Raw genomic sequence first — 72,089 nt, forward strand, 5'->3', positions numbered from 1 at the left:
CACACACACACACATATACATACATATATATATATATATATATATATATATGATTAATTTTATTTTAGCACCATTAAACTGTTTTTGCATTGTGATATTTTAATGACAATTAAACACATTTTACTATTGAATCAATCTAATGTAATGATTATATATATATCATTCTCATTTATGTAAAGCAAAATAAAAAAACATATTCAGATAGCAAATTAAGCTATCATTTCCATTTACTTTAAACTGATGTAATGAATACAAATCAGAAACTCAATAGATATATTTAAAAACAACAAAATGACTAAAACTTCAACTAAATATACCATGCAAAGCAGAAAATATAAATTCAAAATATGAACAAAACCTACAGCAGTACGTCAGTGATTCTGAAATAATCACAGATGAAGAGTGTTATTATGTTATTAGTCTGAGACCAGCCATGTTCCGCACACATCTGATCACATCTAGACATGAGACTGTCCAAAGCATGACGATCAGAGAGCGTTCTGTCACGCCGTCAGGAGGCAAAGGCACGGCTCTCGACCTCTGCGTCTGTGACAGATTGGTTGTGAGGCTTTTTTGACTGATGCACATCCCGCAAAAACCCGGTGACCTGCCCGCGGGACATGCCAGGCCCCGCCACGCGCCGCTCGATCAAACAGCATCTTTCCAGGACAATGCAAATTATGACAAATTCCATCATCCCGCATTATGCGCTTTCCGGCTAATCTGCCTAATGCCAGGGAAGGCCGAGGGGCGTGATGTCTGCCTGCATCCCGTCTCTCAGCGGGATCTGATGGGTCCGGTCCGCTTGGTGAGGGTCTGTGTCTCATCACAGGAGCGCAGCTTCAGATCCCGCTCAAGAGAGGGCAGTATGACTTCATCAAACACTGCTCCTCAACACCAGCCACAGCACCTTATTACCAAACACCACGCACTCTTATCACGTTCACCGGGCTTTACATCTGTGTTTATTTGACGATGCAGCTCAGATCACGACTGCATCTCAAACGCAGAGTTTTATTTCAGTATATGAGCTTCTGGAGTGTCTTCTATAAAAACAGCTCAACTATTTGTGCCAGGTTTACATTCCCCCCTTTGTTAAATGCTATTTATACTATATTATTATGTGGATGGATTATCATAAGCACACAAAACCTGTCAAGCTATTGCACATGTATTTTAAAAAAGAAAATTAATTATATTATAGAATGAAAAAAAAAAAATCTAACAAAAAAATAAATAAATAAATATATATATCTCATAGGGCAAGTTATTTCTAAATCATGACATTATTTAATTTTTTCAGATTTAAATGTAAAAAATTGGATTAAAAACATTTACTGTATTTCATTAACAAGAATCTAAAATTAATCTTTAATGAAAATGATTATAAGCAATAGTGAGGAGTGATTTTTTTTCTGTTAATTGGCATGAAAATAATGTCACAGTAATAAAACAGGATCTAAATATGGATTTTTAAGTTTTTATAAAGAAAATTAATTCTATTTTAGGACTTTTTTTCATGTGACATTTTAATGACAATTAAAAACGCATTTCCCCCACAAATAAAAAAAAGATATATTATTTAGAAAGCAAATGGTATTAGTTTATTTATTATTTATAAGTGTAAAAAAAAAAAAAAAATACATTTACTACAAAAAAAAAACTACTGTATTACATTAACAAGAATCTAACAGGAATCTTTAATGAAAATAATAATAAAACATACAACAAAAAAAACAGTGATGAGCATCTTTTTTGCATTTCAGTTAATTGCCATTAAAATAATGATAAGACTGGGAAAATTAAATGAAAAAATAAATAAATAAATAACGGGATCTAAATATTAAGGGGTCTAAAACAGGCTTCAGTTTCATGACGCAAAATGTCATATATTTTTTCTTGCAGGCACGTTTTTGTGAGAATCATGCAGACACTGACAAAGCCAGCAGAAACTGAAATATGAATAATGAATCTGCATAAAAGTAAAGATGCTGCAGCTGCAAACAGACCTTAGTCTAGTGTTCATCTACAACACGGCTACGGCTGATAATGAACGAGCCAGGTTAAGAGGCACAGCTCCAACGAGGCCCTCGATGAGAAATTAACGACAGCACGAGAGGCCAAGAGTAAATGAAACACAAACGTTAACCTCAATGAGCCGCTGACTGCAGCTGCAGCGTTACAAGCAGCATCTCCTTCATAAGCTCTGACGCTGCAGCAGGAGAAGCTCGGACAGCTCTGACCCGCGGCTCTCTGATTGTGCCGCTGTCGTCTGCGTGTCAATGTCTGTCCCGTCAAACCCCGGCGTACAGGAATAGAGCCTCGTTACCATAGTAATGGGCCGGTCACGCGGCTCTGGACGAGATGAAACCGGACAGCGCTCGCTGGTCTTCAGATACAGCATTTATTATTCAGTTTTTACACGTATACCTTCCATCTGCAGCATGCAACTCAAAATCTACCCCACGTGAACAGAATCTGTGTTTCTAGAGATACTGGACTGTTTTCAGTAGTTTAGAAACATGCCACACGCCTGTGATGAGCAATCAAACAGCTAAACACACTCCTGCTATGCAGAACACAACCAGATATTATAAAAATATAAATCCAAAAAAAAATACACACTCATATTGCAAATTATATATACATATACGAAAAATGAATAGTCAATTTTTTATATGTAATGTTTTTGCAATTAAATAATATCATATATATATGTGTGTGTATATATATATATATGGTATTATTTAATTTATTAAAATTTAGATGTAACAAATACTGCATATATATATATGTGTGTGTATATATATATATATGGTATTATTTAATTTATTAAAATTTAGATGTAACAAATACTGCATACTACAAACATTTTACTGTAAAATTACTGCATCATATTAATGAGAAAATAATGAAATATTAGTGTATATGTGTCTGTATAATATATATATATATATATATATACATATTAAGGTATTATTTAATTAATTCTCATTTAAATAAAAAAAAGCATCGCATATTACAATCATTATACCATAAGATTACTGTTATAACAAAAAATAAAAAAAAAAAAAAACAATCAGAGAAAAAAAAAACTCAATCCATAAAAAAAAAAAAAAAAAAAAATATTTAGCAAATTATTAATATATCATGGTATTATTTAATTTACTCGTATTTATTTAAATAGAAATACTGCATATTACAAACATTTTCCTGCAAAATTACTGCACTAATGAGATTAATGAGAATGTGTTACACGAATGAAAATCTAATGAGAATCTTTCAAGAAAATATTAAACAGTTTTTATTTAAAAGAGTTATTTATTTATTCAGCATTTTGTTTAATTAGTATGAAAATACTGTGAATGATAGAATGATCCTAAAGTGTCTAATATTATGCTTCACTTTGTCCAAGCCAAATATAATGGATTTGTTTCTTTTACATTTTGAGAAGCCGCATGAACGAATGTGTTTCTGTGAGAATGACGCAGACGCTTGAATCTGCGTGAAAGTGTAGATGCACAGATAGATATCAAGTCTGATTCACTTCTGCAGATTAATTCTTTTAAATATAGCCACTGGAAATCTCTGAAGCATCTTACATATTCTTGTTTTTTCCACGTTCTTTTCTCACTGCTTTATTCATATGGGTACATTTAAATAAATGTATTAAATAGACAATTTTATTGCATGTGATTGTATTGCAGAATGAGCCTCTAGGGTTACCTGACTAATTACAATCAATTCAGTTCACGCAGGTAAATACTGATGTTTTTACAAGATATTCTTATATTGCTGCACATAACTATTAAATATATGACATAAAACAATCATATCAATATACAAGTAATGTGAAATAATTCCATACATATCAAATGATTAAATCTCATTCTTCCATTAATTATTTGTAGCTAGATTTAAAGTATTTTACTAAGCACTAAACTTCTTGCATGAAACATTTTGGCAACAATCGGTCATGTGATTAGCATTTTATTTACAGACAATATTAAGAAATATAGTGAACATTGTGAAAAATATTGGCTTTTTACATTGATGCATGTCAATAATATCAATATATTCGTAATACAATAACAAAACAATAATATTAAATATATTGTTAATATTAAATAACTTCTCCATACATATTTTCAGATGCATAGCGACAGTATAATTCTACTAGAATTATGTGTGTGTGTTTTCAACAACTCTTTGTTTCAGATGCATTTGTTCATGTAGCTTACAGATCCGAGGTGATGAAAAAAGTACAGTCATGGCTTCAGGGGCCCATTCGTGCCATTAGACGAGAGTGTAGGCGTGCTGAGCGCAGCTGAGAGAAAGATAAACTTCAGATATCAGACGAAATCTTAACGGTATCAGAGCACAGCTAAGGAAGCTCAGAGGAAACTCATGTCAGATTTAACTGCACAAAATGCATATAGGCCGAAGATGCTTTTTAATACAATTAATGGCTTTTTAAATCCTGCTCCTAGTGCCTCATTAGAATTCTCCACTGATTTGTGTGAACAGTTTTTAAAACGTTTTAGCCATGAAGTCGGGTGTATCAGGTCTAACATCCCTTCTCACAATGATTTTCCTCTAGAAATGGCTTCTGATCAGAGCTCCCTATCTCTTTTCTGACCCGTGTCACCTTCACAGCTTTATGATACTGTTCTTAGTGTGAAGCCCTCATTTTGTCACTCTGATGTTCTGCCTTCTCATTTTTTTTAAAGAGGCTTTTCCAGCCTTAAATCAAGATGTTATTGCTATTATCAATAGCTCCTTAACAAATAGAATTGTATCAGCTTCTTTTAAACATGCTATAATCCAACCACTGTTAAAAAAGCATAATCTAAGCATGACCTAAATAACTATAGACCCACTTCTAAATTATCTTTCATCTCAAAAGTTTTGGAAAAATTTGTTTATTCTCAGATCTCATCTTACTTAGATACTTTTCATATTTTTGACACATTTCAGTCTGGGTTTAGAGAATTTCATAGCACTGAATCTGCCCTCTTGAAGGTCACTAATGATATTTGACTTTCCCTCGAGTCTGGTTCTTGCTGTATCTCAATCATGCTTGATTTAAGTGCAGCATTTGATACATTAAATCATGATACCCTTCTTCAAAGACTTGATCAGGTAGCTGGTTTCCAGAGATCTGTGCTGAACTGGTTTGCTCCCTACCTTAAGGACAGATCTTTTTCTGTGAATTTGGGGAATTGTTTCTAATCTCGGGTTTAAATCTCATTTGGTGTTCCACAGGGCTCTATTTTGGGACCTTTCCTTTTCTCCTTATATATGCTTCCACTCGGTTATATTTTTCAGAAACATGATTGATCATATAATTTCTTTGCCAATGCACTCAACTTTATTTTCCTGTTAAAAACAATAACTGTTCTATGTCTAATCTGTTTGCATGTCTTCATGACATTAAATGCTGGATGGACTTACATTTTTTACAGTTGAATAATGAATACTAAAATAATGGTTTTTGGTCTGGCATTGTCAAGCAGCTTGGCCCCCGTCATCTAATGTACACGACTGTGTTAGAAACCTTAGTGTTGTCTTGATCCTACTTTGTCTTTTGATAAGCAGATCAGTGCTGTTGAGAAAAGCAGTTTCTTTCAATTAAGATCAATTGCTAGAATCAAGAGGATGCTTTCCATGAAGGACCTTCAAACAGTAATTAATGCATTTATAACTTCAAGGTTGGATTACTGCAACTCACTTTCTCTGGGTTTGCCCAAACATCTCTGCAGCGATTGCAATTGGTGCAAGATGCGGCAGCCAGATTATTGACTGGCACTAGAAAACGTGAACACAAGATTTTGCTCTTTGTTTTTAAAGCTCTTCATGGTTGTGCTCTCCAGTATATTTGTAATCTTCTCATTCCACCTCTAGATCTCTTCAGTCATCGAGACAATTTCTCCTCTCAGTCCCTCGTCTTCCCCTTTGATTTCTGTTTAAATACTCTTTGAAAACCTATTTTTATATCGGGTATGTTTTTTCTTTGTTTTATATTTGTTGTAGTTGATTTGGGTCCTTTTTTCTGTTTTATATTTGTTGTATAGCACTTTCAACTCCTGTTGTTTTAAATGTTTTGTACAAAAAAATAAACTAACTCCTGTTTTTTTTTAAATACAGCTTCAGAAACATTAAATAAACTAAAAAATAGAATTTTTTTCTAGGTATTTTACACGGGTGCACAATATATATATAATACATATAATATATATATATAAATAAATAGATATTTGCTTTTCTAGGTACTTTTAGACGGGTGCACATAATTATATATATATATATATATATATATGTATTAGTAACATGAAATGACACATTAAAATATTAAATGATTAAAAATCATTCTTCCATGCATTTATTTAGTGTTTAAAACATGCCTTGAGGATTTGTAGCTAGATTATAGTCTAATTCTACTGGCACTAAACTTCTTCTGTCTGCAACAACATTAAGTCTCAGATGCACTTTTTCATGTAGTCTTCATTTTATTCACAGACAATGTTAAGATATCGATCGAATCAGGTGAATGATATCAGATGGCACTTGTTTGGGGTGGGTTCCTGTGAGGTCCTCCTCGCTCTGATGAGGAAGCGTGATCTGTGATGATGATGATGATGATGATGATGATGATGAACGCAGGACAGTAGAAAAGCTCATTTATCCTCAGCTGTGTGAGCTCTCTCTCTCTCACAGTAAGTGATCGCTGGCTCTTTTATTAGAGCTGATAGCATCCTAGCATTGTTTGAGCGCCGCCTCTCGCCTGCAGCGCTGCATATTACTGGGGCATTATTTCATGCTTGCCTGCCTCTTTTATCAAATGCTTCTGAAGTAATGTTAATAGACTAGAAAATTGAGACATTTATGAAGTATAGGCAGTGTTTATGAAAAAATCCATAAAATATGACAAGGATGAGGTGAGATAAAAGCGTCGCTTTAATAGATTATGGCGAAGGGAGACTCCTCAGAGACGCCGCTCATTTAGCTGCGCTACAAACAAACTTAACTGTTCTAATTAATCTGAACACAACACACCTCCTGCACAGCCAATCTCTTCAGCTGCAAGACATTTCTGATCATTATCAGTGTTGAAAACAGATGCGTTGCCAAATATTTTTGTGAAGACTGTTCAAAGGTTTGAGGTAAATAAAGGGAAAAAAAATTATTTATCAAGGATGCATTAAATCGATCAAAAGTGACAGTAAAGATACATTTTCAAATAAATGCTGTTCTTTTGAACTTTTATTCATCTGTGAATCCTGAAAAATAAAATGTATCACAGTTTCCACAAAAATATTGTGCAGCACAACTGTGTTCAACATTGATAATAATCAGAAATGATTCTTGAGCAGCAAATCATCATATTAGAATGATTTCTGAAGATCATGTGACACTGAAGACTGGAGTAATGATGCTGAAAATACAGCTGCACATCACAGAAATAAATTACTGTTTACTAAACACTCAATGAAATTCAATGAAGAACAGTATATGCATCTTCAGAATTAAAAAATAATTAAAAAAATAAAGATTCAGTTACCAATATTTAATAAATATTTTATAATATTTAATACATAAAACCATAAAAAAGTTACTTGAAATAAAATGTTAACTGAAATAAAATAAAAATAAATTAGATTAATTATATTAATATAAATATAAAAATATAAATATATTAAAAATCTCATTTTAATTTAGTTTAACTTGATGTATCAAAATAACAAAAACTAAAACTGAAATAAAAAATAGATATATCAAGAAAAAATGATAATTAATGAAAATGACAAGCTATTTTAAACTGTATTATTACAGACTTTCCTGTAATTTTTCAAAAATTTGTAACTTTGGTGTGCGGAAAAGACTTCAGTGATTCCGCACTCGGACCGGTGGTGAATGAATCAGATCTAACAGCATCTACTCACAGCACTGAGCTCACAGAGCTGCTGTTAATCAGAGGAGTGTGTTCATTCACGGCTCGTTATCTGAGCGGCAGACGCAGCTGTCCTAACGCATTCATTCCTGAGCACAGATTACAGCCGGGCCGCTGCTGGAGAATCCAGCTCATTCTTTTAATCGATTTTAAGAAGATTATTGCTCTGTTCCTGCAGCACAGGTCTGCGCTTTCTCTTTGACTCTAATTGTGGGCGTCAGATTCTGATTTTTCCCAATGCAAATCCAATTGCGGGGCCGCGCAAGGAATAAAGCGGCCCTCCCGACAGAGTGGGTGTATTCCCAAAACTGGGACTAACAGGACTACATGATCCAGGCGGATGTTAAATTGGATTATTGAGGCGCGCAGCGGTTGCCAGGTCCCAGGGTAGTGTGTCGATCGTGATTTAACAGAGGCTCTTCTGTTTGTTTATGGATTCGATTGCGACTGCTGGAGCTCCTGCCGCGCTTCCGAAGGGATTTTAGGGAACGGGAAACATTAAATCGGCGAGGTGTGCAGCGATGCGCGATTCACAACTCCTGCTGTTAACGACCACTTTGGTTAATGAAGGGTCAATTCCAACCATCTGCCAACACTTAATCGTCTGTTATGAGAGAAAATAGATTTTTCCGCCTTCGCTTGGAAAAAGGTTTGGCTGCTTACGCCGGACGACTCGCGATATTAGCAAGGTGTAAAATCCTCCGATCCGTCCAGCATCACGCGATCATAGCTCATTAGATCAGACTCTTATGCTTCCATCTTCATCATAAAATGCAATTTGCATGAAGATCAAAATAACAGCGCAGGATCCAGTGATCTAGAAGAAGGGCGAGACGCATCTGAAGGCAGAGCCCAATCTGTCACACGTCCAGAATTCCTCATTAAGGACACGGAGACTATTATGCTAAACGTGACCTCGCCGCGTGAGCTAATCAAGAGTGAAACTGAGGAAACAGAAAACACGCCGAGCGCTTAATTTGATCTAAACGATGGCGCTCAGGGCCTGGAGCTACGCAAACGCAAAGGTTAACGAATTTAGTAAATCAAATCTGATAAGGATCCTTCACATTACACAACGGATACAACATGCTCTGACAATCAAAGGCTTCGGTGAAGAACACTCACTGATAATGAAACATTCTGTGAACGGAGCGACTTCAGAACATTACATTTAAAGTCAGCATCATACAGATTATGCATTATCATATGAGTTTAATATATTAAACCCTTTTCTAGCAGTAGACATTAAATAAGAATTATTATTAAATACATTTATATTTGAAATTTTAGGTTAAATTTTAACCAACTCAGTCTGGTCTAGAGACCAAACTTATATTTCACCATAAATTAAAGAGTAAAATAATGTTTTTTGCAATAACACAGTTGCACGCAGTTTAATTTGATTAAATTACATTTTAATAACGAAAAATATATGCATCTAAAAGACACTTTTGAATTAAAAATAAGTTACACAATTAATTAAGAATGTGTTAAGGATATTTACATATTTTTTATATAAAATTAAATGTTAACTGAAAAGAAATAAAATATAAAATACTTATTTTATTTTTGACTTATTGAATTAAAATTTCTCATTTTAATTGCAAAACTAAAACTAAAAAAAAAAATAAAAAAAAAACATAAATAAATATTGAATTAAAATTTCTCATTTTAATTGCTTAACTTAATGTACTAAAATAACTAAAATTAGAACTGAAATAAAAAATAATAAAAATAGATATATCAAGAAAAAATAACTAATACAAACTAAGAAAATACATACACTTATTAAAATAAATCTATAAAAATAACATTATAAAACAGATAGTTCCGGTCCTTGATTCTGATTGGTTGAGCCACTTCCAACTCTGTTTTAAACTATTCAACAAAAAAACTTTCTGAGGAACTACATTGTTTGGTGGAAGAATACTGTTTTTACTACGAATTTGGAATAATCATTTTATAAAAGCAATAATCTTTAGTTAATATCATTACACTTAATTTGCTCTGTTTTTCTTTAGAAGTGTTTCTCATCACAATTTATAAAAACAATAACATCTAGAAGTTATTCTCATCACGAGTGCGAGGCAGGGGTACAGCGAGGGGGTAATGATATCAATACAGGGAACTGTCTTCAGCGCTCCAATTCAGCAAATGCAACACGGAGGCCTGTCTGTGATGTGTGATGGGCTGTGGAAGTGCGTTTACTCATGATTGAGCTGTCGAATTTATGATATTACGCTGGCTGTGTGCTAATTCAACACACAGATTAACATATAGAGAGCGATCGCAGGCGCTGCAGTCAGACCTACACACAATCTTTCAGTCTTTGTTGTCTACCTGTATAAAGGACAGATGAAGGAGTGCTCACAGTACCTGCACGGCCTGACTGTAGGGCCCGATGTTGGCCGGGGCCCAGTGGGACAGACTCTGGACGTGAAGCGTGTCTCTCTGAGGAAAAGCGTCCTCCTCACAGGCCACCGTCCCGTCGTGAAGCAGAACGTCCATCCGCAGCTGCTGAGAGACCGGCAGCCACGCCTGGACACAGACCCTGCATCACACAATCACACAAAATATTAGGCTTCATGGCTACGGTTGCCAGATATCAGGAGATAAAATCCCCCAATCAGATGTATATGTAGTCATGAAAATAAACACAATGTCATAGCGCATTTTCACCAAAAATATACATTTTTCCAGTTGTTTCAAACTCAAAAAAGAAAAAAAAAAAAAAAAAAAAAGTTACACTTTACTTTGAAGCCTTTATGTATAATGCATTATAAAGGCATTCCTAATGTATGCTGTGATGCATTAAATCTTTTCACAAATAATTGCAACCAAAGTCAGAATGCATATAATTGATTTATACTTTCCAAAAATGCAACAATGAATAAATATTTGTGATGTGCATTTTAAAGCATAAATAATGCACTCTAATACTAAAACATATTATGATGTGTTATAACTGTGGGTACAATTGTTGACGAGATCATACAAAATGTGCATTTTAAAGCATAAATAATGCACTCTAATACTTTTATAAAGCATTATGTGCAACGGTTTCGAGTAAAGTGTTAACTAAACTTCTTATCCAGTAAGTTATGTACACTTTTTTCATCTTTCTACTGCACAGACAGACACATTTCACCAGAGCAGTGAACTCCAGCCGGAGGCGTCGTTTACCTGGCCGGAGGATTGTGAGTGAAGTAGGTGCAGTACACGGAGTTGATCTGACTGAAGTTCTCCATGTCGCTCACGTAGAGATGAACCAGGAGCACGTGCTTCATCAGCAGGCCTTTCTCCCTCATCTCACCTCACACACACACACACACACACACACACACACACAGACCGGTCAGTCAAACAAAGAGCTGCTCATATCTCATTAGAGAAGTCTGCGGCTGAACTTCTCTGCTCTCACCTCAGGCTCAAACCTTCATAAATGCACAACATAAACACAGTCTGCTCAAAACACGGCACAATGGAGAAGCCCATTAGAATATCACACGGCATCAAGTTTGTTTTCCTTCGCAGGCGTTTGCGTTTCAGCGCACAAGAAAGCCACTCATTAAATATTAACTTGTTTAATATTGTCTCAGCGCTGCGAAGGCTGTTTGGCGATGCAAGACATTAAATATGCTTTTCATCTCTTGCTTAAGATTCTTCTCTCTGCTCTTACAGGCCTCTCTTTAAAAGTTCTGCGAGCGATAGAAACGGCCAGAGCGGCGCTTTCGTTCTCCGGCTTTAATTTGAAGTGTCTGTCCTCGCCGTGACGGATGGAGTCCCTGACACGCGAGCCGTGTGAAGAAAAGAGCGGCCGCTGAATAAAGAGCCCCGCCACACCTCTTAAAAGTGCATTTTGCCAGCACAACGAGAGGGAAAATGAAAGCGTGTTTGGAACAAAGGCCTATTTGCTGTCAGCGTTTGATGGGCTGAACTGCACACGAGCGGCCAGAAGCAGCGACAGACGTGTTCTTCATTACTGCTTCACAATCGTCAGCACCACACATCTGAGACGACACCGAACGTGTGAGTATATGCTCTGATCTCGCAGAAAGAGAGAAAACAGAGCAATTTTCCTACTTTGCAGGAGTGTGAAGACGTGCCGGGTTTGGCTCTGGACGTCTGGGTGTTCGGACTGAAGCGCTGTTAGACCGGATATCCACTGGAAACCCGATGAACTCCTGGACGAGTGTGAGGGCACACAACCTTTAACACACACACACACACACACACACGTCAGCATCTAGTGCCTGACATTACAAGACCTTTGTTGTGTTTGAGTCACTGTCAGCAGCTGGTTTCATCTTTGAAGAACTAGGATTCTTACTGTCTTAGAAAACCTGGATATTTGAGGAAGATTCATCTAAAAAGACAATTAAACTTAAATCAAATTGACAGAAATTAATAAAATATTATAACGCCACTGGTATTTTATAACGAATATACTGTTTTAGACTTCCAAGATCTAATATATTTATAATTAGGAATAAATTGATTAAAATAAATAAATACAATCTTATATTTAGTTCACTAAAACTAAAACCATTTTTGTCCCTTTAAAAAAATAAAAAAAATAAAACCTTTTAAACTCAGCTAGTTTTTCATTTTCATTAATTTCACCTTGATATACTAAAATAACTAATACTGGAAAAAAATCAATGAAAACCATATATACATAAAAAACAAAAACTAAGAAAAATGAAAAAAATAATAAAAATCAGTAAAACTTTCAAATTAAAAAAAAAAACAGCAAATTCAAAAATTAAAACTAATTCAAAATATGAATAAAAACTATAATAGTATCTCAATGATACAAAAAAAAAACATATATATATATATATATATATCAGGATTGGCTTGAATTGTCATGAAAATGTGTTGCTTGAAAAGAGTGAGATCTCTAAAAAACATTCAGCTCTTAAAGCATTCGGAATCCTGAAACTTTTAATTTAATTTTATTTTTTTTTAAATAAAAACTAAACAATAACGATTATTATTATTATTATTATTAAAAAAATAATTACAATTTAATATTAATAAATTTAATAATAATAAATTAACAATTTAATAATAATAAATAATAATAATAAATTATTTAACAATTCTTCAATGCTAATTTTACTTATGGATCCTAGTTTTTGTAAATTATCATTACAGCAGATGAACCAGAGCCGTCACAGGGAGAAATATCGGCCCTGAAGTCAAAAAGGACCACTGGCCTGGACAATATCATGGTGCTGAATGATTAAAATAATAGAGAAATATACTGATTAACATATAAACACCGTGGAATTAACTATGGCAATATCCAAAACGGTATTATCCAGGGCCGTTCCCAACAGAGCCAACTGGAAACATGCACTTTTGGTCTGGCTTTTTATTTTAATATTCTAAAGATGCATAAATATGCAGTTGGTGCATGAAACACCGGTGAAACACTGCAGCTCTACGGTTCCTCTATTCACTTTCTGACATCAGCCTCAACAAAACCATAGTAGTGCAATACTTCTTTTGTGTTGGTGTTCGATGAGCCAATACAATTCTGAAAGAAAATCAGTGAATTAATAGTTATGCTGCAGGCAGACAGTATGATGTGCTTTATACCAGAACACACACACACACACACACATCTCACCCGGCTCCGACTGACAACTGCGCTCAGCGTTTGATGGACATCCTCCCTGGACGTCTGGAGTTTTATCAGCATATTCCAGCTCTTCTGTCATCCTGTCAATGGTGTTCTGGCAAGGACATCTACTGAGAGGCAGCGGCCGCCCTCCGGAGCCCTGCAGGAGACGACACGCGGGAATAAATCACACACAAACACCCTGAAAACACACCGACTCTCACACGCTTGATCAGTCAACCTGCAGGATGATATTCCACAAAATAAATGAATATGATCATCATGTCACTATGGAAGCCCATTTCTGCCACATACAAAAAAATAATAATAATATTCATTATTTTCACATAAGTGGGATCATACTATGTAATAATTATGAGATAAAAGTCAAAACTGATGAGATTTTTAAAAAGTTATGTTATAATTATGAGATAATAGTTAGCACTTATTCTCAAAAGTGATGACAGGGACATATAAATATTGATTGGAGAAGAAAAAGTTGTAAAATTGTACCTATTTATCATCTTATAACCCATTACAGTGTACAAAACAATTATTCTAGCAACAGGGGGAAGTCTAAATTATAAGATACTAAATCATAATACAAAGTCACAATTATGAGATGTTAAGTCATAACTATGAGATGTTAATTAGGTTAAAAAAAGACATCTCAAATTATGAGATACCTGTAAGTGTCAAAATTGTGACATACATAAACAGACTTAATTATGATGCCAAGTCATAATTATGAGATAAAAGGTTGCAATTATGAGATACCGAGACATAATTATGAGATAAAAAGTTGCAATTATGAGATACCGAGTCATAATTATGAGACAAGAAATTGTAATTATGAGATACTATGTTATTATTATGAAATGAGTGTCAAAATTATACTGAGACATAATTATGAGATAATTATTGAGATTCCTGTGTCAAAATGACACAGTATTCATATTTATGAGACAAAAAGTAAAAAAAATTAAATACTACATTATGAAAAATATAATTTTTAAGTATGAAATGATATATCATAATATTCACTTTTTATCCCATAATGGCTTTTTATATCATAATTATGGATTTCTGTTTTCAGTTGTCATTGGGGTTGTGCTCAGGGGGTTTGGAAAGAATTCACTTGCTTATTTGTTTTTCTCACGGTAACATTTGTGGTGATAAGCAATAAGACCCCATTTAAACCGCACACACACCACCTGACTGCAGCACGCCGGACACGGAACATTTAATAAATATTTCAGATCTCTTTAATGTCCCACTGTCATCTGCAGTTGGCCGTATGATAATTAAATTAATTATCCTCCAGTGTGTCTGTGCAGCGAGTGCAGAGGAGGAACAGCATTAATTCAGGGCAAACACCCCCCCTCCCGCGTCCTCTCGCGGCCGGAGCGCTTTCCTCCAGAGCCGATGTCAGCGCAGATCTGTCAGCGTGACGGAGAGTCCTTTCGACTGCTGCGTGTGGGAGCTTCTCTAGCGGAGCGGGGCAGGAATTTCCCTGCGCTCCTGCTGACCTGCGGGTGCTGTGGGGTGAGGACGCGGCGGGGCGCGCTGAAGGCCTCGTGGCTGCAGGAGTTGCCTTCTTGGGCGATGTGTTTTAATCCCCTCAAAGCCCTGATCCTCCACCAACACACAGCAGAACACACGCAGAAGCAAACACGGCACTGCACAGAGCCAGCAGCTGAGACTGTGGACACATCGTGACCCAAAACACACATACAGCTCGTCTTCAAACTTCACATGACAGATCCCACAATGCAACGTTATCAAAACAATCAAATGCACTTTATGAAGCACATAATTCTGCTGCTGTGTTCTCATTCAGCAACAACTGTGCATCAGTCTGATTCACTTCAACGAACATTTACAATGAAGTTTTTCAGTCTTACATTTCAGTCTGTTCCTCACATGAAAGTAACACGTGACTCCAGAATACTCGGAATACAGTGCATGTGATATGTAGACTACTGTTACGATACACTCATGGTGTTGCTTTTGTCTTTTGTTGGAGCTTGTCAGTCATGAAAGACATATGGAATCTGTAAATACTGACAGAATTGCTTTAATATTGTGAATAAAGGCTACTGTAATATCAATCAGTGCAGTCCACATGCTGCATTATGACATGCACGTTGTGTTGAACCTTTCTGCTGCATCCCTGCAGCATGCAACAACTGTGATGAACACACACAGGTGCTTGTCAGAGCATGAGACGAGAAATATGGGAACACTTTGGCATAATTATGAGATAAAGTTGAAATTACGAGATACTAAGTTCAAAATTGAGATAGCCATAATTATGAGATAAAGTTGAAATGATGATATTAAGTTTATGAGATCAAAAGACAAATTATGAGATGTTAAGTCATTATGAGATAAAAAAATCATATTTGGGATAAATCATGATTATGAGATAAAAAATTCAAAATTGAGATACTAAGCCATAATTATGAGATAAAGTTGAAATGATGATCAAATCATAATCTCAAATGTAAAATTCAAAATTGAGATACTAAGCCATAATTATGAGATAAAGTTGAAATGATGATACTAAGTTATAATTATGAGATCAAAATTCAAAATTGAGATATTAAGACAATTATGAGGTCATAATCTCAAATGTCATGATACTAAGTCATAATTATAAAATAAAAAGTCTAAATTATTAAATACTATGAAATAATTGGATATTTTTGTCATAATTTTGACTTTTTCCTCATATTTATGACTTAGTACCTCATAATCTTGACTTTTTTATCTCATATTGCTCATATGGCTTATGTCATGATGATTTAGCAAGCATTAATTTGTTTATCATGCTGTGAAAATGGGCTTCTGTACATCTGTGAATGACAGGAGCAGGTTCATGCCACAGTATAACATGCGCATTTGTGTTCATCATTTCTGATGAATGAGACAAACTGTGGAAAACACACAGACGAAGAGCACGAGGGGAGAAATACGGGAGTGCATCGGCACGAACAGCGCCCACTACCTTAAGGACATCAAAACAACAGTGATAGATGTGCTTAGACGAAACCCACAACACAAAGTCAAACACATCCACACAAATAACCTTCCCTTCACTTCCTCCCGCTATCACTGCCGCCCAGCGTACCTGAGCACACACTGGATAATGTGACTGGACATGTTTGTTAAGGCAGGCCTGCTTTCAGGCACGGGTGAATATTGCAGACGTCAAAGTCGCCTACATAAGGGGACAAAAAGAGAAGAGGACTGGCAGAGAGGCTATGAATGAGCGTGTCGTGTTCCCTGCAGCCTGCTGCTTAACTGACTACATCAACCGCTCACAGGATTTCTGTAAATGCAGTAAATGTGCTGCTGAAGACATGTTGAGAACAATGCATTCCTGTAGAGCAGGGTTTCCAAATAATTAATGAAACGTAACATTAAAAAAGAAAAACGGGGCTGTACAATTAAGCAAAAAAAAAAAGTGAAATAGTAATATATCTTATCAAATGTTCATTTACACGTGCAGCTCATAATAGCGTGTTTTCTCTCAAAGCGGCTCACTTCACAATAAATTCTGCTTTTTATAAACTCCATCTCGTGCACGTGCTGTGAGTGTAACATGCACTTGGAAATGCACATTTTACTTTATTTACTTACATTGACATAATCTACGTTAATTTTGTTGACGGATGTTTACAGAACTTTCAGCACTAATAATTTTACGCCAAAATAAAAGTTTGAGGGTTTCAGGGTTTAAAAAGTAAATAATTTCAGAAATTAATATTTGTATTGAAACCTGCGTTGTTTGTTAACATTTAGTTTTGTATTTGTTTTATAAAGTAATTCATTCCTTTGCTTGTTTTCTATTCATTCATAAATAATTTCTGCAGGTTTGGTCCCCACACATCTTCAGCACAAAGAGAGCATTTACCGAAACTACACAGCAAAAAGCCACTCGTTCTGACATCAGCAATGAATGATAAATGTGTAGAGCTCTTTACGCTCAGACGTACTTCTCTCTTGTCCTCCGTGTGCATGCGTGTGAAGCGCAGGTATCCAACAGGAGCGAAGGCATCGGCCGAGTGGATGACCGTCTCCATCGAGTCACTGAAACACAAACCACGCGGTCTCCTCCACAATTATCACTCCTGTCTGCATTATTTCTGTTCACACACACACACATTATACACTCATGCATGTTTGTCACTTACATGACGATCTTCTTCTTGAAGAGCGGGCAGTCAACGGTGAAGGTCTCGTACTCGCCTCCTTCTCCACAGATATGAACTCCATACTTCTCTGAAAGCTGCCATAAACCAGATTTATAATCACTACATATGAATTAGAAATGAATACTTTTATTCATCAAGGAGAGATTAGATTGATCAAAAGTGCCATTTCTAGTGTTTCGAAAGATTTCTATTTCAAAATAAATGCTGTTCTTTTGAACTTTCTGTTCATCTGTGAATCCTGAAAAATAAAATGCATTACCGTTTCCACAAAAATATTGAGCAGCACAACTGTTTTCAACATTGATAATAATCAGAAATGTTTCTTGAGCAGCAAATCATCATATTAGAATGATTTCTGAAGATCATGTGACACTGAAGACTGGAATTAATGTCAATTTGCGCCAAAATGAAATGAAAGCTGTTCTATCTCATTTGATTATTTTCAATAATGGACTAAATCTAAAAGAACATCATAATGATGATTTATAAGAAATGTCAAAACACTTGAGCTGAAAGCTGGAGCAGCTGAAGGTGGTTTATTTTCTGACAGGAGTGTTTGTGTGTCTCTGACCTCGTGCAGATACGCTTCCATCTCCGCCAGGGATTTTCCTAAATGTCTCTCTGGATCCAGGCCTGCCATAAACACAACACAAGAGCGGATCAGCGACGGAGACTCCGCAGATTCCTGCTCACAGAGCTGCAGGTCAACATGCATCTGTCTGAAAAGAGTTAGAAATGCTTCATGAATGTGATAAGACTGTAGAGATGCCAAGATGGAGGTTCGCATGAGCATCACACACTGCCACCTGGTTATAATCTGCCTCTCTCTCTAAACAAGTCTTCATATCCATCCTTCATAAACAAGCACGCAGGCTATTCATATTACTGTTCAGAAACCACAGCTCCGCTGAGCGCCGCCCTCCTGGCACAACACGGGAATCAAATCATGCTGCCAATATCAACAGCACACAGACATTACCAACAAACAAACATAATCAAACGCAGAGCATCCACTCAAACTCACACACACGAGGAACTTTCCATGAGTACGGCAAGACGCTTTCCTAGCATGCTGTGCTCTTCTTCAACCAATGATCACTAGAAGAAGCTGCTGATCCTTCAGAAAATGATCTCTAACCTCAAGCAAACTAAGGCCAGACTTAAGGTTATAGCAGACAGTTTATTTTAAACATCTGCAGCTGCAAACTGTAGTATGTAGTACCAACCTTTGAGAAATGACTAAATACAGTTTAAAAAAAAAATAAAAAAAAAAAAATTATTTGTGTGACTTTTTAGCAAAAGTATAGAAAAAAATAAATATAAAAAAAAAAAAAAAGCCAAAAGCAAATTTTTTAAATTTCTGATAAGCTTAAATTTCCCACCAATTAAAGAAAAACACATACAGTAAATTAATGTAAAGCAATATATAATATATAGCAAATCTGGCTGCATGATTATTTTGTCACAAAAACTAAAACAGTCTTAATTAAGTAACATTGAAATAATACTATAATCTAATAAATATTTTTAAATTTTTATTATATATTAATATAACATCATTTTTCATTTTAATTTTACAGTATTTTGTTGTATTTTTCTCTTTATATATATATATATATACACACATTTCATTTTCATCTAATATATATATATATATATACACACATTTCATACATTTTATTTCAGTTTTAGTTATTTTAATACATCAATGAAAAATGTTGTCTTGGCATCTAGGTGAATTTTTTTTTTTTTTTTTTTTTTATAGCTGTAATTTGCTAAATGCGACTATAAGGCATGAAGATACTAAGATACTGTAAACATTAACATAATGATTTTCAGTAAAGCTGCTTTGAAACGGTGTGCACTGTGAAAAGCACTATAGAGCTTTTAGTTTTAAATAATTGATCATTTCAAAACACCATTAGTAATAAAGTACACTGCTTGAACTGAACTCAATGAACGCTGTCCACATTTCGTGTAAAAATGAGGAAAAAAGAATTAGTCCAACCTTCCATTCGGAATCTGTTTTGTATGTATGTCAGTATTTGATGGAAAGCTACTGTTTGAAAATAGGTCCATAATACAGTTTACAGAGCTGCATGCAAAATGTGATTACTTTTTTTGTTCATTAAAATAATTTTAATTATTAATTATTTAATAAATTTATGCTACAAAATGATGACACTTACTACAAAATCAATACACTATACCATAAAAAACATCCAAAAACATCAAAACGGTCAAAAATCACCATTTATCATTAAAAATCACAGTCTAGCTGCTTTTAGTACTTCTGTACATAACTCTCCTCTTTCTTCAAATGAAAATAAATTGAGTAGATCAGGGATTCTTCTGGGTTTCAGCCAAACAAACATCTATCCCTCCAGAAACAACAAGAACGAACGCATTCAGTCAGAAATAAAAAGAATTATCTTGTCGTGTCAAGAGTTGAGCTGTTCGCGTCCAGTACAGACACACGGAAAGAGCTCCAGATAAAATAATTACAAAATGCGGTTCATGACCCCTTTAATAGTTTTTAGTATTTTACTTTGATTTGATTTTATATTCATGTGTTTTTATGATTTAATGAATTAACAGCATTTCATCAGCTCACAGACTCCTCACAGTTCCCTCACAAATTACACTGTGTAACGTATCATATTGGTTTTAAAAATATACTGTACCACAGGGCTGGGCGATACAGCTAAAAATTATGACCTTTTTAAAACAAAAAGTAAAATAATTATTTAAACACTATATTAAAATTAAAAAACAAAAAGTAAAAGAATTTTTTAACCACTATTTTTAAATTAACCCAATTTATTGAGACAAACAAAAAATATTTTAAATAAAAATTAAACAAATATCTAATTTCTAATGTTTTATATGCAGATGAAATAGGTCCTAAAGGGATAGTTCACCCAAAAAAGAAAATTTGATGTTCATCTATACGTTTATGCTTCAGGGGATCTAAGCTGTACCCCCAGGGCAGACCCAAATTATGATGTTTTAAATCCAACCGATGCACTTATCAAATCGTATAATGCATGGCAATGGTAACAAAATCTATCAATGTCTGAACTGTTAGAACTCTCAGCAGGCACCCGAAGCATCTTCTTCTTGCTTTGAAGATCAGACTTATTTACCGCACCCCTCTAATCTCTCAAGTGGACCATTGACACTGCTGATTGAAGATTGTAGCTAGAGTATCAATGGTCCAAGAGATAGTGGTAATGCACACGTAAAGTCTGCGATCTTGCCATAAAGCAAGAAGATTGCAGGCTGCTGTGAAGCGCGTTCACAAGAAGTTTTTAAAAAGTGGGACACTGTGAAATCAGAGGTAAAAAAAAAACTATATAAATACTGTGTTTAATTTTTGCACAGACCGATCGTTTTGTGTCTTTACACATCAGTGTATCGTCACGAGACGCACGGTTTAATTTGGATTTGTCTGTGCATGTTTTTTTTACTCTCATAGATTTTGTTACCATTGCCAAGCATTATACAACTGAGAGACTGCAACGGTTGGAGTTAAAAATCATAATTTGTGTTCTACTGAAGAAACAAAATCACCTACATCTTGGATGCCCTGGGGGTAAGCAGATAAACATCAAATGTTCATTTTGGGGTGAACTATCCCTTCATTAAGGAAACTTAAAATATATGTATATTCATAATCTATGACAAAAATATATCATAAACTAAGTTAGTGGATAATTCGGCAGCTAAAGTTATTCTAGAAAAATCAGTGCACAATAATTTTAGAAATCCAAACATTTAGTGAAAAACAATATTTTGTGGGGAACAAATAAAAGTGTTGTACTAAATATGGTAAAATGTTACACATTGCTATTTGTATTATAAAATCCATTAATGAAAAACATTCATGAATGCATTTATATATAAGTATATACTATAAAATTAAAATAAATTTATTTTAAATGTATAGCATATTTTTTAATAAGGCAACAACATATGATAAATACGACAGCACAAAACAAATATAGTGCGGCACGAAGCGATTACAATATGTGCATCCGGTGTGCAGAATGATGCGCTTGAAGCAACACGGAGTCACAGCACGCAGCACTTTACATTAAAAAGTGCAAAGAACAAAGGGAAGAGAAATTGATGCGTAGTTTATTATATCTGTGCAACAGTTACTGAGCCATTCTTTTAACAGTTTTAAATTTCAGTTACTGTGCGTGTCAAAAACAACTTATAGTCTTTTCTACGCCCGTGTTGTGTTCTCACAGACACCCGGTAGCAAGTAACTAAACAACATTAAACTCCAGCAAGAAGATAAAGTCCTTTTGGCAAAATCATAGACTTTTTTTACAAATCAAGTATGATAATGGGAACACAGAATGATCTTGGAAAGGGCTTTACCGAGCTGACTGTCATAACCAATTGTGACCAGGGTTTAAAGGCTGAACGAATGACTGACAGCCACAGTGGAGAAAAGTTGAACCACTGATGGCAGATGGACTATTCTGACGATGTCTTTCATAATTTTTTTGGACCATAACAGTGTAAGTTACTTGGCAGTCAATGGGACAGCCACAAGCCTCCCGGTTTTCTTCCAAAAGATCTTAAATTGTGTTCCAAAGACAAATGAAGCTTTTACGGGTTTGGAACGACATGGGGGTAAGTGATTAATGAAAAAATGTAACCCTTTAAGCTATTGTATGGCTTCAGAAGTAACACAGAATAATGTGCACAATCTCCTATATGGATCGGCCCTCTCTGACTATGCATTACGACTAAATTAACTCATAAAAATCTAATATAGTTTCGTAAATTGCCTAAACAATTAGCCTATGAACAAAACAGCATCATGTATTTATGCATTGCTTAATCCAAAGAGCCGAAGCGCCATTCACACAGATTGCATTTAAAAGCATATGAGACACAGTGAAAAGGAATAAACCTCCACAAATTCATGACGTGTTTTCTAAAAGTTTAAACTGCTTTAACTTTGCATGGCTTTCTATACATCTCTTGTGTGAGACGTTAGTGCAGCTGTCTCTCCGTCTAAATAATGTGCTGAATATGCGCTCTGTGTGAATGGCTTGGTTTCTGTTGTAACCTAATCAAGATCTTCTCCGCATTGAGCTTCTATATTTCTCTAATATTTTGAATGAATAACGCAGCAGCAGCGCATCTCGAGGGCTAGACTAACAAAACATTAAAATCCAACAACGTCACTTACATCATTATCACCGCATCTCACGCGCCACTGATGATGCTCCCCGACGCACACCTAACATTCAAATGCAAATGTTTATTTTAAATTTGACTAATATTCATTCTTTATTCACAATCTCCTCATCACAGACAGGCACAGCACTCAATTCAGCATTTGTTCGAGTTTGTGTGTGCCCTACATCGAACATTTTTTATATCATTATCAAAGAAGATGAACCGTGGATAAATATCCACACCATTTTATTGCCCAGGCCTACTGTAACATCAATCTGTACCTAATTTGTGGAAAGTGCCATAAAGCAGCCAACCCCTGCAAAACACTACAAAACCTTGTACAAACATCTCCGGTTTACCAAGGGGTTAAACTCTTACCATTTCTCACTACAAACCACAACAACCCAACACAACACTAACCCATATTTTCCCTGCCTCTCATGATTGGCGCCTACCGCTACAGAGAACCGCCGTGTGGTGAAAGGCTTGTTCTTTCTGCCTAACCTCAGAGGTCAAGGGTCCAGACCACAAGCCCTGAGGGGAAGCTGAACTTTAGACTGCGTGTTTTCAGCGGCAAGCTGCACTCGGATGCCACTGATCTGCAGGGGATCAATGAGAACGAGAGCGGCCCCATTACCCGCCCCTGGGGAACACCGCTCATAATTAGTGCGAGAATATCTAATCTCCTCTCCTCTCATGTTAACCCCACACAAAGGTAACAGGGAGAACACCATTAAAATTCAATCCTATTTAAATATCCTTTTTAATTAGTCATGCCTTTTAAACTAATTCTGATGATTGATTTCAAACTGCTAAGAGGGAGTCTGTTTTATAATATGTTTATTAATGTCTTGCTTTTAAATAATGGAAGAATTATTATTTCAAAATAATCTGAAAGCTTGGATGCAGGAAGAATATATGCAAATAAAATGAAAAAGCTGTATCATATCTCTGGGTGTGTCTCATTCCACTCCCTAGTTCCCTATGAGGCAAATCAGTGTACGGTGAACCTGAATCAGGGCAAAAGCATGATATTTATCTTGGTATTTATTTATTGTGATTAATTATGGAAAAAATAACTCACCCGCCCTGCCCAGACCTGTAAGTAATCTTACACTGACACAGTTGCTGACGAATATGATGCAGGACAACGAAAAACTGTTATAAGTCTCTCAGCAACATGCAGTGGTGTGGTTTTGAATAAATCAAGTGAGTCAATGACTGAGTGATACGCTTGCTGACAGTCACTTGCATCATTTTTGAATGAATCGGTTGAATTAATTATTCAGTGACTCACTCATTAAGACAGTGTCACCTACTGGGGCTTTTATTTTCATAATGAGAGTGTAATTTAATTAAAAAATATATAATTATTTTAAAAAGGTTAATAACCATTTATTAGCATTATTTATGCAATGCTAAAAAACAACATTTAATAACAAATATTCTATGCGTTTCCACATCTAACAAAACAACTCCGAAATTACCCGGAACAATTGTACCAGGAACTTTTTTCCCCAGGAACTATATTTCCCCCCAGAACTGTTGCTTTCTGCGTTTCCACCGCGGTCTAAAGTACTGTGAAGATTAGGCAAATAGTCTCCCAACTTACTCAAGCGTGCGTTTCTCAATACAATGAACGCAAATTTCAGACTTGCATCCTCAGTAGTTCGGACTTTGCGAGTTCGACTCGGGAGTGTGATCTCCCATGGACGGGACGACGCAAACAGCAGCAATAACATCAGTCAGTGCGCCTTGGCTACTGCTATTTTCCTCACTGTATATTTACAATAAAACGAAATAGGATATCAAATACCACTGCCTCCTTTCATTTTCATTTAAACAATAATAATAAACACAGAAATGAACTTAGTTCATGGAAATGTATTTAAATGAAACTAAATATTATATCAATTGCCTCTTTTTATTTTTATTTGAACATATAGATAAATTGAACAAAGACCAAAGATTACCTGTTAGATTTACCCAAAACGAATTAACGTATATTTTATGTTTAACCACTAAAGAGACATCAGAGCCAGCTGCAAATGTCAGAAGGACTAGCCGAGGTGAGGCTGCTCTCGGCGGATACATGAGCACCGAGCTCCCTCTGATCGCGTGGAGCTGACCGTCTCCGAAATCGGCGAAACACATTTTTAAATAGGCGCTGTCTTTATAAAATAAACCACAGATGTGAGTTTTAAACAACTACATTCTCGCCTGAAATACTTTTAAAACTACATTTCATGACACAATAACAGTAATGTTTTGAAAATGATCCGAATAAATGGTGGTTGAAATCGCAATGCTGCGTGAACTCAACCAATCAGCATGCTCAGCCCAGCTCCCAAGTCCCCTCACCCCCAAAAGTTCCGGAACTTTGAAAAAGTACTACCTCGCCAGCAGGGACTTTCTGAGGGGCATTTTTTTACCCGGAACTTTATTTAGATCGTGGTTCCTGCGGTGGAAACACACCAAGCACCAGCCCAAAGTCCCTAGTTCCTGGGGAAAGTTCCAGCGTTGGAAACACGGCTAATATCTTGAAATTATCTTTTGGGGTTAATTTCTCAGCCAAAATTGATGTGCAGTTAATTTGCAATTCATTTGGTTAATTAATCGGCATGTCATGTAATTAATTAGATTAAAAAAATTTCATCACTTGACAGCCCTTGTATTTGTCAATGTATTGCGCATCGCCATTGTAGCTGTTATAACTTTCCGTGCCATCGCTGACATTAAAACCAAGTGAATATAGTAGATCTGGACCAACTACAATCATATTGGCCTAAAATATTCAGACAGTCAAGACTAGCCGCAGTCATGGGCTCTAATTTACATGAGCTGCACAATGTTCATTCATCGGCACCTGTTTTACTACCTGACCTACAGCTAATCACCTCAGCCCCTTATGGCACATTAAACACAAATAAGCCCAATCCAAGCTCCATTCATCTGCCTGCACGTCCATCCTCGCTGCCCTTTAGACAAGCAGAGTCCAAGCAGGGCCCCAAGGAGCAATATGCCTGCAAAAAGTCTTTAACTCATTATTATCCTATAAAACTGAAATTTAATCCAGTCAACTTCCGAGCCAGTGAACTGGGCACAAATGGATTTTCAAGTTTTGCATTAGATTTCACGAGCTTCAAATTAGAGCAAATTCTTTTTAGGTCACAAGTTCTTACAATACTGCCAGAGATGTGAAGGGTTTCTTTCCTTACACGCTTCTTTAGTCTGATGCATTAAGACACTACATGCAAAAAGTAGTCAATTTTGAGATTTTGCTCTATTTTTTTATAATAACGTCTTCTTTCAGACTAGCAGAAACAAAACATCCAAAATACACATTTAAGTGTTTATTTTATTGCATTTTATCTATTTGCATCTGTACATATCTTTAGTTTATAGCTTATATCTCTCCAATGTTCTGATTCTGTTCCGGAAATGTATGCAAACGAGTGCATATTGAATTAGATAATGTGACATTTGCATATTTAAACGTAACATTTCAGAAAGCTTGTAAAACGATTGTCTTATTACACAATGATTAATAGGTCTCAGGTCATGTTTAAAGGGACAGATCGCCATTGTTTACTCGCTCATGTCTCGATGCAAACCTGCCGTTTTGCTTCCGTGGAACACAAGAAAAATAAAAAAATAAATATGTGAAATACACTGTCATTATACAGAAAAGAGCAACTGTGAAGTTCTTAAAAAATTCTCCTTTTGGGTTTCACAGAAGGCGGCAAGTCATTCGGGCTGGAAAATGTTTACATTATTAGACGCTAGATTATAATTACAGAAATAATAAAACAGAAAGCAGACTGCCCCTCCAGGACCTTGCAGTCTTGAGTGAACTAAAGTTTGAGAAAGCTCAGTATCAGTCTGAGCAATCCTCACCTTATCAATGCCTCCAGTATCGCAAACAGCATCATTAAACAGCACCAATGCCCTGCCTGCATGCTTAATGTGTACCAAATCTGCTACCGAGCGCAGAGGTGAATTAAAGCACACAGATTCCAGATAGCGGTGAGAGACGCTGAGAGCATCAGAGCGGTGACGGTTCTCCGGATCTGAGGAGCACAGACTGACAGCTCGTCTTTAATCCCTGCCTTCAGAGAGGAACGCCTGGAAAATTGCATTCATGTTGGGGAACATTTTAGCTTTAGAATGGATGAAATCAGCATCTCGCGCTGGAAGGTGAGCGATCTATCCTTTGAACAATGCTCTCAAAGACCTGAGCGAAACAATAGCGCCATGCTATCACCTGATCTGTGAGCGTGTGAGCCAGAGCTTTGGAAAGGGAGCGTGTGCACGAACACACACGAGATGGTGAGATTAAGAGAGATCGGAAAATTTGTTCGAGCTCTTATCTGAAATTCAACAGCTGTGCGAAGAATAATAGCCGTACCACGAATGCAATTCAGCAGACACATCGCAGATTTAATCTTTTTATCCAATAAATGGAATGAAGCTGCAATTATAACCTCATCTGATGTTTATCGCCACCTGTTAACACTGACAGTCTTATAACCTGAATATTGAAATCGCAAAAGCAGTAATAAAAACATTAAGCATATTAAACTGAATACAACACTTTTGCTCAATGCATGACTCATGACTGATGTTTAGGAAGAGTATAAAGCCATTATTAATGACACATATGAACCTTTATAAAGACACTGTCTGAGATCCTGTAGGGATGTGGATCTGGATCAGCTCATAATGAAACACACAGAATCATTTTATCGTGTGATTGATCGCTTTACAATCAAGCTGGGAATGTTTCACTTTACTATTATTCCTAAATGCACCAATCTCAAAGTCTTATTGCGGTTTGTCCCATAAACGTCTACAGCAAATTATAAGAGTGCAACAGGCTTTGTTTTTGAGCTCCCAAAAACATTTAAAGATTTTATAACCATTTAAAAAACTTGTTTCTCTTCATTCACTCACTTCACAGGCTCTTAAAGAACAATTCACCCAAAATAATCATTCTGTCACCATCTACTCACCCTCACATTGTTTAAATCCTGTATGACTTTCTGTCTTCTGTGAAATATAAAATATGTTTAGAAGAATGTTAGTAACTAAATCACTTTGGTGACCACTGACTTGTTCAGAGCTGTTTAAACGCTGCTTGATCTGTGCAGATTTCTCTCCTGATTCACACCAGAAAACTTTTTCACTGGAGGAAGTGTGTTTATGGATTATAGACTCTATGTATTTGAGTTAAAAACATCTTAATGCTGGATGTGTTTCGCTCTTTTGTCTTCTCCAGATGTTCACTGATGGACTGGAGTGCTGTGGATTACTTGTGGATTATTGTGATGTTTTTATCAGCTGTTTGGACTCTCATTCTGACGGCACCCATTCACTGCAGAGCATCCATTGATGAGACACTGATGCAGTGCTACATTTCTACAAACCTGATGAAGAAACAACCTATATTTTTAGGTGCGATTCCTGTATAAGTACTATAAAGGATCTTAACGCCCAATATGTAAAAATATCGCTTCCATCCAGCGCCCCCTGATAAGAAACGCTGTACTAGCAGATTATCATCAAGATTTGCACATGCCTCAAAATAATACTTAAACACATGTTGAGGAAAGGGTTGCAAGAATATAACGCCAACAATCTGAGTGGAAAAGAGTCTGTATAATTGCAGAAAATAAATTTATAAAGCAGGCATTAAAAAAGGAAAGCAGCAACCCCGTAAACAGACCTTTCAACTTCACACATGACAATTTCCACTGGAACTGTCATCCAATTAACTGCTGGAAACAACACCGCGTCTGGCCATCCTCACCCACACAAATCAACCAATTAACTAATTACATGAATATCTGACGCTGCTGTATTTACCAGCCAATTATTTCCGCTCGGCTGCACAGAGGTGGCGAGCGATCGCAGAGAAGTTCTGCTCCGGTTTCTGACATGATTACAAAGAGAAACTTGTTGGCAGAAACGCAGAGGGGAGATTTTCTTCGACTTTAACTTTGCGTGTTGTGTGGGCAGCTGTCTCGTAACAACAGATCCCCTCCTTTAAAGCGGTTCGAATGTCTTCTGTCAACCCTGCGATTACTCACAATCCTCCTTCAAGTGTTATTACAGGATTATAATGTATATCTGCGACTCATCGCCGGTGACGAGTGAGCAGATGCCAAATGTGTGAGCACCACGATATATTCACAATGGGAACCCATTTACAGCGAGTTTAAGTTAAAAACAATTTACTCGCTCTTTTATAGCACTGTTTGCAGAGTTGTTCATTTCTACATATACATTTCTAACATTGCAAACCTTGTATTGTGAAAAAATATGATAATATAGATAATTACATCACAATTATTATTATTTTTTAGTAATTTCTGTGAATCAGTACAAACTGTTTTCATGCATGATTGATTTAAAACTCTGTTGTGTTCTATTTTTCCTTACATTATAACATTTTAGTATGAATGTAATGTAGGTAAATATTGTATTATTTGGTGCATATAAAAAAAAAAAAAAACTTAAGAATATTCTTGCATTAAATTGTAATGTAGGTAAATATTGTATTATTTGGTGCATATAAAAAAAAAAACTTAAGAATATTCTTGCATTAAAATGTAATGTAGGTAAATATTGTATTATTTGGTGCATATAAAAAAAAAAAAAAACTTAAGAATATTCTTGCATTAAATATTTTAAATCTATACGTCTACAGTGGCTGTTTGACAGAAATACAAAGGTGTAGTGTAACTGTTATTTTTCTCACATGACGTCCTCTGATGAGTGTGTATTTCCACCTGTGGTGTATGTGCATGTACAACACACTTCTGTCACCCGATACACACATGCTGTTCCGCCCGCGGCCCTGACCCATGACACCCATGAAAGCCACGATTACTGAGGCGCTCCCCGACGGCCCGCGGCAGTGTAAGTCCATCCCAAACCTCTAATTTCTAATTACCGCCGCCGGAGGCCAGGTGAAAAGCCAGTGCTGATAGCATCTTCTCTTCTACCTGTAGCAGAAAACACACAGCTCAGCGTGCGCACATAATTACACTCTCCCAGACATGTGGGGAATTTGCTTTTAGAGGAAGATTTGTGAAGAGCCGGCGGGGCTGCTGGGATTTGGAGGTAAACCGTGCCGGCGGATCGCTCAGGGCTCATTTGGACAAGCGTTTCCACGTTGAGTGATATTTAACATTCCTTCAAAACGCACACGGATCCGGTGTGTGCCGGTCTAAACAAACAACGACAAAACAAAGATCCTCGAGTGTAAGGGTTTAAAGCACAGACGGTGTGATCGCTCATATCCACACACCGAATTATCTGCTTAAAAACACATTTAGAAGAGCGCAGATAAGACACGGGACGGGATTTGGAAAAAAGGGATTTTGACAGAAAAAAAAAAAACAAGAAGTAATCCCAATTCATCTGAAACCCTTCAAATAATAGAAAGGGACGGAAGATTTATATTCTAATCATTCAAGCTTTAAAACTGAATATAAACATTACATGCAAAACAGCTACGGGGGTATAACATCCTCCAGTTCAGTGTTAACCACAAACAAATTCATCATTTCACAATGAACACACACTCTCAGAAAAATGAAATGTGTACTCTTAGGAGTCTTCTTTTTTTTTTTAACCCTTAAAAGATTCATAGTAGTACCTTAAGGGTACATATTATTACTCTAAGATACTAATATGCACATTTTAGGGGTAGATAAAGTACACAGTTAAAAGTGCTGCCTCAGTGACGGGTGATTTTGTAGTTGAGTAAATCTTAATATAGAAAATAAAATAATAAATAAAATAAATAAAATAATAATAAATATAACAAAACAAAGATACAAATGAAACAAAGAGTGTTTTATATTTTTCTAATTAAGTCTAATTCAGGTACAGAAATTGAATAATCAAATGTAAAATAACACTGCATAGTCTTCACTCTATCAGTTAAATCTAATAAATCTGCGTTAAAGCTAATGTTTGATTAACATTCTCTTCCATCTTTATTTGACCCTCTAACTTTTTCACTCACTATTCTAATTCTATTTAAAAAAAAAAAAAAAAAATCTAACTACCTTTCTAATCTTTTTGTATTATATAATATATTTGTCTTTTCATTTATTATACAATTATAAAAAAGACCTCTAACACTAGCTTGCTCTATTCTTTCTTTTTCTATTCTATCTGTTTTCTTTTTATTTATTATATTATTTAAAAGCCCTTGCTACGAATACTGTGTTTAGGCTAACTGAGACTTGTTATAGCACTTATATATCATTGCTCTTTTGTTGTTTTTGATTGCTTCCATTGTCCTCATTTGTAAGTCGCTTTGGATAAAAGCGTCTGCTAAATGACTAAATGTAAATGTAACATTCATGACACAGAAAGCAACAGGAACATTAAACTGCTGTGAACTAATATACCGTGACACATCTGTTTACCTTCACCTAAACCACAAGCCTCCGTCTCTACAAGAATACTTGCAGAAACATGCATTTTTGACATCATTTCGCACGTAAGTGTCATTTCAGACACAAACAGACTCAGAAGTGAAGGGAATCCAGTGTTCCTGTGCATCTGTGCCTCGGTGTGTGAGAACAGAAAACAGCACCTGTTCATAAATGAGCTCTATTTTGCACCTTCTCACACTTGATTGGATTAAAATCGCTTGAATGTTTACAGGATCTAAAACACATGCAGATGATGAACCTTCAATGTATGATGGTTAAGCTTTGCAATTAATCCAAGAATCACCTGCCTTTCGAACCCTGGTACATTCTAAACATCAGATGCACACATCACAATATCGATGCTGAAACTATATATATATATATATATCTCGTGCAGCCCTAGCAGAATCCTTTGAGATTTACTGCTCAAGTCCTGCCCGTCACCCACCGTACGCCGCCACTTTGATGACGACAGCGTGGAGGTCACTGGATATGATCTCTCTGAGCAGCTCGGCCTGGTCTCGGCGCCACAGGTACGCCAGCGGCTGGAGCTGCAGTCGCGCACACCTGCAGAGAGAGCCACGGCGTCAAGTGGAGAAATGAGAGAAATACAAAGCAAACCAAGCAGGCGTGGAAGAGGATATGGATGGATGTGAAGAGAAAAGAGAGCGACACCACTTCAAAGACAAATGAGCGCTCGCTCTCTGGCTTGATGCCAGCGTCACAGGTCAATCCGAGAGCTCGGGTGATTAGGGTGATTAGCACGATACGCTCGTTACGCCTGTCAGGTATACAGATGGGGTTACACCACTTACCCCGCGCTATCAGGCGGAGGAACAATAGCTGACCGACAGCGGTGTGTGTGAACACACATGACATCCTACAGAGTGCAACTCTGTGACACTTCCACAACATGCTTCATGTCTGAAACTATCTATCATCTGTTTAACTGACCAATGAAAGACAAGAGAAATACAAGAGAAACCTTCTTGGAAACAACCATTAAAACAACCAATATCATTCAAATACACTCAAATACACATTATAAACATATTATAAAGTTATGCATTCAAATTTTTCATAAAACAAGATTCTTTCTGAGCATTAAAAATTGATAAAAATAAATCAAAATAGACACAAAAAACACTATTAAAATTAAAAACATTTCTATTTAAAATACTTTTATTCATCAAGGATGCATTAAATTGATCAAAAGTGACAGTAAAGACATTATTAACGTTACAAATATTTCTATTTAAAGTAAACACTGTTCTTTTGAACTTTCTACTCATCTGTGAATCCTGAAAAATAAAATGTATCACAGTTTCCACAAAAATATTGTGCAGCACGACTGTGTTCAACATTGATAATAATCAGAAATGTTTCTTGAGCAGCAAATCATCATATTAGAATGATTTCTGGAGATCATGTGACACTGAAGACTGGAGTAATGATGCTGAAAATACAGCTGCACATCACAGAAAATACATTACAGTTTAAACAGAGATTCCACACAGAAAACAGCTGTTTTAACATTCTAATATATTTCCAGAAATTTTTACTGTATTTTTGATCAAATAAATGCAGTCTTGGTGAGCAGAAGAGCAGAAAATCTTCCTGACCCTATACTTTGTTTTTGAACACAGGTAGATCAAATCACACCTTGATAACGTTCTATAAATGTCTATTTGATGTATTCACTCTTAGGTTAAGTTGAGTTTGAAGAACAGAGAGACAAATAAGCCTGAGCACATTAGCATTTATCAGTTAATTTATTCACCAATAATGATGTGTGGTCCTACATGTTTTTTAAACACAAGGCTTTGCTGTATTGGCTTACTGTTTTGTAAATCACCCAATGACATGACGGGGTCAGTTCAGTGTCCTTCAGGTGTGAGAAAGAGAAAGGAGAAGCAAGACAGAACTTACACATTTTCCACACGTACTCTCTGGTAGTCGGACAGAATGGCCCCCACAGACACGGCCTCAACACCCTCCTTCTCCTGAAGAACGAGAGGGAAGCGAGTCAGATCTGAGATGATCGATAGACATGATAGAGTGACCCAGCGATGCCGTTACATTCAAAAACATAAAAACTGCATTTATAATCTGAATTGTGTGTTAAAATAACCAGATATGAGAGATGAGCTTTTGTTTCTTATCACAAAGCTCTCTGTGATTATTGGATGAGAGGTGCTACAAATAACGCTCGGTGAAAACTGCAGACCTGGCAACCCTGGATTGAACTACGGTTAATTTACAAAGTCAAACAGAACCTGCATTAGCAGCGCTGTTTCTTAAAGTAAGATTCTATCAATGTGTTATTAACGTTTACTGCATTAAATTCTATATAAGAGACATTTTCTTTACACACATTATGAGTTGCGGTCTTTTATTGATTGACAGGATATTATGGGCTAGTTTATAAACCCATTGGCTGACGTCAGACAGCGCTTTTATCAGCCAATCACAGTGCATTCCCAATATATCTCTCTCCTGTACGTCCACATTATCCTCACAAACACTGAACCTGGAGGAGCTCCGAGCCGTGTGTAGTTCATCCCTGTGGTCAGACATGAACACAGCATCAGTGCTGGAACGCCGCTCAAGCGCTGTCAGACGCTCATGCCTTTGGCAAACACAGATAAGGCCTATCGCTTTCCATCAGCACTAAACTAGATTGAGCAAACTACATTAGGCAGAAAATACAAACAAATTACAAGAGCTTGAGGCTAGACTCCTTATCTGGCACTGGGACTGTGTGTGTGTGTGTGTGTGTGTGTGTGTGTGTGTGTGTGTGTGTGTGTGTGTGTGTGTGTGTTTGTCCTGCCTTCACACACACACACACACATCTGACATGATCGGAGTCTCGTTCAGCCGTTGAGGCAAACAAACAGCAACCTCACGCCGTCTAAATATGAAATCAAACCCTGCTGTTATTTATTCCCATGAGCACAGAAGAACTTCTGATGAATCTTCACGCTGCACATTCAACAGACTTGTGCTTTGCATTCAAGTCTCGTCCGAAGTCATGTGAAACTTTACAGAACGGAGGAGGGAATGACGTTAAGTCATTATTCACTAACAATAAGGCCTGTGCATCATGGACGAATCAATTCACAACTAGCTGGGTTTTGATTCGATTTAAAAGAGAGCAAATTCAGAAGAGTTTCATTTGGAAAGCAGCTCCGCCCCTGACGAACATTTTGGTGTCACGTCACGACGGTGTGTCAACGGTTCAGCTTTTTTTTAATCATTACTAATGTTCACTCTCCAGAGAATCTTTCTGTGCTGGTTTGGTTCCGATCTGGGTGAAAAACCTAGGACTAGTTCGCAAAAGTAGGTTTTTCAAAAAAATCCCAAATCCCCGAAAGTGACCATCAAATCTGAGTTTCCAACGATATAATGGTTTAGGAGTTCTGTGCGATTTCGTACTTCTGACCGCTGTAGCGCCCCCGTCAGGCCGATCGGGGCGATCCTTGGTGACGTTGTAGACGGTGAGAGTACTACCATTCCTCCAAGTCTCAAGTCTCTACGACTTACGGTTTGGTCTGCACCATCACTTTTAGGAGGAGGCCGTTCTCACAATCACATTCTCTTGAACCCCTAACTATTGATAAAAATTTAAAGGTATCTGTTTGGAATAACATGAGAGACATGAGTACATGATGACAGATTTGTTCATTTTAAATCCAAATAATAAAAGCAGAACAAATGTTTGATTCAGAGAGGACGAAGGCTGACTTCTGAAGCCTGCTGCAGGACGCTGTGATGTAAATGTCATGTCGACAGTAATCAAATAAATGTGGCGGCAGTGGCTTCGGCTGGAGTTATTTAATGAGGACGTTCCTCCGGCTGCAAACCCGCACAGGTAAAGCGCTCTTCTATTAGCTGCGCCATCGATCGCCGCCGTCCTGGGAGTGACCCCAGAGGTCATCATTTATGTAGTAAGCAGGTTTAAAGGTATCCATTTCTTTTTATGTTCTTTTTCAGCAGTAATGTGGAAGTAATCAGAGACGGGTTTGATTTTTTTTTTCTCTCTCCAGCACTCCTGACACCTCCAGCCATCGATCGCGGTGCTGTGGCCCCGCTCCTGAGCCCTCGCGGCGGGAGAACTCCACCTGGACGCCCGCGGCCTTCTGAAGACGCCGGTTAAAAGATGGAGCGGAGGAGAGAAAACAAAGGTGTGTTTGGAGGGGCCTGATGGACCCCGCTATCGCGGGACGCTCGTCTGTCGATACTGGAGCGGAGCGCGGGGCCCGCGGGGCTCCTTAAAGAGCAGCTTCAGCTCCGCCTCTGATTGGTGTGTGTTTCTTACACGCGCCGGCGGAAGCAAACGAATCTGAAGGTGACCGAACGCTGCTGAATCTCAGGACATGAGCGAGTGCTAAAGCAGAGAAAATAACCAAAAATACAGCAGTTAAGATTAAGATTACTTTTAACTAAGATTAAGATATTTTACTTTTACCTATGACAAGAATTCTAAGCCTTTTTCTAGTAAAATCTGATTTTCTAAAGTGAGATTATCGAATACAAATGTTGTCCATTAAAAGCAGGACATCCCAATAAAACATGTTTAATGGAAAGTAGGGATGCAATGCTTGAAGAACGTAACGCTTTACAGTTTTAACATCAGTTAAGCTTTTATTCATTATAGTTCATGTTAATTTTAACATCAAAGATTAAAGAAATTTAATAAAAGATTAAACAGTTAGGAAACTTATTTCTTCTACTACAGAACTGTAATATATTAAAGGTAACTGTGACTTTTTATCTCACAATTCTGATAAAAAAAAAAATCAGAAATGCGAGGTAGAGACTCTTAAAATTAAAATTGTGTGATGTAAACCCGCAAAAATGTTTTTTTTTTTAGAATTTACTTATTAATTGTTAAAGCTATTAGTTTATCAATTAATTTATTTACAATGTATTAATTGTTAAAGTTATTAATTGTGAGACATTAATTTTTCATTTTTATTTATATTAAAAATAAATAAATTAAAAAAGCATAAAAACGATCGCAATTACCTTTATTGTTTTTTATTCCATGGCAGAAACAAAAACAAAGACTCAAACTTCAAATTGAGAAATCAACCCAGAGTTACGAATTTATAACTCGCAATTATGAGATAAAAATGTTCATTAGAAGGCTAGATTAGAAGATTAATCAGCTAAGATTAGAATCCTGTAAGTATGGTTTTAACTGCTGTCTGATGTGCTTCTGTGGAGATACAGTGGTGCAGTACAGTGCACATACAGTACAGGCAGAAGGGAGGGATGGGTTGTTGTTCACAGATCATTATATTTCACTCAGAGAGAGTCGTCGATATTTGTCTTCTGTTGTCTGGCATTAAACTTCACTGTTTTCTTCACAGATCTTGAAAGGACTGCTGGCACACAAGCTGTGTTTTTGATGTGTGAAGATTTCATCTGCACTATTATTCTCAAAACCCCTCAGAGTTATATCTGCTGATCGCTGTAACTGAACCAAACCAAACCAAACAAAAGAGCAAAAAGACAAAAATGCAAAATAAAAGTTCATGAATTTCAAGTTTTGTGCTAATCAGTTACATTTCAGATGTTTCTGGGTTAAAGATTAGTGCTAAATAGTCCCTGACTACAGGCTGAAATATTATCTTTTTCTAAGTTTTTTTTTTTTTTTATAAACTATAATTAATAAACAATGAAGCTCAAATGTGTGACGTTCTGGGTTCACCATATTTGATGCTGAATTTAAACTTCAAACTTAAATTTTTGGGTGACTTCTGAATGATACACAATATCACTACGCATGATAATATTGTTGCACTTTTGTACTGCAGTATATTGTGGGATGATAAAACATAAAAACCCTACAAAAGAAACTTGGACCATATATATTAAATACTCAAAGAAAAGCATACAAGAAAAAATAAAAACAATCAAAGATCTTAGAGAGGTAAAAAAAAAAAAAAATTTTAGTAAAAATTGTTGTCATTACTTAAAAAAAGTACCAAAAATTTCAGACTTCCGGTACCGCTATATACAATCCATGTAAATGGTTACCAAATGTAAAGTCCAAAATGCTAATTAAGGAATATACTGTTGATCAATGCCCACACTAACATTCAAACCAACATTCTTAACTATTCTTACTAGGTTGTTAAAGTTTTTATACAAGCAACATATTAATATGGAAAACAGTGTGTACCAAGTCTTGCCCACAAATTAATTGGTCTCTTTAGTTGGCCGAAATGCACCATTTTATGATTGGCTAAGATAACTGTACTGAGTTAAGCTTACAAACATGACTGAGAAAATATTGTGTGCCTAATACTGTCTAAAAATTAAACAGTTTTTTCAAACAGCTGTAAGCGCAGTATCACATAAAGTGAAAATAATCAGTAGATTTCTGCAACGATTGCGTGCTATGCAGCTCAAAAAGGACAGCTTTAATTTCTGACGCGCCCCCCGTTCTGCCACCCCCACCGTGAACTAAACTTTAATTGATGGTTCTTCACTACAAAACATGTTCACGGGTAAACATGCTTTTTGAATGATCTTGTTTATATTTATGTCCTCACTCTCAGGCGATGCTGAAATTAACTGCCCAAAGGGTTCACCGCGAGGCGTCTTTATATGTGCGTGAACACACAAGCAGTCCTCCTGGCCACTTCATTCCATCCCAACAGAGACGCTGCGGGGGAACATGAGGGATTCACTGGTCAACAAACTTTGGTGAACAACATTTACAGGATACTGGTCCATATAGGATTTTGATGATTCTAATTTATGCTAACTTTGACCAAATTTCAAGTTTAATTTCAACTTTGAATTTTGCAGACTCGTCCCGTGTCTTTCTGCTTGTAGGAAAATACCTTTAATGCTGTATAAACATCAAGAAATGGCGTTTGACAATTACTCCTGGGCTACCACCGGTGTTAAGGTTTAACATTACCGTGGTTCTGGGTGACCAATCATGCGTTACAGGTCTCCGATTCCAGCATGGTGATGGATACAGGGGGGGGGGGACCGCAAGATTCACCGATTTTTCTGAAGCACAAACTGGCCGTGCTTTTAAGGTAGATGTCTAATAAATGTCAGGACTTGCTCATTGCTGGATTTGAATTCTTGTAAAGATCAAAGTTATTGGTATGATAGCCAGTAGCGGATGCCAAGTAAGTAGGATGAACAAACAAATAAAACATAAAGTAAGTCTATGTTGACTTCTCCGTGAGGCGGGTTTCGGAACACGCGTCAAGAATAATTTATTCGCCCGCGAGACGACAGTATTTAACGCACCGAGCCACCGATCTACACTGATTCAGCTCCAGAGCTCTGGATTGAAGACAGTACATACATTCACAACACACGTTACTCAGCACTAGAGTTACTCTGCACTTATTCACGATCACACAAGCACATTATCTGTGTGGGTTTTAAAGTCTTGCCAGTTAAACTTTTCACTGGCGTCCTGTTCTGATGTGCTTTTTCTGAGCGTGTACACATGATTCGGCAATAAAAAAACTCTCAATACGGATGTCTTAATGCTTGTATGGAGGTTCTCTTTCACGATCTGAGTGTGCTAGATGCTGTCCTAAAAACATTCAAGTTAAAACGGCTGATTGCATGTCTAAAGTGAAGAAAGAAAAAAAAATGCCGGCAGTCTTCCAAAGTACAAGCAGTCATATAGCACTAAACATGATGATGACAGTCATTAGAGGAAACAGTTAATTTTAACTTTCATTCTTCATTATTCACTCCACTTCTTGCTGTCCCAAACCTGTTTTTCATTTCTTTCTGGTGCGTAACCCAAAAGCAGAGATTCTGAAGCAATGTGCGGGGACCCAAACAGTTGCTGGTCCACACTGAATGAACTTTTATGTTCAACAGAATTAAACAAAACTCATCAGGTTTACCAAAGGACTTGAGAGTGAGTACCTGTGATTTTCCTTTTTGGGTGAACCCCTCTCCTTTAACTGTCAATAAAAAAACAAGTAAATTTAAAGCCAAATATCTCACTTGCTCTTGAAAGAAAAATATTAATACAGTTGCTTTAAAATAATAACCCAACAATCAATATATAGGGTTTTATTTTTTATTTGTATTCATTCATGCTCTAGCAATGGAAACACTCTTTCCTGCCAAAAACCACTAGCCCCTGTTTCCAAAAACGTTCCGAAAAATGTTCCCCAAGCTTTGATGGTTTTCCATGCCTATTATGATAATGTAACAAGTATTTTTCTCTCGCTTTAGCCGTAACAATGGAGTAAAATATAGTTAAATCCTTACCTGTTATCTATTCATCTAATATCTACAGTATTTTTTTCTGTATGTTCATAATAATTATATAGCACTTGATGATATGAATGATTTCTCCGCCTTTACTGCTGACATACGCCAATGTGCGCGTATATGGGCCGAGGTACAGAGAGTCCCTTTCTCTTTCATCGAACGAGGTCTGTTACACACGCCTCCTGACAAATCTGTGAGAAAGAACGCAAGCAACTCTACCATGCAACGCGAGCGCCGGAAACAGAGAGAGAGAGAGAGAGAGAGTTACTTGTAAAGCTTTATTTAAAAAAAAAGAAATTTGACTGTACATAAAAAATAAAAAATAATAAAAAAATTGATATATTATATTATACACAACATAAAAAAAACAACAAAAAACAGAGAACACATCACAATAAAACGACACAAAAAAAACAGGAACACCTGAGACACGTCCTCACGGTCAAACACAGCCTTTGTATTGACAATAACACTCACTGAAGAAAACCACATCCCCCTGATTCTGAAGAGTCTTACTCAGAGGAGAAACTTCCCCTGTGCTGCATGCAGGTACAGCTATAGATGGCACTATTGCACCATCACACACACACACACACACCTACAGCACAGCCACTCATTTATGTTCAAGTGTCATTTGCTCAAAAGATAACATCTAATTAAGTCAAAGTGCTGGATGAATCTTTTAAAACATCACACTTCCCAAACAGAGCACACTTCTGATTTAACAGCTCATTATCACACCACTCCTGACACCGCAATCAAACCGCACTCTAAAACAAAACACAAGAAAAGATAACTTTCTGGTATCCTGGAATAACTTGGCCAGACAAAGAACTTTCTGCATGCTAATTGTGTCATCATCAAAATGAAGATTTCTCTCTTTTTTTGGATCGTTCTCTACGATCTGGAAACGTGTGCTGTGACGTTTGTGAAAAGAAAAGATGTGAGAAGCTTAAAGTTTTATCAGATGCATCGGTGTCCAATAATGTCGATCATAAAAGACAATAATAATAATCAATCACATTAACGATGCAAAAGGACAGAAACAACAATCAAATGCATGTGTTAACACAAGAACGAATCTAACCTTGCTTGTGCAAAATTACATTCACCAGTATCACTGATATCAAAAGTGTAATAAAGGGAAGCTTTGTGAATATTAATTAGGTTGTGCACAAATAATTTTACGTTAGTATTTATTGTATTGATAAATGGTATGATTAATGTGATGCAAAACTGAAATGTTAACAATAATATTAGAGCATTTAAATGACTGTTTCATGAATAGCACATTATCACACTTCTGTTCATACACCAGAAACACTAGTTAAAAGATGGAATAATTAAGATTCTTAATGCTTCTGAAAAAGTCTCTTCTGCTCAGCAAGGAGTTCACACTGAAACAAGCTGTGACCTACTGACCTCTGACCCCTGTGACCCGTGAGTGTTTGGAGACGGGCGGTTAGAGTACAGCTGACCAACTGAGATTTAAGGGAATCGCTAAAAACCTGTCAAAATAAAAGTTTGGTTTAACTTGAAGAAATTGTGACAGAAAGATATTACTATCGCACAGCAGAATGCACTGTTCAAAGTAATAATTAAAATAATAATAATAAAATTATTCAGTTTTTTAAGGACTATGACTCAATTGTTCTTCCGTGTTTTAATTTTAACAGTAAGCTTCTGTTATGCAGCACTTTGTTTGCCAAAAAAGTAACTATTCGTTTTTATTTGATTACATTTTAAAGGATTAATGTTTTATGCTTTCGTTTGATTATCACTGTTTTTAATAATAAGTGTGTATTAAATCATAAATCCAGAATAATCACAACGGAGAAACTGAATTTCTTTAAAAAAAAAAAAAAAAAAAAAAAAAAAAAAAACATTCTAATAATAAAAAACAGCTTTTCCTGCAGATCCTGGATGTGTGATGCTGAGTTTTCTGCCAAATTTGAACCACTGAATTAATGGAAGCGAATTTGCAAAAAACTTGTCTGTCGAATATTATACATCATATTTTTAAACAGACTGAATATTTCAGAAGTCAACTCTGGAAGGTGAATATGAATTAATTAATTTTTAGTTATGAAAATGCGTGTGAAATGTTTGAATCGAAATGTTCAAATGTTACAAATACAAACCCTGAAAATTCAAGGCTTTTAAAACACAAGCACTGTTAATGCAATGCATTATTTTTTCAGTTAGTGCAATTCAACATGCTTTTTGTTTCAAAGACATGTCATTATTTTTCTTCCACGGTCCTATCTGACCTTCTTTCTTCAGCGGAAGACTTTATGAAGAACGCTGGTAATCACACAGTTACAGAGAGCAACGACGTCCAGCGTCTGGACTCAAACATCTCTCAAACATCTAGTAAAAGATGAAGGAGTTTTCAGTGGAATAAGCCTTTAAAGACTCCGAAGAGACAGTGATGCGGCTCATGATATGAGCTCTTGAAAATGTGTTGTTCTAGTACACTATATAGTCAGGATCAATTACTGAGCTCTACTTAAAGAGTCTGAAATCAGAACCAGAATCGTTTAATACGCCGTAATTCCGTCTAACCTTCTCCAGCCCAAAACAACCAGCCCTGAACATCTGACGGCACTCTTGTGTGAGAATCAGCTGAAACTGTGCTCCTTGGTGATTCATAAAACACAAGTTAGCAGCTACTGTCACTTGAGAGTCATAATAAGCAAATACAGGCAACACAAAACAAATCTCCGTGGCTCCTGATGATATACTGAGGCCTTGTGAAGAGAAATGATCAGTCTGTGCAAGAAGCTGAACATTATTGACAGCATTATCACCTGTGATCCAGAGTGATGTCCTGTTCACAAACGAATCATTCTTCTGAACCGGTTCTTTTTAGTGAACTGTTTGAACCAGTTCATCAAATCATCTGAATCAGTTCGTGTCTCAGATCTACAAGTTTACTCAATCAAAACTCACTTTCAGACGTCTGACAGACACTCTGACTGGAAATGAGCTGAAACACCGGCGTATCTATGATGAATGAACTGATTCAGTGAACTGAGGATCCTCAATCAGACACTGAACTGAGGAAACGCTTCGACTCGGACTGAAGATCGATGAGCCGCTGATGTGAGCATGTGTGAACCGAGAGCTTGAATGAAGGGGCCAAATGAACAATTTTATGGTTTCTCAGTGTTTATGTAAAAAGGTGAGTTGATTAAGACTAGTTTATTCACTTTATATGCTTTAGACATGATAAAACATTCACGCTTCACATCATTATTGGGTGCTTTAATAATATAATTGCAAATATGTGATGTCATTGTGTGATTGCTTAAACGAACTTGTGAATTGAACCAGTTCATTGAATCAAACTTTCCAAAACAACCAGTTCGTGGAAAAGAATCATATTTCCCCCATTTGCCTGAGGCTCTGGATTACAAGTAGTGGTCGACCGATTTATCACCACGGCTGATAAGTTTTTCTGTTTGGCCGATGTGTTCGAGGCGGGACTTTTATTTTGACGGTGCACAGTCCTCACACTCTTCCTCTTGTTCTCTGTCGTTGTTAACAGTTCTGTCTAATAATCAGATAGAACTGTTAAACAAAGGAATGAATGTATACAGCAAGTATTATAACGATTGCTTTTATATTTTTAGTAATAGAAAGGCAAACATTATAACACTTTCTCATTTGCCGTCAGCATTCAGCAAACACGCATTTACATCATTTAAACAAATCTTTGAATGGCTTATGAAAATTTTATTTCACAAACCTTGCAAACACATCGGTCGACCACTAATTACACGTAATGATGCTGTAAATAATGTTGAGTCGCTCGATCTCAATACATCATCAGGAGCCACTGGGATTTATTTTGTGGTGCTCGATCTGCTTTTTTTTTTTTTTACTTTAAATGAGCACGGTTTCAGCTGAAAATCTTCTTTAATGTTCCACTGAATAAGAAGGTCACAGACATCTTGGATGGTCTGAGGGTGAGTAAACTAACAGCACATTTTCATTTTTAGGTGAACTATGCCTTTAATGAATCACAACACAATCCATTATTTGCAGAAATGGATATTTTCCAGCTAAATATGCTACAAAACATCCTCGACAGGACAGTCTCACATTACACCAGGGCAAGGCTTTCTCTGGTTCTCAGCACTAGTGATGTCTGATCACACACTGGAGTACCTTCACAAGCTTGAGCAGCTGGTACAGATCCTCCACCTCATCTCCTGCGGTCTGGCTGTATTCTCTCCCCGTGTGCAGACTGGAGCCCTCGATAGTGCGCCTGTACAGGGGAAGGTCCATGGCCTCGGCGTACAGGTCGACGGCCTGATGACCCACCGTCTGATACATGTAGCTGTCCAGCTCATCTGGGACTGACACACAACACATGCGTTACTGGAAGAACATCACAACAGTCACAGAGTTCACACAAGGACACAAATATTATAAAAAAAGACTGTTTTGTTAAACTTCATCTAAATATAAAAAAATATTGTGAGAAAAGACTGTTGGGTTACACTTTATCTTTAGAGCGACATTATACATTTAAATACTGAGCATTATTAATTAAATACACTATTTGGTTACTTGCATGTAATTATGCATAATTTATTGTTATTATAATAGTAAGTACATGTAACATGTAATAAGCAATTAAAATTATATATATATATTCCACAGGAGAAACAAAAAAAAAAATCAGAAATGTCTCTTTCTTTTTTAATGCTGTGGTAGAAACAAGCTTCCATACTTCTGCTCACCAAGGCTGTATTCATGTGATCAAAAACACAGGAAAATCAGTAAAAATGTGAAATATTATTACAGTTTAAAACAGCTGTTTTCTCTGTGAATCTCTGTTAAACTGTAATTTATTTCTGTGATGCGCAGCTGTATTTTCAGCATCATTACTCCAGTCTTCAGTGTCACATGATCTTCAGAAATCATTATAATAATATAAATTTATATATTCATATAGATAGATAGAAAAGTACACATCTAATAAACTAATTGGTGTTTAGGCACTGTAAGTGGTGACGTTTTACCTGAACAGTTCTGTGATTTATAGCATTTAGCTATAGTACACTTCTTATAGACTAATGCATTATTGTTTTGTTTTGACTAATCATTTTGCTGGTTTTCTGATTAAGTGTAACTGTAGGGTCGTGTAAAACAGTTTTTGTTGATGAAGTTATCTCGTGCCAGTAACAGAGATCAGAGAGAAAGTGTGATCTTACCGTGTGTGTGAGGCCTGAGGTTCGCGAGAGCCACGACAGAGTGACCAGCAGACACACACTGCAGCATGTTATAACAGCTGTCCTTACCGCCGCTGAAACACACACACACACACACACACACACACACACACACACACACACACACACACACCGATCACCCACTGATCGACAGACTCAAACAGCAGCACATTCAAGAGTCGTTATAATCACGTTACCTGATCAGCGCAACAACTCTCATGATCTTTAGTTCACAGCTGCTCACACACACAGAATCCAATGCAGCGACTGCTGATCATCACACACGTGTTTCTCCCACTCGGCTGTAAACACTGGCGCGCTTCCGGGTGTCTGAAGGACCCCTCGTGTAGCTGCCTGACGATGCGCCTGCACGAAATGCTCTGACTGAGCGCTAAAACACACATGGGTCATTCTTCATAAATATCAAATATATTCCATAATACACCATAAACTGAAACAAAAAAGAAAAAAAAAAAAATTCAAACAATAAAAAATTGCATAGAAACAATTTTCACAAGAGAACGTTCTCTCTGGGGTTCCCAGGACGATACTGTGTTTTGTCTAAAAGGAGATTTTGAAAATGTTCCCTGCACAGCATCATCAGTCGTTCACCCAGGACGTTATCCATCAAAAGAGAACGTTCTCTCTGGGGTTCCCAGGACGTTATCCCTTTAATTGTTTTTATTAAAGGAATGGTTAGGTCAAAAATAAAGATTTGCTGAAAATGTGCTCATCCTCTGAGATCAGGATGAGTTTGTTTCTTCATCAGGTTTGTAGAAATGTGTCACTGCATCAGTGTCTCATCAATGGATGCTCTGCAGTGAATGGGTGCCGTCAGAATGAGAGTCCAAACAGCTGATAAAAACATCACAATAATCCACAAGTAATCCACAGCACTCCAGTCCATCAGTGAACATCTGGAGAAGGGACGCAAATAAATTACCTGGAATTTATCACTAAAAAATTATTTAACGATAGTGTTCAGACTATTTAAATATATATATATATATATTTGTGAAAGTTACATAACAAAAAAAAAGAAAAAAATGTTCTACAATAAAACTTATACATAACACCTAAAAAAAAAACTAAAGTTACATAACAAAAAAAAAGAAAAAAATGTTCTTGTGCTCGTTAGAGACATTTGTAAACAACAACAAACTAAATGCCATTGAATTAATCTCATAAAATAATTATCTTTAATTTAATCAAATAAAAAAATTTTATTAACTAAAACACATTGAATTAATCTTATGTAATAATTTTTTTTAGTTTACTGAAATAAATAATGTTAATTAACTGCAACATGGAACCTGTTGACATTGAAAAGATAAGTAAATCCAGCGTATCATCTTTTAGTTTTTCATCTGATTTATCATTCTTCAACACTCATTTAGCTGAAATGGTTGATTGTTAATTGACTCGAATGTAAATGGACAACCTCGTGATTTACATACTCACATTTCTTGACTCTCATTCTGACGGCACCCATTCACTGCAGAGCATCCACTGCTGAGACACTGATGCAGTGCTACATTTCTACAAACCTGATGAAGAAACAAACTCATCCTAATCTTGAAAGGACATTTACAACAAATTATAATTTTTTGGGTGAACGTTTTCTTTAATAAAATCTACATGTCAACGATACTGAAATTACAGTAGCGCAGACACTCTGAATGAAGTCTTTGGTCTTTTCTATAAAGACTGTGGGCATCTCAAAGCTGATTTACACACACACAAACTCATCTTAGTCGAACAAGGACACAAAAACTTTGCACTTAATAAGAAGCTGTGAAATGATGACACAGACGTCCAGAGAGTCGCGGCAGTCAAGGTTCAGCTCCACATCTATTCATCTTCTTTAAGAGGACAACAAAACAGCTTGTGTTCGCGGTGACAAGCTCATCTTGTTGCAGGGACAAATTGCTCCTTAAATTACACTTTGAGCAATTTCGCAGTTTTATAGAAATATTTTCACCATCACACACACTGACCTGACAGAGTTATTATTGTCTTTTTCATTTCACTTCTTTACTTATGACAGATTTCCAAAAGAGCGTCTGCTGTGAATAACGGCCTGTTTTAGGCTCTTCTGTGAGGATGGCAGCACATTCCAGCACCGAAGCTCCTGACGGGCCTGAACTCTCCCAGGAATAACTTCAGCTTCCTGCAGAATTACAGTATGATTGAATCATAACTGCGAGTCTATTCACATCATCTGACAAGTATTTCCTCTGCAATGAGAGCGCATTTGTAGCCGCACTTAAGGCAGATTTCTGCCCAGCCTCAAAAGTACCACAAAATCCAGATTCTGACTTTCAGAAGGAATCAGTTCAGCTCATAATTCTTCATGCGGCCGCAAACACGCAGCAGACCTGTCTGTTCAGATGCCGTTCATCTTCTGCTGTACAGATCCTCGTGGAGCAGTAAAGCCTGAGCGTTTGGCAGGCCGTGTTCTGCACGCTTTCTCTCAGGATCTTGCCTTCAAACACTAGGCAGGACACTGCATACTTACTATACACTGCAATCACTTCGGATCTTGGCTGGAAAATATCCTTTGCTGTTATGATTTAAATCACTCACCTGTCTAAATGTTATTTCAATAAACAATAGGCTAATCTGCAATGTTTAGAACTGTTATTCAATCAAACGTCTTCACTGTCTGTCAACACTCGTCTCTTTAAAGTGCAACATCTCTGTGAGTGCTGAACAAAACAAAATAAAATAAAATAAAATCATATCACTGATCAACTCACACATACACACTCCAAACCCTTACGGCAAAAATAAATAAATAAATAAATAAATAAATAAAATAAATAAATAAATAAATAAATAAATAAATAAAAAACATTTTAAAAAATAAAATAAAAAAAAATAAAATAAAATAAAATAAAATAAAATGTAAAATCAAATCACTGATCAACTCACACATACACACTCCAAACCCTTACAGCAAAAATAAAATAAAATAAAATAAAATAAAGTAAAATAAAATTAAATTAAATTAAATTAAATTAAATTAAATTAAATTAAATTAAATTAAATTAAATTAAATTAAATTAAATTAAAAATAAATAAAATAAAATAAAATAAAATAATGCATTTGCTAAAATAGTTCGAAATATATTTATGTAAATATAGGAAAATATATTATGCATAAATTATGCAATATAATTTTGGCCATTTTTCAATATTTTTAAAAACATATTTATACATTTAAAATGTATATCTAAACATATTAAAAATAAAAATATAATTTTTAAAAACCTTTAAAAATATATTTTGCTATCCATATCTTTCAGTCCATTAAAGTAAATTCACATATGTCACATTTGAAGAAAACCTTTTTTTTGTCTGTAAAATTTGAATAAAAATCAGCATGGAACTTTACAATGTTCAAATATAAAGAATTAAACATATTAAATCAATATAAATCTAGTTTTGATGTACAATAGGAGATTACATCTATATTTACATTTAGCCTAAAAGTATACTTGCCCCTGAAATGGATTTTGTTATATGGAGGTTGAAACTAAATATATTTTCAATTTATAAAAATATATTTCCTTGAGCTTCACTGTTCACAACAAATATTTATCATTTTGTGCCACGCAGAAGAAATAAAATCATAGGAGAATGACATGAGAGGGAATAAATGATGTTTTAAATTCTGGGTGAATACTGTATCAGTTTTAAGTATGTACTGCATCTGACTCATCAACATTACATGCAAAAAATGCATTTAATGCAATGGTGCATGATGAGGTTCTTGTATAGGAACTTGCTAGTTATTCTCCAGATACTTCCTGATTTGATGCCTTTGGTTTTGCTGGAATCTCATTCATTTGACAGATCTCACCCATGTACAGTAATCACAGGCCTTTCATCTTTAATACTGGACAGATTGTGGAAACTACAGCATGCTCTTTTGATTTCTTTCAATATTTAGGATTTCTCCTTGTCTTTCTCTGCTAACCGAGAATGTGGAAGCCCCAAAAAACACATACAATGACACTTAATTTCAACATTTATTTCCCTTATCCAGTCTTATGCAAAGCATGCTGAGAGCTAGAAATCCACTATCCAATTTCCAAAGTTAATAAGAAATTCAATTAACGAAAATTCAGTTTAAAGAAATTCAATTAACGCAGAAATTTGAGTTTAAATTATGCACAATATTAAGTTTATGTGGAATGATCAACATTATTATATCAACTGAACTCCATAAAATAATGTTTGCAACTTAAAAGGTTTTTTCAATTATTTAAGGTAATTTAAATTATTCAATTAGAATTTTTTTACTTTATTTAAGTTGTGGTAACAGGTACCCTGAATTATTTTTTTAGAGTGATGTGTGTGCCCTTCAGCTGGCGTATACATAAGCACATCTTCACATCAGTTTTTGCTTATATAAATCTTAATTAGATGAGTAAATGACGCCAGAATGTTTCATGTTCAGGTGAACCAACCCCTTAAATGTTGCAGATCAGTGTTATGCAATGTGTCATTTAGCGACATTTAACCTGTTTAAAATCAGTCTTAACCGCGTACCATCCAGAAATAACCGGCATCGCTTTCCTGCGGTGATCCTGTGTTTGTGTTACCGTAATACTCATTTTTTATCCAGCCGCTGGATAAGAAAGCTCCATCCATTTCAAGGCCGCTAAGTGAAGTGGGATGCTGTAATTAGGACGTCTGCTCTCTGATATACAATCCGAGGATGGTTGCTTTCTTGCCCGACAAACACAATCTTAATCCAGGAAATAGCTCGCAATCAGAATATTGGATCTGACATCAGAGGTAGCCACAGAGGCGGTCTTTCTCGAGCCTCAAAGCCTGGGCCGGGCCTGTTAGAGGTTTCTCCTGTGATCAAGTATGACACTCCGCAAACACAAAAGCCCTGGCGCTCTCGTGTGCCCGCTTTGCTTTTCTTGGATCCCCCGGTCCGCTCGATGCCAAGTCAGCTTGTGTGTTGTGAGCGTGTTTGTGTACGTCTGAATGGACTGGGATGATGTAATCGAACGCTCTAATCACAGGCACCTGTTCTGCATTCGGGGCCTCACATGCGTCTGTCGGGGCCCGTGACTACTAGTGCGGCTCCGTCCCAGCTGCCTTTGGCTGCAATCAAGCCTTTGCTCATATCCCAGTGATCTCGGGTATTTGCACATGATTTAATCTTCTTACGAAATCTGAATGAGATTAAACTGGAGATAGAGAAGGATTTCAGTTACACCTTCTCCACTAAAATAGGTCTGTTTGACTGAACCGAACTGATTTTGTTTATGAATCGTAGATTTAAGAACACTTCTGTACTTTTGCAGTGTAGTGCGACTGTGGTTTAACTAGTCAAGGCTATTGTTAGACAGTCTATGCACCAGTAGGTGGCATTGATATGTGAGTCAATGGATCATTCATTCAACCGAAAGTTATTTATGACTGAAATAAATATCCATATTCCTGTAGCTCAAACAGAAGAGCATTGCATTAGTAATGCCAAAATTGTGGGTTCGACTTCCAGGGAATGTATGAACTGATAAAAACGTTATGTCTCGAATGCATTGTAAGTCACTGAATAAATGAGTGAGAGAGTCATTGAATTATTCACTGAACCTGTTTGTTCTAAAACACTGGGCCTGTCCAAATACCCACTCGTGCAGTCTTGGCCACTTGAGAGCATGAGAGGTGTAAAGAGTACCTGAAAACCATACCTTATAGTTGAAATTACTCCATTACAAGTTACAAGTCACCAATTCCAAAACAACTTGAGTAAAATATAGGCTCAAGGATGCACTAGTCAAAGAGTCAAAGAAAGAGTTGATTTGTGAGGAGAGCAATCACATTTATTTTCTAAAACCAAAATAAAACTGAACTCATCGAAATTGCAGCAAAAAAATAAATACAATAATATTTATTTATAAAATAATATTTATAAAATAAATACTATATATATATATATATATATATATATATATATATCCTTTATAAAGGTCTCTTCAGTATAACTTAACTGCTTATTCTCACTTAGAAGCACCACAAAAATTGTATTATCTTTTATAAAGACTACTGAACAGACATTTAGATTTTTTTTTTTTTTTTGAAAATCCATAACTTTTTAAAATGTAACTTCATAAAAGCAGCTTGTATCCTCTTCTCCACATGAGTGATGAGTCAACCACTCGATAAATTCCATCCACAGGAGACGAAACAAATCTGTTAAAATCATGAAAAGAGAGAACCTAACGACAGTGAAGAGAAGAGCGGTCCCAGAGCAGAGCATGATAACTGACTTCTTGCACACATCCGGGTCTTTCTCAGAAATGAGCTCCAGCACACGTGAACTGCTTCAGAAAGCAGCTGCCACATGGGAAACATTATTTCCCCCAATCAGAGTTATTATCTGAACCAGCACCCTTTGAAAAGATGTGCTAGACAAAGACAAAGCAGACAACGCTCTCTTAAAAGCTATAATACCACTTAAAGTACTGGATGTGGCTGTTTATATGAACTTTTAATGTTTTTGAATCCAAAGCTCTGGCCTTGAAGATCTAACACGGCCCAGATGTGTGTGTGAAAAGACAGTTATTTCCACTTTCCCATTGTCTTGTCTAAAATCGCAGAACCTTTGACAATTGTAATTTTCCGCTGTGTTTTCGCTGCGCCTGTCTCCTCTCTAACGTGTCCTTTGCATGAAAACTCACACATGCTTCTCTTTTACAGTTCAGATGTAACCCAAGCGCAGATCCAGGGTCATCAGAGCAAACAGGTCACTCAATTTCACGTCAACATTACCTTTGGAGTATGATGCTTAATTAAAAACAGAGGAATGATCCAATAGAACTGTTCAAAAAACGAACTCTATGCATTTAAACACAAGTGTGTAAATATGTACTGTAGTTGGCACACGCTCCACAAACAGAGCCATTGTGATCTGTGTCCCATCAGCATTCTGAATCCATACTGAGAATGAACTCGGTTTAGTGTGTGATGCAGAGGAACTTAAATTTATATACAACAGTAAATTTAATTGTAATTATTATTAATTATTTATATTAATCATTTGCATTGTCTCTCATTCATCATCATTACATTTTAATGGGTTATATAGAAATGTTCAACCTAAATTTTGCTTTGATGGAATACAAATTGTTTCATGCTTTCATTGTGTCAGACTTTGTTCCTTGTTTTTTGTGTGTTCTGCTCGCCGTGTGCCTTCCTTCCCCTTATTTAGTTATCTTCGTGTTCCTGCTCCCTGATTGTTTCTAATTTGATTTCAGGTGTGTCCCGTCTTCCCTGGAAGCGTCTTCCTCAGTTCCTCGTTCCTACACAGTAGCAATAGCTGAATCATGACAGAACAGTGGCCCAAAACAGCACCTCTTCTCCCCGTGTTTCTTTTCCATTTTTTAAAGTGTTTTTGTTTTCCCATTTGTTTCTCCCCGCAACATGGAAATTGCTGTTCGCTCAAGTCCGCCAATTATGGCTCACTCAAGCCCGCCGGCCGTTCCCGAGTTCCTGTTCCCGAGTTTAGCTCACGGAGGGCTCCTGTTCCCGAGTTTAGCCCACGGAGGGCTCCTGTTCCCGAGTTTAGCCCAAGGAGGGCTCCTGTTCCCGAGTTTAGCCCACTGAGGGCTCCTGTTCCCGAGTTTAGCCCACGGAGGGCTCCTGTTCCCGAGGTTAGCCCGCAGAGGGCTCCTGTTCCCGAGGTTAGCCCACAGAGGGCTCCTGTACCCGAGTTTAGCCCAGGGAGGGCTCTTTCAAGACCACGAAATTACACCACAAACCCCTCCAGTACCCGAGTTTAGCCCACGGAGGGCTCCTGTTCCCGAGTTTAGCCTTTAGCCCACGGAGGGCTCCTGTTCCCGAGTTTAGCCCACGGAGGGCTCCTGTTCCCGAGTTTAGCCCACGGAGGGCTCCTGTTCCCGAGTTTAGCCTTTAGCCCACGGAGGGCTCCTGTTCCCGAGTTTAGCCTTTAGCCCAAGGAGGGCTCCTGTTCCCGAGTTTAGCCCAAGGAGGGCTCCTGTTCCCGAGTTTAGCCTTTAGCCCAAGGAGGGCTCCTGTTCCCGAGTTTAGCCAAGGAGGGCTCCTGTTCCCGAGTTTAGCCCAAGGAGGGCTCCTGTTCCCGAGTTTAGCCTTTAGCCCAAGGAGGGCTCCTGTTCCCGAGTTTAGCCCACGGAGGGCTCCTGTTCCCGAGTTTAGCCCACGGAGGGCTCCTGTTCCCGAGTTTTAGCCCAAGGAGGGCTCTCCTGTTCCCGAGTTTAGCCCACGGAGGGCTCCTGTTCCCGAGTTTAGCCTTTAGCCCAAGGAGGGCTCCTGTTCCCGAGTTTAGCCCAAGGAGGGCTCCTGTTCCCGAGTTTAGCCCACGGAGGGCTCCTGTTCCCGAGTTTAGCCCACGGAGGGCTCCTGTTCCCGAGTTTAGCCCACGGAGGGCTCCTGTTCCTGTGTCTGGCCTACAGAGGGCCTCGGAGAGCTGAGAGCCACCCGTAGAGCCTGGGGCCGGGATCCCGGAATGGGCGCTGCCCTGGAGGCCATCTGTCCTGGAACCCTGCTCCTAGAGGCCTCCAGAGCGCCCCTCCCCACCTACCCATTGGATGTTGTTCGGCGCGGGACGCACCTTCCGGAAGGGGGGAGTAATGTCAGACTATGTTCCTTGTTTTGTGTGTGTTTTGCTCCTCATGTGCCTTCCTTGCCCTTATTTGGTTATCTTCCTGTTCCTGCTCCCTGATTGTTTCTAATTTGATTCCAGGTGTGTCTCATCTTCCCTTGATTAAGTAGTGTTCTTAAGCCCTGTGTTTCCCTGTCTCCAGCGTCCACTGTCAAACGTCTGTTCCCCACGCTATGTGTGTGTGTTCATGCCTGTATGTGAGTCTATATTTGGATTAATAAAGATTCCTCACTATGAATCGCTTCGACGACTCCTAGCTTCCTCGTTCCTACACAGTAGCAGTAGCTGATCTTTTAAAATAACAGTTTGATCTTTTTGACATCATATTTAATGGCATGATTCAAAAGTTTCTCTCATGATCTGTATTTCATTCTGGTTATATTATCTTCAATAGTTCTGCTATTGTTCAACTCAAATCATAGTGATCATATTTACACAAAACTATATAGACTTAAAATATTGATAAAAAAAATATTGTGAAATACAGAATGTAAATAATTTGCATTGTGCAATGAAATTGTTAGATGAATGAGTTGGGGGGGTGATGAGTGAGTCACATAATAATTTATTCAACCAATTCATTCAAAAACTCATATTCATTTATGAAAAACAATTAGCAAACAAAAATTACTGTCTTTATGAATGAGTCATTGAATTATTTGCTGCACCAATAAAAAAAAAGGTTGAATCATCAGTTTGACTGATTTGTAAAAAAAAAAAAAAAAAAAGCTGATTCATTTGAAAATGAAACAGAGCTACTGTGCATTGCTGTGGTTTTACTGTGGCTTTGGAATTATTATTTTTTATTTATTTATTTATTTTTCTTTTTTTATTGGCAGATCAAACACACACTGACAATATTGTCTAAAATGTTCTATACAAAAGTGTTACTTTATGTCCATAGTACTTTGGATACATCGGGTGGGAAAATATGTTTTTGAAAAATTCAAAAGTAATCTGACATGGGAAGACATTAAAAACAAGAATTCCTACAACTTGCAGTGTTTCCTGAGAAAGACCCGTGTAATACTCTCAGACAGTTCTCTGCACTTGATTAAAGTGGTGACCGTTCAAAAATACTGTGTGTCATTTCAAGCAGACCTCAACCTGTGATGAACCATAAAAACACACAACCCAAGGCCTCGCTGTGAATTCTTGTCGACACGTTAACAGCTACGCTTCATATGAGAAACTGTATAGCACTCAGGACGTGACCTAGAGTTTACGACCCAGACCTGTTGCTCTGCAGCGATTGATTGTCTGCAGAGAAAACAGCAGCGCTCCGTCCCAGCAGTATGTCAGGAAGAAGGAGACGCATTTCTGCCCTGAGAGGCCCGTCGACGGATCCTCAGCCCGCTCGGTTTATTAGTGGATTCCATTCACTGGTCCAATCTTCCTTGCCGTAGGAGTTCTGTGATTAAAGTGTATAAAAAGCAGGGTGCTCCACTAAACCGCTGTGATTTACGGAGCTGTCACCTCCGCACAGGCCAAACGGGCATTCAGGCCGCGCCGGAGAACTAATGAAAATGAAAGAAAGAGGAGGGGGTCCACAAGGCAACATGTGCGCTGAGTGAACGGTGACTCTCCAATGATCCCGTCCAACATAGTTCTCACCTGATTCATCTGTTTGCAGACATCTGTCTAATGCTTTAAGAGCCAGCCAGCGATTACACACACACACACGTATACTGTACATAAACACCACACCCGTCCCATCTCTGCCATTAGCCTCTGGCTCACCCCGGGTCACGGTCGGTTCATGGACGCATGCCAGTAAAGATCGCTGCGGATGGACGGATGCAGCCTCCACACTCTGTTTATAATTATTAAAACTCAGCGAGAGCAGGAATATTTTCAGACGTGATGCAGATGTCTCGCGTCTGCACATTTGTTACTGAGCGAGAATAGACAGACACACAGACAGGGAAAGTTCATCGCCAAAAATCAACACTGTCATAATTTACTTCTGCGCAGCACACAAGCAGAATGGCTGAGCAATGATAGTGAACTCCAAATAAAGAACCCTAATAATAGCATTTGAAATATCTTATCGTAGAAGTTGGCCAAGCGACTTATATATCAAAGCAGCAAATTATTCTGTACATTTGTTACCTTAAAGTGCTATTTCTACCTGATTTCTACTTAAGAACTAGTTTTGTTGGTATAAAAATTAATGCATTTACGTTGATTCGGTCACATTAAATTACATTTTTGATGTCAATAAAACAGTTAATTTAGATGTTTCCATTATTTTCAGTGTACTGTTGGACTTTTGGACAAGTTCCCTGAAAGAAACCATGACAAGTCATGGTTTACAAGTGAATTATAGTTTTTGTCTGTTTTCTGACTCATGTCTTTTATTTTGAAGTCTGATGAGTTCCTGTTTCCTGTGTATTTGTAGTTTTTGTGTTGATTATCCTGTCATTGATTCCAGTTGTGTTTTGTTTGTTAATTTGAGTCTGAGTGCTTATATAAACCTGCGTTTTCTGTGTTGATTGTTGAACCATATGTTTTATTGATAGAGTCGGTTTATATTTGCAAACCACAAAATCTTGATTAAAAAAGATGGTAACACTTCATTTTAAAGTGATGCAGTTGTACGTTATGTGTAAACTGTGCATAATAACCAGCAACTAACCCTAAATCCAATCCAGTTACACTTTAATTTACTGTGTTCTTGTTACAGTGTGATTATACATTTAAGTACTGAATAAAATGAACAACATGTGCTTATTATAAGGTTTGGGTTAGCATTAGAGTTTGGCTAATTATTTATTGTTTTTATTGTAAGTATATATAACATATGTAACAAGGACACACAAAAAATAGTGTTACCCCAAATAAACCTAACCTAACCTTATTTGTGTAATTACACTGTAACAATGCCACATAAAATAAAGTGTAACCAAATAAATAAATAAATAAATACAAAAAGAATTAAAGAAATCCCGTTCTCCAGAGTAAAATGCAACATCTTTATATTTTTGTTAAAAAGCACACTTACACATTAAAACAAAAGTTTCTGTAAAGCTTATAAATGTTATGAATTTAAACTATTTTAATTAATGTAATTGGCCATTTAATTTAATAAATACGTTTATGTTATGCAGAATGCTTTGATGTTTTTGTATGTTGTCTTTTTAATTGATACTAAAGTGTGACAACATGCCCCACTATAGTTCATCATGTGTTAAATGAATAATCATAATAACCATGAAAACTAGTTTTGTTGGCATGAATTAATGTGTTTAGGTTGATTCAGCAATATTAAATATTTTTGACTTTTTTACTTCAATAATGAATGAATGAATGATAAGATAAAAACATCTAAAATGGCAACATCTGAATTAACTGTTTCAAGTCAAAAATATCATTGAATTTTGCCAATCCCATAATTCTGTGGGAAAGCAATGGATGCATGTGCTGAAGTCTTTTAAATCAAGTAGAAAACAGCTCTTTAGGGTAACAATTTTAGTTTCAGGTATTTTTCCGTGCAGTGAACAGATCAATCCCATAATTCTGTGGGAAAGCAATGGATGCATGTGCTGAAGTCTGAACTGGCACTCTGGAAAATCAGGAGCAGCAGAGACGCTTCTAGAATAAGAAATCAATGGAAGTGTGTTAAATGACTGTTATTAAGCGCTTATGAGTGTCTGTCAATTATCTGTGCCATTAACTCAATAAAACAGCAGCGAAGTTTAACAATCAGCGCAGCAGCTCATTTCACCTCCTGTGAAAAACTCTTCTTCAAAGAACATTTCATTCCTTGCTCATATGCATCTCTGCACAAAGATGAATCATTTGTTAATAAAGTAGATTAAATATACTCTTATTAAACCCTCGTGTGAAGAAGCTCGTGATAATTGAGATATTAATGACGTGATCACTCTCTTGTAGCAGACTGAAAGCGGTTGATGAAGGTGACTTGTCTGTGAGTGGTTTGGGGAAACCGGTTTAACAGCTGTTAGTTTTAACAGAAATGATTCAGGACTCTTCTAAACGATTCTGTGTCAGCTTCATCATGTGCTTAATCAGGGAAGCTTCACTTCATTAATGCTTCATATGAGGACAAAAAATTTAATAAATAAATAAAATATATAGAGAGAAACAGGGAGATCTGTCAAATAAATTATAAGACGTTAAACAAACAAACAAACAAACAAAAACTTTAACCTTGCAGCCTTGTTTATCCTTAAGAACTTTTTTGGGATAATTTGGCTGTTTTAATGCAAACAGCATACATTTTTGCTACAAATATCCATTTTTATTGGAACTTTAATATTTAAAATTTTATATTTTTCAGGACCTCCTCAGGACAATTTTTTTTTTTCAAATCTGACACCGCACAAAAAATAATTATGCATCAAACTTAATGTAATTTCTAATCATTGACTTCTCCAAGACTGTAATAATAAAAATGTATTTATTATAAGATTTTTTTTTTTTTTTTTTTTTGTGAGTGTCAACAATGACAATATGTAAACATTTGAAGGGATAAAATCCTCAAAACAAATTAATTTTTGGTAGTTATGATCAGGACTAGTGTTGCTTTAAACAAATGTCAGTGAAAGTGGAAAAAAAAAATATTAATATAGACTTTAATTATAATTATTATTTTTTTTTTGACACTGACTTATTTGTCACCTATGGACCTTCTGTGTAACTTTTTAAATGAGTGCACAAGGGTTTAAATTTAAATATGTGTGTTCTCCTGCTGCTGGTTTATACTTTGAACTTGAAAATTGTGTCATATGAAAATAGTTAGCTATTTTTAAGTCATAAAAATGCCTCTAAATTATTTGGATGGAAAAGAATGTGAAAAAAGACAGAGAGTTTTAAAACAGACTGTTATGTACAGTATATAATCAGAAATATATTCCCTTGTTATCAATAAACAGTGGGTTGCTTTGATCGGTCATGCTCCTACTCAAGCCTTCTTCTTCAGGTCAGCTTATTGTTTATAAATAGCGTTTATTTGAATGTTTATTTTTCTGAACTCTGTTCAGACTGAACTTTTGGTACTGAGTTGCTCAGGCCCTTGAGGAAACACATGTGTTCTTCTGCTGATCTGAGATCAGTGGTTCAGAGTACTGCTGGCCGGTGGCTCCTCTCTCAGAGATCTACAATAGCCGGACGAAGAACAATCAGAGAAAAGGAAGGACAGGAGCCAAGAACACACTGACAGATTGATGATGGCATGAAGTGCTCTATTTTAAACCTGACTGAACACTTCCAGTCGCTGAGGTCAGGACGCACCCATCAGACGCATGAGGGACGCTCTGGGATCATGCTGCTGTTCACAACAATGACAAATGACACTCCAAAGAAAAAAAAAAAAAACCCTTTTGTTTAAATAGTATTTTGGCTAGATGTGCAGAACATACAGAACTTAATCTGGGTTTTATTCATTTTTCAGGTGTGTTTTGTTTTTGTTTTTTTGTTATGTTATTAGTACATAACAGAAAATATGATGCATATTCGAAATAGACAAAACAATAAACATTACGGTTTTTAAAGGTTGCTTTTATTTATAATACATAAGACAAATTAAACATGGACTAACAAAATGTTTTTAGTTTTATCCTAAGTTTAAGGCAAAAGTAAGTTATAAAAAGCAAAAAATAATAAAATAAAATAAAATAAAATAAAATAAAATAAAATAAAAAATAAAATAAAATAAAATAAAATTAAATTAAATTAAATTAAATTAAATTAAATTAAATTAAATTAAATATTATCCTACATTAAGTATCATTTTGGCTTATGTCTAAAGAAATGATTTGAAAAATTGTTCATCATTTTCTCTTCATTTTGTTGTTCCAGACCCATGTGATTTTCCTTCTACTTTGAAACACAGAACGAGATATTTGTCAAAGTGTCTGGGCCGTTCTTTTCCATCTGTAAATGTGAACTGGGGCAGAAAACACAATAGAATGTGTTTATGATATAGTTTATGATGTATGATCATATTCCACATCATCTGAAGTTATAAGGCAGCGGTGAGAGATTCACAAATGGTGTTTAAATGTGTGCTTGAACACGTTTCTTTGCCTTTGGTGTAAAGTGTAGGACATTTCTGCTGTCTAGTTTCTATGAAATACAAATACAATACAACTCTGAACGTGTGTATCACTGTGTGATCTGTGAGCTTTGTGAAATGAATGAATGGATGAACTTTTTTGTCTCCAGAGGGAAATTTGTCATCTACATTGACAAATACATTGGATCATAAATAGCAAATACAAATAAGAACAAATACAATAAAAACATGATCCCTGACCTTTACAAAATGCTGATGTGTTCCGTCTGTTACAGGAGTTGCCGCGAGCGCTGAAGCCAGCAGTGGGGAGCAATCAATGGCTGATCACAATCTCGTTTGCTGTTTTTCCATACTTCTCATTAGTGCTCTGCATTCCTGCAGTAATTCACAGCAGCGGACACCCATCTGCTGGCTCTCCGGCGTTTGCAGCACAGGGGCCCATAGAGGCCTGCATTAGCAGCTGCTGGCCCCGGCCCCGCTCCATTCCACCACGGAAAACTGTGATTATGGAAGCTGATTGCCGTGTCTGTGATGACGATAAGAAGCCGGCGTGGAGTGCTTAACCATTTTAGTGCATGAGGGGAAAAAAAACTGCAAGAAGAATTAATGGCGCTTTAAATACTCACGGCTTTCTTACACTGACCTCCATACGGAGCCGTTTGCTACAACTGCTGGCATATGGTGCTGCGTTCAGTGTGATGGCGACTAAAGCATCCAAACCATTACCCAGTCAACTGAGCTCATCACACACGCAAATGAATGAATAATGCAAGCGGATAATAGTTACGCATTTTCAAATTCCTTGTTTTCAAATGCTATATAAATTTCAGCAGCTGTAGTAATGATATTGTTAAAGAGTTTAATTCTGAGACACTTTTATATTACAATGTTTGTGCAGCTGTAGTATTCATCAGCTACACTGAAGAAAAAAAAGTTCAAATCTAAATGAATACAATGAAAAATAAGTCAGAAATCACTCAGTTAACCTAAGTACACAAATTTATATCAACAAAATTAGATAAATGAGGTTTTTAGCCTAAAATCTAAGCTTAGCTAAGACCCTGTTCTTTTGCTGCTTTGTCTGCACTGATTTATTTAGGGTGAAATTAAATAGTAAAAAGCAAATAAATAAATAAATGCATAATAAAAACCACAAATAAAAATATAATAAAAATAATAAAAATAAAATAAATCAATCATCAAATAAATAAAAATTATTGTATTGACCTTCTTTTTTTTTTTTTTTTACTTTGTATGAATGTTTTTGTCTTTGGAAAAATACATGTTTCTGATTAATATTAAATTAAAATGAAATAATTTATTTAAATGAAAAATAAATATAACTTGAGAAAAGAAAGAACTAAAAACAAATTAGAGTAATGTTTTAAAGATCAAAAGTTTTTTTTTTTTTTTCAGTGTAAAATAAAGACTAAAGTGAAAAAGAGCAGTCAAGACCAACACAAGTAGTTTTTTCTGGTGATATTACAATAATATTACAATTTTATCATTATGGGAGCCATCAGGTCCAAAGATGCTAATCTATGGCTGAAACTTACATCAGAAGTTTAATATTGTGAGAAGTGCTAAATGTGAAATGAAGTTAATAAACATGATTGAATCCAGTGAGAATAATAACAATGTCATTATATCAAACTGCATTGTTCAGTTTGTTTGGATATTGTGATTGCACGATTAGCAAAATATAGTGACTATGATCTACTGAACTCACATGATTATGCGATCAGCTGTTTTTGGATTCCCAACTCACCTGTATTTAACCTGTTGGCAACATCTAGATCTGGAGACAGTACGGAGACTGCCCTTTTGAGAGTAATGAATAATCTCCTTGTTGCAGCAGATTCTGGGCCTTGTGGCAGTTTGGTTTTGTTAGATCTCAGTGCTGCATTTGATACCATTTGTCACGCTATACTACTGACAGGTTACATAAATGGATTGGTCTTTCTGGTGTAGCTTTAAAATGGTTTGAATCATATCTTTCAGAACGCACTCAATTTGTCCATTCTAGTGCAAACAGATCTCAGACTGTTCCATTGTGGCAGGGTGTCCCTCAGGGGTCGGTATTGGGTCCCACGTTTTTTTAGCATTTAGATGTTGCCTCTTGGTCGGATTATTCAAAAGCATGGTCTGGGTTATCATTGCTATGCAGATGATACCCAGATTTACATTAGTACTCAACCTGATGTTACATGCACTTTCGTCTTGCTTGTCTACTGGAAATACAGGCCTTGGTGAAACAGAACTTCCTACAGTTCAACTGCTCAAAAATAGAAGTTCTATTGATTGGCACTTCAACTACTATAAATAGATGTAATAATTTTAAACTTACAGTGGATGTTTGCCAGATTCTCCCTTCTTTGAAGGTGCAGAATTTGGGTGTGATTTTTAATGCACAGCTGACTTTTACCATTCCTTTTAAGAATGTTACTAAAGCAGCTTTTTATCATCTTTGGAATATTGAACATATAAGACCGTTTCTCTCTTTGCCTGATGCAGAAAGGCTTATTCATGCCTTATTGTAATTCACTTTTTGCAGGGTTACTTGCAAATATGATTAAGAGGCTGCAATATGTGCAAAATTCAGCTGCTTGTGTTTTAACGTATACACCATCCCGCTGTCATATTAGTCCTGTGCTTTCTTAACTGCACTGGCTTCCAGTTCAATCACACATTGATTTTAACGTTCTTATCTTAACTTATAAAGCAGTACATGTGCTGACCGCAGATTATATTTGTAATTTGGTCACAGTGTCCACACCATCTCGGTCTCTCCGCTCTGCTGGTTCTCTTACTCTGTACCAGCTTCGTGTAAACTCAAAACTATGGGTGGGAGGTCATTCTCTTGTGTTGCTCCCAGGTTGTGGAATTCTTTGACTCTTCATATTAGGAATGCTCTGTCTTTTGATTGTTTTAAGAAATTACTCAAAACAGATCTCTTTAGTGAAGCTTTTAAGTTATAATCTTACAGATGTTGTTGTCGTTGTTGTTATTGTGAATGCTATTATGGAGTAGTGTTGTTCTGTTGTTGTTGTTTTATACTGGTGTAGTGCCTTGAGTGTAAGAAAGGTGCATTACAAATAAAATGTATTATTATTATTATAAGAGATTCTGTAGTTTTCACTTGCAGTGGCTCTTGTTTGATTGGACAAGTGTCCCGAATATTCAGACTGATCACATGACATGCTGATATTGTGCTGATAAGGTGATTTTGTTATTGTTAAATACAGTATTGGCAAACATTTGTGTTTTTGTAACCTAGCCAGAGTCCAGCTGTGTGTTAGTGAGCACTGACTTCCAACTTGAAACGCCACACAGAAACTCATCAGGAATCCTTGCCAAGATTACAGCCATTACAATTATGAACACTGAGACTGTAAACATGATCTGTGTGACAGCTTCATCCTTAAGACATACTGTATATGATGATATTTACATCAGTTTATGTGAGTTACTTTCCCCAGCCTCTGTGTTGTGTTCTCAAATCCAAATGTGTACAGCAGCTTTGTGTTACTAATAACATACAAAATAAATCGATTTAAATACATACAACTATACAGTTTAAGTATTCATGTATTGTACCTTATTAATTTTGCATGCAGGTCCTGAATATGTATCATTAACATGTTTAAACACTGTATTTATTACACTTAATTAATTATGTATTATATTTTCTATGTTGCATTATATTTTTTCTATTCCCCAAACACAAACAGTATAATAACAACAAAAATGTGACATAGGGTTCAAGTTGAAATCCATGCGATCACGCGTCTGCATGGAGAACATGTCATCTTGTATTAAGACCAAACCAGTGACAAACTAAGGAGCAGTTACTAAACCAGGGTGAACAAGCCAGGGTGAAAATTAGATTTAATGTAGGTTACAATATTTCATATTTTGGCTTTTTACAACCCAGTTTCCACCATAAAGAAAAGCCAAATTAGCTCTAATATTAAAGTAGAATTTTCACTTACGTTAAAACTCAAAACTTTTTGTTAGTCAGTGTTTAATTTAGTTAGCTTAGTACAAAGAAAGACAGGTATTTTCTCTTTGAATTCTTTATTGTTTTTTTGTGTCTTTTTAAAAATATGCATACTAAAAAAGACACCAAAAAGTCAAGTCAGCTTTATTTCTATAGCTCTTTATACAGTACAGATTGTGTCAAAGCAGCTTTACAGTGCCAAACAGGAGAAAGGTGTGCTAAAAATGCAAGAGGATAATAGAAAACAGTCCGTTTATCAGTTAAAGTCAGTTCTGTCATTGTCCAGTTCAGTTCAGTTCAGTTCTCTTCCAATAGTGTCTGTGCAATCAAGCTAACGATGTTTGCTTGAAATTTAAAAAAAATAAAAATAAATGTGTTTATTTATAAATAAATGTGTTCTACACATCAACAAAACACTATTTAAACAAAATAATTTCTTTCTTTTTTTATTTTTTTTCTCTATGGGGAAACCATGATTTTTGATTAGAGCAATATAAAAATGCACTTTAAATAAATGACATGGTTGCTTGAGTTCTCTCATAACCCAGAGCTGGATCAGATCTGAGAGAATGTGTGTGAGTTTGAGTCTGAGAGCCGCTGGGCTGCGCTTGGACCTGGAACTGTGAGGCTGATCTGAGGTCAGGCTGCAGATCTAACACAGACCCGTGAAGCTGCTCTTTTGACACGTCTGCTGGAGCCGTGCAGGTAAGCTGCGCCTGCGGTGGTCTCTCACGCCAACGGGGTTTCGAGGGGCTGGTTTTTGCCTGAACCCTCGCTCAAGGCAAAGCTCGGCCGTCTCAGCGGTCGCTCTCTCAAGCCCTTTACTGGCCGGCCAGCTCTGCTTTATTCTCTCTGTTTGTGCGCTTCTCTCTCTGTTCCTCTAGGCATTCAGGTTGAAGCCTATTGCCGCGATCAGAACGGATAAGCTTTTTGGCAGACGTGTGCGGTGCGCGGGCCAGCACCTTGCCTGAGGATAGGGGCAGCGTTGCCCAGGGCAGGAGAGGCAGCGGGCCGGACAGCTTCCAGACGAGCCTTTAGTGAGTCCAGCACCAGAGTGGATCTGACAGGTGAGAGGCCACCGCCGGCTCTAATGATGCTGCTGCGGGGCAGGGTGTGCGGAGAGTCAGCCAGTCAGATCTATAAATCATGGCGATTGGGCCACTGGGTGAAGGACGCTGCCCTTCATGTAGGATGGAGACCAGGAGAGCGAGGAAATGTGGAAAACTGAGCCGCTTACCAGCCCCCAGCACATCCAGGACCAGTTCAAGAGATACAGTACAGTTCACACAAACCCAGGTTTCTGCAGTCTTGGGATATTTCTGTGTCATCAACAGATGGAAAATTAATCATCATTGCTGCTCACAAATTATGTGATTTATAACAGATTTGAATGTGTGCAGTTACATTAATGAAACTTTAGGTAACACTTTATTTTAAGGTGATGTTATTGCACATGTTGCATGTAATAATAACAGTAAACTATGCATAATTACAAGCAGATAACTTTAAACCAAACCCAAACCTATTGTCAGCACATGTAGTTAATTAATATTACTCAGTACTTATTTGTGTAATTACACTGTAATAACATCACCTTAAAATAAAGTGTAACCAAGTGTGCCATAACCAGTACAACTTTATTTTAATAGTTTATTTTTATAACTATTTGAAAAAAATAAAAATAAATTAGTTTATTATTAGTGCCAATAATAATAAGTAAATAATACATTAGCATGTAGCTTTTAAAAACATGGCTTTGTAAAGAGCAATTGAAAAATGAAAATCAAGGAAACATTATATGTTATAGAGGAGCTGGGAGGTTTGTTGCATTTATACTGCATACAGTATGTGTTGTGCTGATCATGTCAATGATTGTGATTTCAGATTCAGTGCTGCATTTTAATACGGATGTCATTTCTGAAACTGTGCAGTGTGTGGTTGGCAGCATGAAAAAATAAAACTTTTATTAAATTGTGAATGGGTTATAAACAGAAAAGGAGCAAATCACTTGAGCTGTCAATCATTTGAGTTTAGCTCAAACTCACTGAGTTCTGCACTCTTGCAAAAACTCTCTTTATAATCAAAAAACTGTTTTCACTGAACAACGAATATCTTATTAATAGTGTGTTTATAATTTTTTGGATATAAGGAAGAGATACACGAGTGTGCAGAACTCAGAACTCACTCCAGGGTTTTGAGAGTGTCTTCACAGAGTACTTACAGTACATACAGTAAATACACACGGATGTGTTTGAATTTAGCCATTGATCAGCTGGTGTTGAATTGACCTGGTACTGCAGAAAGCCTGGTAACATCACATTCTTTTAAATAAGAAGGTTCAACCAACTATTAGATTAAACCTGAAACCTGAACACATATATTCCGAGACCAGAAACTCTGAGTTTTCGGGTTCAGAACAGCTGAATTAAGTTCAATCAAGGTTAAGCTTTAAGTATAAAAGATTCATGAGTGTAGGCTACATGACTTTACAAGTATTTGTCATGTCATGTATTGTCTATTCAGTGCGCAGCAGCTTTTTTTTTTTTTTTTTTTTTGTCAAAAACAATAAAAAAAAAAAAAAAACAAGTCAACAGGGGTAAAACAGAAAAAAAAAAAAAAAAAAAAAAATTAACATCTGACTTCTACTCTGCTAGCGCAGCAGCTTTTTCCACATAGTCTAATGCTCGTTTCACATAATTAAATGTTCTCTGATCCAAACTGTTGCATTTCTTAACTAGAGTAAATTAAATTAACATCTGACTTCTACTCTGCTAACAGCAAGAAGAGAGAGGCTCGCAAAATAATGAAGAGCAGATGAAGAGGAGACGTCCACAATACCAAGTGTTGTAAGAATATTAAAATCCAACAAGAAAAAAAGAATAACTGTTGCTTTTGTATGTGTAGGAAATAAAGTTGATGATAAATTTAACAGCTGTGGTGGTGATTACAGCATATATCTCCAACTACCCTTCCAACTGGCATCCCTCCATTCCATACAGTAATCCATTTCATTTTCCATGAGTTTGTGCCAAAAAAACTACACAAATATTGTGAGGAACAGAGCGAGACACACTTTCCTCACCACTATGCATATAGTTACTAATGTGCTCTGCATCCCTGATGTTATATAGAAAACTATCTGCTAAAATAAATATGCATGTGGATATGACAAAAAATAATAAAAAAAATAAAACGAAATAATCCTCTTTGGATTTAAATGTACAGTAACTCCCTACAAATGAATGCAGCCCCCTCGTCTACAGGATTCATTATGAGAGAACATGCCGTTTTTGTCCCTTTTGCAGTGTCTGCAATGAATGAATGCACCTGCACTGCAATAAATGCTTTTCTTGGTATTTTTGTTTGTTGTTTCCAATTAAAATACCTAAAGATTCTTTAATCAAGATGCATTTTCTACATAAGAAAAATGTAATCTTTTAAGTGTATTTTACTTATTTTCCAAATTATCTGCCAATGGAGTAAGAAAATGAATCTCATTTCCATTTGCATTAATAATATTTTTCTTGTTTAAAGTAAAATGCACTTAATTTAGATCCCAAAATACTCACTAAGAAATGCATTTTTTTTTGCAGCAAGAATGAATGAATGAATGAGGTATTTAAACACTGCTTATGCTTTAAAAAGGGAGAGGAGTCTGTAAGAAACTCTGGGTTTACTGAAGAAAGCCTGCTCCTGACCAGGTCAGCTTCACAGTGTAGGTCACCACGGAACTGACTCTGAGGATTATTACCTCTCTTTCAGAAACTGGCTTGACTTACTCTGCTTTGACAAACCTCCCATTCTTACAGTGGACACTTTTCACATTTCCAGGGTTCTCAGAAGTGGAAGTCGTCGTGGTTTTGACCCCTGCTGGTTCTGGGAATTCATCACTACAAACTACAAATTTTTTTTTTTTTTTTTTTTTTTTTTGGACACTTTTCACTTTTAAAGCGTGAAATGGCCTTCAGTGGACACTTTTCACATTTCCAGGGTTCTCAGAAGTGGAAGTCGTCGTGGTTGGGTAAAGTTTTATAGTGCCGAACAGAAACTATATCATTTTTGCATTCCAGTTTGCTCCAAAGCCAAAAAATCCATAACAGTGTTTATATTGCCTTACAGCAAAAAAGTGTTTAGAGTTTGATTTCAGTGGTCAGAAGAAAGATATCAAATTTATGCCATTCTCTCTACTCTTGTGTATTAGAAACACTCACATTAATGTTTTGTAATTTAATACCAAAATATAGTGTAATAAATTTACATTGTATCTTATATAATTGAAAATATAAGATTTACCATGTTAGAGGGATAGTTCACCCAAAAATGTCATAATTTGTTGTTCCAACCCGTCTGAGGAAGATGTTTTGAAGAATACTGATAATCAAACAGTTGATGGTAGCCATTGACTTTAATAGTATGAAAAAAAAAAAAATCTATGGAAGTCAAAGGCTACCGCCATCTGTTTGGTAAATGATGACAGAATTTCCATTTCTGGGTGAACTATCCCTTTAATAACTGTGGGAACATGTCATGTGAATAGTTGAATGGTCCAGTCTTCAGTCTGTGACGTCACTAGTGTTACAACCGGCTCCAAATGAAAACGTGAACGAGAGCCAGCACGGACCAGCAAGTAGCAAAGAACAGTAGTTTATTTAACAAAAACATAATTAACAAAGCAGTTCCAACAGTCAGTATTAATGCAAGTCAGTAATGTAAGCGTGTATGCAAACAAAATAACCAACGAAACAAAAGAGAAAGCAGCTGGTCACATCAGCAATAACAATAACCATTATACCTGCAAACCAAAAACAAAACAGCACTCACTGGGACATAACACTAGTGAAGCCTGAGCTTGTGATGTCATCATTCTCCTCCTCAGTCACGTGACATTCACGGCTCAGGTGATTGGCTCTGAACAACCTGTATTCAGAAGCGAGTCTCCGTGATGAAAGATGGCAGCAAACGAGACCGAATGAAGAGTGGATTGTCACGTTAGGGTGAAATATTCCTCTCTGATCGGAGGATTGTGAGGGCGTTGTTTTCTCCACTCTATGGTTCGTGGAGCAGGGCTGATGGAATCTAAGAAACACATTGTTATCAGCTCACGCTAATATTTCAGCGGTGTCACGTTGATGTATGACATGGACAGAAACGAAGATTGTTTGCATGATTAACAGGGGCCCGTTTGTCCTTTGGACAAAAATAGAAAACAGCACACAGTACATGTGTACATTACATACTTGGATGGATACGTCTGGCCGCCGGCGCTCTGGCTCGGTCCGGTCAAAAGCCCCGGCGCCGCCACCGTCCTCGCTGGCCTCATTCTGTCCCCTGTGCAGGGACCTGAGACCGTACACAAACAGTCACCCTGCATCTGCCCGCTGATTAATCACACGCACCCGCTCCTCCTGACTAGTCCTGTGTGTTTATTTAGAGTAACCCTTAGCCAGTCACGCTTGACCCAAAACTATCAGCTGCGGCCAAGCATAAATACAGGAGATGTGTTGTGAAGGTGGGGGAGATACAGACAGACTCCCGCCTCCTCAGACCCCCGCTGTTTATTCTCTCCGCTGACATGAGAAGGGAAATCGTTGACCTCGTAGGGAGCAGGCCGGTCTGTCGTCCATCTAGAGTCACCCTCCAACAATGAGGACAAACTCTCACCGTAGCAGGAGAAAAAATCATGCCAGCTTCAGCAGAAATACACTGTGATACTACCACAGTACATGTCTGAACAAGCTCTTCCCACAGACCGTGTGTAAAAGATGAATAAAACTCTTCACATACACAGATATATACACAAAACCACACACACAATAACATAAGAAAAAAACAAGAGTCTCCTTTAAAATTAAAACTTAAAATCTCAAAGAATGGTATAAATGTTACTTTCCTAAATTAGCTGGCTTTACTGAAGTCACAAATACTATTTAAACACATTTATTTATACCCAAATTAGTTTTTAATGTGTTAAATTGGATAGAAATAGCTGGCAAATTAAGATAATAACTGCAACATTGCCACTGTTATTGACTTTAAATAATCAACACTGAACTGATTTGAGCTGAATGATGACACTATTATCATACATAGAATTTATTTAGAAATAGATGAACTTTGCAACATCTATGCTGTTATTTAACTGAACTGAACTGAATAGCAGTAATATCAGCTTATGTAGAGCTGCTTTATTCACTGACGATGGTAATCTAAAATGATGACATGCTTTTATTGAAGTCAAAAATACTATGATATGTTGTTGAATCATCCTAAATGCATTAATTTATAGCAAAACCTTTTATGGGATAAATCAGGTAGCTCTTTAAGTTGCCAATTGCAGGTAATTGTGCAGATGAATTGAAATTGTTTAACAACTGATGGATTTGGGATTTTGCTAATGACACAGTGCTGAACTGCTGATCTTTAAGTTGTCTTCTGCAGAGCTGCTTTACAGCTGAAAATAATGAGAAATGAGCATTTGAAATGAGCGAATACAGTTGGGTGCTCATTTCTGGAGAGTTTTATCTGGGGGTGATTTTACAGGAGGGAAGATTCATGTTTTATCAACCCTGGCTCATTTTGCTTAATAATGTGCCACACTGTAATCATACTGTGTGTGAAAAGGAAACAAAGGTTGTTATTGTTTTTCTAGAGTTCTGTTGGAAAACTGCAGCAGAAGCCTATCAACATCTGTTTCCTGCATGATTAACCCAGTAAAACATTTGAAAAGTGGTAATGAGATTGTTAATTAATTAGGCTGATTAAGTGACAATAATATTTTGACTTCAATAGAACCAGTTAAATTAGATCTTATCATTTTACATTATAAACTTCATTAAATTAGATCTTATCATTTTACTTTTTCTTTTTTTTTCTTCTTCAGTGTACTACAGTTTATATCATGTGACGTTGATGATGTCAGATAAGGGCGATCATTATTTTTATATTAGAAACTGCATTTTCAGAAAATACATATGCTGTGAAAGCATTTTAATTTCCATATGTAATTGTATCTGGCAATCTGATGAGAAACAAACATTTAAATCATGTTTTATAACAGATGTTAAGCATTACACACTGAACAGAGTTCGATGAAAGAACGTGGAAAAGCAGTGTCCTGAAAGACCACATTCTGCATATTTGCTTCATAATCACACCTCTAATCTGCATGAGAAACCTGATAAATGTGTTTTAAAAAAGCATCATTAAACACCTGAGAGGACTGGGACTGCACTGTAAATATGATGAAAGAGCATGTTATGTTCACCTTGAATGATTATCTTCTGAAGAACAAGACGCGAGTAGATCACGTTTACTGCGCTGGATGTTTATTCATAAGCAGACGTGCTTCAGAAGTCCTCAAAGGCATTTAAAAGGCACGTCCTGACTGAAGTGTGTGTGTGTTTCATGAGTCAGTGAGCAGGGAGGCATCTCTCGGCCGGCACAGCTTGTAGGGCTCTGACCCGTGGCCTCACACACACACACACACACACACACACACACACACACTGAGGGCTCGGACGCAGCAGGAGCACAACAGCAGCAGAAATGCGCTCGGGTGAAACACGCAGGTAAACAACACCTTTGTTACAGCATCTGTCCAGCACTGGAGTCCTGCCAAACTCTGTCTGATCACAGACAGAACTTCAGCTAATGTCAGAGTTATGAGGATTTGAGATGTCAGACCTCAGATGATGCCAACCCTGAACCAACATTCATAGAGTTATGATAATCATTTCTGTTAATAGTGTTCGCCATTTGTTTGAATACGTCACAACCCTGAACCAACATACAAAACTATCACATTTTCCTACAAGTTTGATCACAACATATAATCATTTCTGTTAATAGTGTTCGCCATTTGTTTGAATACGTCATTAACTAACTGTGTGATTTTTACTGTACATTTCTGCCATATGGACATCACCTTGACAGTCAGCACTGATAAGCTACTCCTAAATGTAATGTAGAAACTTTCATTTTCTGCGAAGCTGCTTTGCAACAATTTATATTGTGAAAAGTGTTATGCAAATAAACGTGAATTGAATTGATTGATGTTCTGAGAACATTATCGCACAAAAAATATTTGTAAATTTTAATTTTTTTTTAAACATTTTTAAGCTTAACTAATTGCTTGAGAATGTTCAGAGAACATTCAAAAGTAACGTTCCTGTAAGGTTTCAAAATAATAACATTCACATACCCAGAAGAAAAAAAAGTAACATTGAGAGAACATTCAGAAATAACATTCTTAGAACACATTTTTGTTTGCTCTGTAACATTCTTTTGAGATGTTACAACTTGTTTCAGAATGTTCAGAGAAAATTCAAAAGTAACATTTTCATAAAATGGACTGTTCCCTTACTAGATGTTTTGAAGAAGAAATAACCTTTTCCTAACTTAATGGGAATGTTA

General features: G+C 36.6%; 1 protein-coding gene across 3 annotated transcripts; it reads right to left on the reverse strand.

The window, feature by feature from the left end:
• Positions 1 to 11,288: 11,288 nt before the first annotated feature.
• On the reverse strand, positions 11,289 to 45,331 carry dph6 (diphthamine biosynthesis 6). Of its 3 annotated transcripts, none has more exons than XM_042774520.1 (10): positions 45,170 to 45,331; positions 44,955 to 45,046; positions 43,903 to 44,087; positions 33,385 to 33,458; positions 31,904 to 32,022; positions 18,372 to 18,433; positions 17,780 to 17,874; positions 17,582 to 17,675; positions 13,590 to 13,740; positions 11,289 to 12,160 (listed from the first exon to the last, which is right to left on the reverse strand). In XM_042774520.1, exons 1-10 carry the CDS (start codon positions 45,190 to 45,192, stop codon positions 11,931 to 11,933), a joined length of 1,125 nt encoding a protein of 374 aa, XP_042630454.1. In that variant the 5' UTR covers positions 45,193 to 45,331; the 3' UTR covers positions 11,289 to 11,930. The 3 variants fall into 3 exon arrangements, with proteins under 3 accessions (XP_042630454.1, XP_042630453.1, XP_042630456.1); XM_042774519.1 differs by having other exon boundaries at positions 11,295 to 12,160; positions 43,903 to 44,093; XM_042774522.1 differs by lacking the exon at positions 11,289 to 12,160 and adding an exon at positions 13,153 to 13,496 and having other exon boundaries at positions 43,903 to 44,093.
• Between the last annotated feature and the right edge of the window lie 26,758 nt (positions 45,332 to 72,089).

Source organism: Cyprinus carpio, chromosome A17, assembly GCF_018340385.1.
Source record: "Cyprinus carpio isolate SPL01 chromosome A17, ASM1834038v1, whole genome shotgun sequence".
NCBI classification, from domain to species: Eukaryota; Metazoa; Chordata; class Actinopteri; order Cypriniformes; family Cyprinidae; genus Cyprinus; species Cyprinus carpio.

Bases quoted from the DNA above. Each gene is read 5' to 3' on its own strand.
- dph6 (XM_042774519.1), bottom strand. From the start codon at position 45,192: ATGAGAGTTGTTGCGCTGATCAG. The intron at 45,047-45,169 runs GTAACGTGATTA...TGTGTGTTTCAG, and splicing joins AGAGTTGTTGCGCTGATCAG to CGGCGGTAAGGACAGCTGTT. The intron at 13,741-17,581 runs GTACGTCTGAGC...CGTCTCCTGCAG, and splicing joins ACACGGAGGACAAGAGAGAA to GGCTCCGGAGGGCGGCCGCT.